This window comes from Acomys russatus, chromosome X, assembly GCF_903995435.1.
Source record: "Acomys russatus chromosome X, mAcoRus1.1, whole genome shotgun sequence".
NCBI lineage: Eukaryota > Metazoa > Chordata > Mammalia > Rodentia > Muridae > Acomys > Acomys russatus.
Window position 1 is genome coordinate 97,252,357 of NC_067169.1, and position 60,948 is coordinate 97,313,304.

Sequence of the window (60,948 nt, forward strand, 5' to 3'; positions counted from 1 at the left end):
CCAGGCCAGCCTGGTCTTCAAAGAGAGTGCCAGGACAGCCAAGGCTACACAGAGAAACCCTGTCTTAAAAAAAACAAACAAAAGTAACAACAAAAAGACAGATGTGGTAGAGCAAGCCTATAATCCAGCATGTAGGATTAGAGGCAGGAAGATCTGGGATTCAATGTCATCCTATAACATAATGAGGTTGAAGCCAGCCTGAGCTATATGAAATACTCTATATCTATATACTATTATACAGATATATAAAACTCATATCAATATCTATATATAATATAGATATATATATTTCATTGCTTCAAGAAAATTCCATAACTCTACTTCCATTGGACAACCACTATTTTGTTTTTATTTTAGCTTTTTGAAAATACTTATCACTTCTTGGCCTTTTGGCTAAGATCAAGTGTTGAATATACTTATAATTGTTATTTTTTGTTTTATATGTATGTATGCATGCATATATGTATGTATGTGTCTGAGTGTGGGTGTGTACATGCCCAAGGAGGCCAGAAGATGGTATCTGATCCTCGGGAGCTAGAGTTACATCAGTTGTGTGCAACCCATTTTGAGTCCTGGGAACCAAACCTAGGTCCTCTTGCAAGAGTAGTATGTACTCTTGAGTATTGAGTCTCTCTCTCTCTCTCTCTCTCTCTCTCTCTCTCTCTCTCTCTCTCTCTCTCTCACACACACACACACACACACACACACACACACACACACACACCCATCCCTTTTTGTTTTCTCGAGACAGCATCTCCTGTAGCCCAGATTGTCTTTGAACTTATTATATGATTGAAGCTACCTTTGAGTTCCTTCCTGACCTTCAAAGCTTATGCCCACTGAACACTGGGATTGCAGGCATGCACTCCCATCTTTCAGTTTTCTAGAAAATATTTTAGATAATATAGTGGTTTTTCTTTTCTGCTCTGGACACTGTATGCTGGTTTATGGATAGTTTCACTCAGAATAATATTTTCTGAGATTTGTCCACCTTGTCACCTCTGCCAGGAATTTGTTCCCCTTTACTGTTAAATAGAATCTCACAGGAAAATTCCAGTCTGTGTATCCAATTTTCCAAAGATGGGCACTGTCCTATTTTTAGTTTTTAGGCATTATGAATGAAGCTGTTTATCATTGCTTTTGTAAAAATCCATTTATTTCATGTGTGCGTTCATGTGTTTGGGCATGTGCACACCGCAGACTGTCTGCATGTACAAATCAGAGACCAACTTGTGAGAGCTGGGTCTCTCTTTCCACCATGTGGGTTCCAGGACTACATTCTGGCCATCAGGCTTGGCAGCAGGCTCCTTCATGCACTGAGCCATCTAGCTGGCCCATGCCATCATTCTTGTAACCCCTTTTGAGGATGTATACTTTCACTTCTCTTTGGTTTATTGTTTTAATTTGTATTTCCCTGCTTACTAGTAAGCCTGAACACATTTAATGGCATGCATATTTCATTCTGTGTATTTTCTATCCATACACTTTGCTCACTTTTGATTGGACTGTTTGTCTTCTAGCATTTTTATATTTTGAAGCTCTTATTCTGGATGCGACTCATAAGTCTCTGATATGTTGTGTATATCTTGTCCTTTTACTTTATGTATCTTTCTTATGCAGCATTTATTTATTTATTTTTTTTTTTTTTACTGTGTATACAGTGTTCTGCCTCCATGTATGTCTGCAGGCCAGAAGAGGGCATCAGATCTCATAGATGTTTGTGAGCCACCATTTGGTTAGTGGGAATTAAACTCAAGACCTCTGGAAGAGCAGCCAAGTGCTTTTATTTCTGAGCCATCTCTCCAGCCCCCACCTCTAGAATTTAAAATTTTTAAAGCATTCAAATATATATTTTTTCTTTTATAGTTTATACTTTATCTTATAACACAAGGTTTTTTGTTTTGTTTTTTTGTTTTGTTTTGTTTTGTTTTGTTTTGTTGGTTTTTCGAGACAGGGTTTCTCTGTGTAGCCTAGACAAGGTCTTTAAAGTCTGAGGTACATCCTTAATATTCTTTAAGGGCATATGAAGACTTTCTAAGGTGTTCAAACATATAGATGGCTTAGCCTAGTGTAGTAACACATAGTGATAATCCTACCATTAAGGAGTAGATGTAGGAGGATAGGGAGTTGAAAGACAGCCAGAGGTGCATAGTTCATTCAAGGCTAGACTGTTCTACATGAGACCCTAGCTCAAAAGAGAAAAACTATCTTGGATGCAGCTCAGTTGGCACAGTGCACACCCAGTATGCACAAGTCCATCCATTTGACTCCCATACTGCATAAAACTGGGTGTGGGGCTTCAGAGTTGGCTCAGCAAGGGATGGGTACTTGCTAACAAGCCTGAATCCCAAAGAGTGAAGGAGAGAACAGACACCAGCAAGGTCTCCTTTGACCTCTACACCTGCAAAATAGATAAATATTAAGAATCCAAACAAAAAATGGGCATGGTCGCATACCCTGACAGTGTCAAAACTTGGGAAGTGGAGACAGAAGGATCAAATGCTCTTGGTTGTCCTTAATATATAACACATTCAAGGCCAGCTTAGGTCATGGGACCCTGTTTCAAATGACAACAACAAAACAAGCAAACCAACAAACCAAAAACAAATATGGATAATTTTAAGGGATTTGATTTCTATATCCTCAATTTGCATGTCTATTCTGGTGGGGCTTTTGTTCATTTATCTGAGATGGTTTCATGTGACACAGGCTGGCCTTTAACTATGTAGCTGAGAATGACTTTGACAGACTGGTGTCACTGTGCATGAGTTTTGGAGGACTGGGCATAGAGCCAATGTACTGTACACGCTAGGAAAGCGCTCTACCACCTGAGCTGTATCCACAGTAGCCCCCACCACCACTTTCTCCATGTTTGCTCATGCCTGAAACTGAAATACCTCAAGAATGCCTGTATGGTGTCCCCATTCAAAGTTTCCTTTCCCATCCTTCTTTACCCAAGGGTGCCTGCATCCTTTCCCCACAAGCTTGAATCATGTTAAACCTCTTCAATAACCCTTGAAACAGATGTAAAGCCTCTGACAAACCAAGCAAAGGAACAAATCAATATATTGATGTTAAAGTGTACATGCTGTCAGGCCTAGTGGCAAATGTCCTTAATCCTAGCATCCGCAAACACGAGGCAGGAGGCTCAAGGGTTCAAGGCCAGCCTGTCAACTTCCCCATTTGTTTAAAATGTTTCACAATAACATATCAAAGGGATAAAGAACAAACAGTACTGGTGCCAGGAAAGCGTCCCAAGCCATAGTCTTCTGTCTTTCTCTGTTACTGAGAGGTAGTCCCATGGGAAACTAAGAGTGTGAGTAAGAAATACTGAAGGTGATAGAGCCTTGTTCCAGAAAACAATTTAATGCCAAGACTATACAACTTCTATTTTTGAATTCAGAAATGAGAACTGCAACCTGAGTTCCATCCCCGGGCCCTACACATTAGAAGATGAGAACCAACTTCCTCTGTCCTCTGGGTGGTCTTTCAAAGGTACCAGGTTTTGTTTCTAGCACCCATACACAGCTCACAACCATCTGTAACTTCAGTTGAGGGGATCCAAGGCCCATTTCTGCTCTCCTCAGGTAACAGGCATGCATATAATCCACAGACATACATCCAGGCATACATACACTGATACATGTATAATAAAAATAAATGTTTTTGATGATAATGATGATGATGATGATGATGATAAAAAAAGCTGTCCTCTGACCTTCATAAGACATGGCTGTAGAGCTGGCTAAGCTGCTAGGAGTGCTTGCTGCTCTGCCAGAGGAGCAGAGTTTGGTTCACAACCCGCACACCAGGTGGCTCACAACCTACCCTCTGGAGAGATCTGAAACCCCTTTCTGTCTTCTGGGAGTGCACCCATACACACATGAACTAAAATAAATCTGAAAAGCCCAGGGATTCACGCCTTTAATCCCAGCACTCAGGAGGCAGGGGCTGGTGGAAAATATCTTTTAAAACTTAATCTGGGAGCTAGAAAGATGGCTCTGCTGTTAAGAATACTGGCTGCTCTTCCAAAGGACCTAGGATTGAGGCCCAGCACACATATGAAAGCTAGTAACACCTATAACTCCGTTTCCAGGGGACCCCAGTCCTCTTCCAACCCCTGCAGGCCATTCATGCATATGGTATGTAGACATGCAGGACAAACACCCATACACATAAAATAAATAATAGATATTTAAAACATAATTTAAAAGTAAGCAAAATTTAATGAAAACCCACTTCATAAATAAGACAGTGATAGTCGTTTACAAAAGCTGTATAAATATACTTTCATTTGAATTGAAAATAGTCAGATTGTTGAAAATGATCTAACTCTCATTTGACAGGATTGTTTTTTGAACAGTAGAACTGATTCTGCCAATGAGATTGTATGATGAACTATTTCCATAATTTAATGAATGTATAGAAGCAGTTCCAAGGCAGTAATGAAAGTATATTCAAAGCACAAGGGAAGAGAGGAGCAGTTCATTTTAAACTCCACACTGGTAAAGATTGCATCAAACTTGCAATAGCTTATTTTCAACTCTTTCTGAATATATCAACTGACCTCTAAGTGAAAGAAAAGATAAGCATAACTCTCGGTCATTTAAAAAGCTTATTGGTACAGTTCCCAGAAACTGAAAAGAGCAAACAGCTTGAGGTAGTGAGTGACAACTATTTTGCAATTTCAGTGGTTTCCAAACATTTGCTTTCAACAAATCTAAGGGAAAATCTAATCAATCACATAGATTGCAAACTACCAATTCTGATATGTCTCATGTCTTTTGTGGTTTTTTTCAGCCAGAAGACTCACAAAGAGCTCAAATAACTGAATGGCATTGCCTTTACAACGCTTTATTTCCATTTTCGTATGTATTTAAACACCTTTCTTGAGGTATTATGTCTATTAAAAAATAGAAACAAGCAGAGCATGGAGACATGTGCCTTTAATCCCAGCACTTGGGAGGCAGAGACAGACTGATCGATGTGAGTTCAAGGCCAGCCTGGTCTACAAAGTGAGTCCTGGACAGCCAAGGCTACAAAGAAAAACCTTCTCTCAAACAAACACACAAACAAACAAAAAAGAAACAAAGGTGGGAGCTGGAGTAATGGCTCAGTGGTTAAGAGCAATGGGTGGTCTTTCAAAGGTCCCAAGTTTTATTTCTAGCACCCATACATAGCTCACAACCATCTGTAACTTCAGTTGAGGGGATCCAAAGCCCACTTCTGCTCTCTACAGGTAACAGGCATGCATATGATCCACAGACATACATCCAGGCATACCTACACTGATACACATATAATAAAAATAAATATTTTTTGATGATGATGATGATGATAAAAATAAAAGCTGGTGCCAGGCGGTGGTGGCACACGCCTTTAATTCCAGCACTCAGGAGGCAAAGGCAGGTGGATCCCTGTGAGTTAGAGGTCAGCCTGGTCTACAAAGTGAGTCCAGGACAGTCAAGGCTACACAGAGAGACCCTGTCTGGAAAAATCAAAGAATAAATAAATAAAATCTGGGCATGGTGGTACATGTGCTATCACACCCAGAAAGATGCTGTCTTGGAAAAAATAAATAAACGCACTTACTGGTCTCTCAAAGGAATAGAGTTTATTACGGTCTCTGTGGGTACCAGCATATACATATTCTCTCTCTCTCTCTCTCTCTCTCTCTCTCTCTCTCTCTCTCTCTCTCTCTCTCTCTCTCTCTCTCTCTCACACACACACACACACATACACACACACACACACACTTTCAGTATTTAAAAAAAATCAAGAAATAGAATTGATGCTGGGCCGGGCAGTGGTGGCGCATGCCTTTAGTCCCAGCACTCGGGAGGCAGAGGCAGGTCGATCCCTGTGAGTTCGAGGCCAGCCTGGTCTACAAAGTGAGTCCAGGATAGCCAAGACTACACAGAGAAACCCTGTCTCGAAAAACCAAAAAAAAAAAAAAAAAAAAAAAAGAATTGATGCTGAATGCTTTCGCATTCTAACCACGAGTGGTACACATTTATTCCTATGTGGAAGAAAACAATGTCTAATAGCTAAAATTTCTGCTTGCTAGTATTTTCTAAAGTACTCTTATTCCAGGAAGTCTAATGTGTTCCAGGCTGGTATTGAACTCACAGTGTAGATGATGATGACCTTAGCTTCCTGATCCTCTTGTGTCCACATCTCAAGGGCAGAGATTCCAGGTATGTGTCACCATGGTGTTCTTTTTGTTGTTGTTGTTCTTTTTGGGGGGGTATTTTGGGGGGGTTTTGGTTTTTGGTTTTTTGAGACAGGGTTTCTCTGTGTAGCCTTGGCTGTCCTGGACTCGCTTTGTAGACCAGGCTGGCCTCGCTTTGTAGACCAGGCTGGCCTCGCTTTGTAGACCAGGCTGGCCTCGAACTCACAGCGATCTGCCTGACTCTGCCTCCCTAGTGTGGGATTAAAGGTGTGTGCCACCACTGCCTGGCTCCATGGTGTTCTAAAGAACCATTTTATATTCATTTTTTGCTGAAAAGAAATGTGATACGTGATCAGTAAAAGACTGCCCTCACTCTAGTTGCCATAACCAAATACTATAGACTAGGTGACTGAAACAAGACACAGTTATTGTCTCATAGCTGTAGAGGTTAGAGGTACAGGGCAAAGGTATGAGCACAAGCAGTGCCAGACAAAGGTGCTCTTCCTGATTGTGCAGTCTTTTAATCCCCATGTCCCCACATAAGATCATTTTACAAGGGCACCAATCCTACCCACACTCTCAGACCTCTCACTTAAACCTAATTATTTCCCAAAGGCCTTATAACCTAACAACCAGTGAGAATTATGCTTTCCAACATATAAATTTCTGTTATTTTGGTTTCTAGTTATTGTGAATACTGTTGCAGTTAATGTGAATGTTGAATGTAGATGACTTTTTATCATATTATGTCATTTTCATAGGATATACACCCAGTAGGTACACCCAGTGTGTTACACCCTGTAATTGCTAGATTGGATGGTAGTTATATTTTAAATTCTGTTAGGAACTTTCTTCTTGTTTCTTTCTTTCTTTCTTTCTTTCTTTCTTTCTTTCTTTCTTTCTTTCTTTTTCTGAGACAGAGTTTCTCTGTGTAGCCCTAACTGTCCTGAAACTCACTCAGTAGACCAGACTAGCCTCACAGATCCACCTGCCTCTTCCAGAATGCTAGAGTTAAAGGCATGCATTACTAGGGTTAGGCTGTTGTTGTTTTCTTGAGACAGTGTCTCTCAATATAGATCTGACTGTTCTGGAACTCACTCTGCAGATTAAGCTGGTCTGGAACTGATTATGTAGCCCTGGCTGGCCTTAAAGATGTACCAATCCTTCTTCCTCAGTTTTGCAAATGCTGGCATTAGAGACATGTGACCATGCTGCTATATTGTTTTCCACAATAACTGTGATAGTTAACATTTATACCAACTTTGTACAAAGGTTCTCTTTCTTTCCATCATCATCACTTGTTAAATTTGATTTTCTTTTCTGAAAAAGTGTCTCATGTACCTTTGGTTAGCCTCAAGTTCACTATGTAGCTATGTAGCTGCGGATGGTCTTGACCTCCTGATTGTCATGCACACATTACCCTAGTGCTGGCATTACTGGCATGTGTCACATGCTCTGTTTTCTTTGGTTTTTTGTTTGTTTATTTGTTTGTTTTTGTTTTTGTTTTTGTTTTTTTTGAGATAGGGGATTTCTATGTAGCCTTGACTGTCCTAGACTCGAGTTGTAGACCAGGCTGGCCTTGAACTCACAACAATTCCCCTGCCTCTGCCTCCCCAGTGCTGGGATTAAAGGCGTGCACCACCACCAGCTAATATTTTTTTTTAAACAACGGACTTTTGTTTGTTTGTTTTTCAAAACAGGGTTCCTCTGTGTAGCCTTGGCTGTCCTGGACTCACTTTGTAGACCAGGCTGGCCTTGAACTCACAGAGATTCACCTGCTTCTGCCTCCTCAGTGCTGGGCTTAAAGGTGTGTGCCACCACACCTGGCAAAACAACAGACTTTTAAGGGTATGAAGTGACAATCTCATTGTGGTTCTGATTGCATTTGCCTGAGTATTGGTGGTAGGAAATGTTTAAAAAAGATTTATTTATTACTATACAGTCTTCTGCCTGCTTGTATACCTACACAACAGAAGAGGGCACCAGATCTCATTATAGATAGTTGTGAGCCACGATGTGGTTGCTGGGAATTGAACTCGGGATCTTTGGAAGAACAGCCCATGCTCTTAACCTCTGAGCCATCTCTCCAGGCCAGAAGTTTTGTTTTGTTTTTTTGTTTGTTTTGTTTTGTTTTTGTTTTATTTTGGAGACAGGGTTTCTCTGTGTAGCCTTGGCTGTCCTGGACTCACTTTGTAGACCAGGCTGGCCTCGAACTTACAGAGATTCACCTGCTTCTGCCTCCTCAGTGCTGGGATTAAAGGCGTGCGCCACCATGTCCAGCTTCAGCCTGGAAGTTTTTTTCCACATAATTTTAGCCATGTTTTTGAGATAGGGTCTCACTACGTAGCCCTGCCTATCCTAGAACTCACTATATAGATAGACCAGGCTAGCTGCCAACTCACAGAGATCCACCTGCCTCTGCTTCTCAAGTGCTGGGATTAAAGACCTGTGCCTTTAGACATTCTTCTAATCTTTTTTTTTTTTTTTTTTTTTTTTTTGAGAAACTTCTATTTGGACATCTTTTACATTTTATAACTGAGTTGGTTTTTTTTTCACTATTGAAGATTTCTGTTTGTTCGGTGTTGAAAGGGAATCTTACTATGTAGCCCAGGCTGGCTTCCCGCTCACTGTCCTTTCACTTCAGGCTGCCAGGTGCTGGAATTACAGGCATGCTCAGCTTGAGAGCACGTCTTGGGAGCTGGAGAGATGGCTCAGTGGTTAAGAGTGCCGCCTGCTCTTCCAAAGGTCCTGAGTTCAACTCCCAGTAACCACATGGTGGCTCACAACCATCTGTAATGTGATATGGCGCCCTCTTCTGGCTTGCAGGAATACATGCAAGCAGAGCACTGTATACATAATAATAAATAAATAAATCTTAAAAAAAAAAAAAAAAAAAAAAAAAAAAGAGAGCACGTCTTTTAGAAACACTGCTACTCTCTATGCTAGGAGCCTCCCTGTTTCCAGGGTTACTACAAGTTTCCTAAGCACCTTTTCATTCCTTCTCTCAAATCGTTCACTATACTATGCTACTGCAGTGATTGTCTAAAAGCCAACCATGATTTAAAATTCTTTTTGATGGGCTAGGCATGGTGGTGGTTCAGGCTGTCAATCTCTGTACTTGGGAGGCTGAAGTTGCAGGATCACAAGTTAGAGCACAGCCTGTCCCAAACATAAAATACAACAAAACAAAGCATGAATCCATGCATTTTTTTGATGTTTTCTTTGCTGCAGAAATGTTCCTCTTTTTTTTTTAATAGTTTTTCTAGACAGGGTTTCTCTGTGTAACCGTGGTTGTCCTGGACTCACTTTATACACTAGACTGGCCTCAAACTCATAGAGATCCGCCTGCCTCTACCTCCTGAGTGCTGGGATTAAAGGTGTGCACCACTGTGCCTGGTTCCTGTAGAAGTATTTCTAAAACCTGACTGTACCATAAGCCAGCCATGTCTGGTGATATACTGGCCACTTGGAAGGCAGAAAGGTGGAACCCAGTCTAGGATATATGTATGTATGTATGTGTGTATATATATATATTTCAAAGCCAGCCTAGGAAACTTAGAGACGTCTTGTCTCAATTTTTAAAAAAGTTTAATTTAATAGTGTGTGTGTGTGTGTGTGTGTGTGTGTGTGTGAGAGAGAGAGAGAGAGAGAGAGAGAGAGAGAAGATAACTTTGGGAGTCAGCTCTCTCCACTATGGGATCAGAATAGGGATTGAACTCAAATCATCAGGCTTGCATGGCAAGCAATTACACATTTTTATTTTTTTGTTTATGAGAGTTTTGTCTGTGTGTATGTATGTATGGGCATCATGTGCATACAGTGCCCATGGGGGCCAGAAGAGGGAGCCAAAACACCTGGGACTGCAGTGAAGATTGTTGTGATGGAGGTAGGATGCATGTGCTTTCTGAAATCAAACTCAGGGCTTCTACAAGAGGAGTAAGTGCTCTTAACTGCTGAGTTATGGGAAAATGTTGGTCCTATTTGTTTTTGTTTTGTTTTGTTGTTCTGCTTTATGAGACAGGGCTTCACATAGGCCAGGCTTACCTTGAACTCTTCATCTTCCTGTCTCCATCTCCTAAATGCTATGATGGCTCACACCTGTTTTATATGATGCTGGTACAAGCATTCTACCAACTAAACTATATTTCATGCCCAGGTATTCTTTTTATTCATGTTCTGATCCTAAACCTACAAGAATGCCAAGCATGCACAATGTCTCAAGATAGGGTCCCTCTAAAGCCTTCTAGCACTCATCTATCTAAGCCCATCCCTGCAATGACTTCTCTCTGGTGGAGCCAAAAAGAAGGGTCCCCAGTGCAGGTCAAAACAGACTCACCAGACTTCAGCATTAATTTGTTTTCCAATATAGGGTCTCATGTAGCACAAGATGGCCTCAAACTTGCTATATAGCCAAGGCTGGTTATAAGCACTTTTTTGTTGTTCTGTTGTGGGTTTTTTTTTTTCTTTTTCTTTTTTGGTTTTTTGAGACAGGGTCTCTCTGTCTTGGCTGTCCTGGACTAACTTTGTAGACTAGGCTGGCCTTGAACTCACAGCGATCCGCCTGCCTCCGCCTCCCGAGTGCTGGGATTAAAGGCGTGTGCCACCACTGCCCGGCATTTTGTTTTGTTTTGTTTTGTTTTTTGTTTTCAAGACAGGGTTTCACTATGAAGCTCTAGCTGTCCTGAATTTCACTGTGTAGACCAGGCTGGCCTTGAAGTTACAGAGATCTGTCTGCTTCTGCCTCCCAGAGTGTTAGGATTACAGGTGTGTGCCACTAAGATGGGCTGTGCCTCTGTTCCCCTCCATCCCCCGAGACAGGGTCTCTCTGTGTAGCCTTGGCTGTCCTAGACTCACCTTGTAAACCAGGCTGGCCTCGAACTCACATTGATCCACCCGCCTCTGCTTCATGAGTGCTGGGATCACAGGCATGCGCCATCACACCGGGCTTGGACTGTGCCTCTGAACTCTTGAATTCTGTTCCCCAAGTGCTAAGAATGTAGCTGTGCTGCCTCACAGCTTGCTAACACTTCTGTCCTGAAAGAAAACTAAGAATTAGGTAAATGAAGCAATAGGACAGAAGAAGTTTTTTTTTTTTTTTTTGGTTTTTCAAGACAGGGTTTCTCTGTAACAGCTCTGGCTGTCCTGGAACTCGCTGTGTAGACCCGGCTGGCCTCGAACTCACAGAGATCCGCCTGCCTCTGCCTCCCAAGTACTGGGATTAAAGGCGTGTGCCACCACTGCCCAGCTAGGACAGAAGCTTTTAAGCTGATAAGTCAAAACAGAAGAAGGCACAGAAACAGCAGAAATCCTGTGTCCACGGGAATGGTAGTTAATGCCTCATGGCTGGAATGGACTCGCTAATATGCAGAGTGTGTTACTGTGCTCCTACTATATTGACTGTGTTACATGGTGATAACCAAACTGGCATCTGGCTCTTGTCAGACAGTGGGCTGTGCCCAGAGTCCAGTTAGCCCAGTTTTACTGAGAATCTGAGCCTCTCGGAAGCACGCTCTCAGTATCTGATCACATTCCTCCTTCTGTGCTCATCACTCTGCTTTGCCTCCAGCAAGAATTCCCCTAGATTTGACATTTCCTCCTGGTAGTTTTCCATTTGTTGCCCCCTATCTTTTCCCTTGGCTATGCATTGCTATTATTCATTGCTATGTTTGAAGCTGAGCCTAACTTCCTTCCTCTGCAGCAAAATCTCATTGTGGCTTGTGGCGGTCACTATACTCACTACAACAGAGCCTTAAAAAAAAGAAAAAAAAGATATCGTGAAAAGTATTTTAACAAGAGACAATGATCACATTTGTTTTTCATGTAGCCCTATGGGGGCCTCATTTGCTAACAGCATTTTACAGAATCGAATACTAGATTTTTTTATGTGTGATTATCATATTTTAATACTCAGTGAGATATTTTTCTGTCATGCCTACAACAAAGAAATGCATAAAGTTGGATTCAAAATGTAAAAGGGCTGAGTGGGAGGGAGAATGAAAAGGGAAGTAGAGGGTCTCTTAGTCCATCTGAGCTGCCACACAGAAGTACCAGATACAAATTTGTTTGGTCTCAGGCTAGAAGTCTTTTTGTTAGCCGGGTGTGGTGGTGCATGCCTTTAATCCCAGCACTCAGGAGGCAGAGGCAGACAGATCTCTATGAGTTCGAAGCCAGCCTGGTCTACAAAGTGAGTCCAGGACAGGCAGGGCTACACAGAGAAACACCGTCTCAAAAAAAAGGTCTTGTTGTTGAAGAATGAAGTCTAAGATGAAGGCATGAGCAAGCTCACTTTTCTTTTAAGGCCTTGGTCCTTGGCTTGTGTATGGCCATCTTCTTCCTAGGCACTCAGAGTCACTGTGTATTTTCACCATTGATATTTATGTGGTTTTTCCAGACAGGGTTTCTCTGTTTTAGCCCTGGCTGTCCTGGACTCGCTTTGTAGACCAGGCTGGCCTTGAACTCACAGAGATCCACCTGCCTCTGCCTCCCTGAGTGCTTGGATTACAGGCGTGCACACACCACGCCCAGCTTGATGATTCTTTTAATGGCGTCCTCTCCTACAATAAGATCATCAATCAGTTTTTATTATGCTCCACTCTGACAGGCACAGTTTATCTTAAATACCTCTTCTAAGGCCCTGTCTCTAGGTATTGGCACATTCTGAAGTGCTTTGAGACAGGGATCCAACGCATCCATTGAGGGAGATACAACCAAGTCCATATATGATTCTGTAAAGGACGTGAACTTTAATCTGCAGAGCAGTTATTCGGAAGCCTCTTGGTGAGTCAAACTCCCTGGAAGATCTCATGGGAAACTTCTAATTCCAGGACAGGATTTAGATTCAATCACTCTGGCCTATGTTCCAGGGAGAAGTTTAGATCATCTGTCCTTTCCAGCTGACTGTGATGCAGTCCGGGTTTTCTCCCTAACCCCTCCCTATCCCATGTGCCAGGGATTGAGCAGGGCCTTTGCATGTGATAGATAAGCACTTATCACCAAGTTCAACTCTTTCTAACATTCCATTCCGAGGGCCAAGCCCAGTGGTGGTGGTGGTGTGGGCAGAGGCGGCGATTCTTTACAGTGAGATAGGAATCCATTCAGCTCTCTGGCTGCTGCTTCATATTCTATCTAAACAGCCATGCTGTGGAGCCAGCTTCCTTCCGGAAGCTTAACTCCAGTAGCTTTTGCCTTCCCCCAGTCCAGACTCAAAGGTACAATTCCCCGACCTTGGCTCTGCTTTTGGATTGTTGGCTCTTTGAACACACTGAAGAGATTGAGTATAGCCATGGGACTGGACTAGCATAGAGAAATCTTGGGTGGACTTTTCCCTTAGTTTGAGATGCCTGTGTGCTCTTCTGGCCCCACCCCACACGGTATGACTCCTTCCCTGGAAGATAAAGGTTCAGAAAGGAAAGGGAGGGCTAGTGAGAAATCATAGTTTTGTCAGCACAAGATAAGACCATTTTATGACTTCACAAAGAGGAAATTGCAGCTGTAAGGATCGAGGGAAAGGTTAGCTGTGCAGACCCCAGGGCAAAAGTCAGGAGACAACTGGCTGTGATGGGTCCACACCTATAATCCTAGGAACTCCGGAAGCTGAAACAGGAAGAGCCCCAGTCTGGATTCCAGTATGAACCCTTGTTAAGGAAGAGAGAGAGAGAGAGAGAGGAAGAGAAGGAGGGGGGGGGAGGAGGAGAGAAGCCAGAGGGCGGAAAAGCAGATGCCAATTGATTACCATGAATGATCTTCACAAAGACTGTCCTGTGTGATCCTTGGCAGGTATGTACTCCTTCTTGGAAAAGGGTATAAGACTACAGTTCTAAGTGCAGAGCCTGGGCTTACCGCCACTCCCACTCCTTCACTCAAAGCACTTCTACTTTCTACCTACTATATTTGGGCTTTACCTTACAACTTTTTGCAAAAAGGTTGCGACGGTATAAACCACTGTGATTACTCTCAGCAGGTAACTACAAATTTTACTTTTGATAAAACCTAGTTGTCACTGAGGTATGGTGATTACTAACAATTATTGTCCTCTTTATAGCAAATGCCTTTAACCTCTGAAGGAGTGTCCTTGCTCCTGTTGAAAGGAGCAAGTGTGTCTGCACTTGGTTCTTTTATCTTTTCCTCATTTCCTATGAATCCATATGCCATTCATTTTTTTCTCCTACTGTGTGACAGCATAGAAAAATTCTGTCTAAATCATTTGGTGGGCCCTTGGCAGTGTTTTCTCTGTTTTCTTTTGTTGGGGTCTCATGGATCTCAGGTTGCCTAGAAACTTACTAAGTAGCCCCTGGATGGCCTTGACCTTCTGGCCCTCCTGTCTTCACCTCCTGAATACTGAGATTGCAGTATGTACCATCATGCCTAACTTTTCACCTTCATTGGTTGCAGTCTAGTACCTTGTACACTTTTTTACAATAATTTTCTTAGCTTAGAAAAATTCCAGCACTCAGGGAAGCAGAGGCAGGTGGACCACTGTGAGTTCAAAGCCAGCCTAGTTTACAAGAGCCCAGGACAGCTAAGGCTACACAAAGAAATCCAGTTGCAGTGGAGCCAATGCCTTCTTCTGGCCTTTGGAAGCACCAGGAATACACATACTGCACAGACATACATGCCGGTAAAACATTAACACACATAAAATAATAAAACAGGAAGAGAAAGTAGCTGAAAGGACATGGAATGGGGATGGACCTGCTGAGGTTGCCTCAGGGGGTCTGGGAAGGAGGAGGTCCTATGGAGAGTCAGGGAGGGGAATTTGGGTGCAGATAATCAAGATGCATTGTTTACATGTATGAAATTGGCCAGAAATAAAAAAAAAAAAACATTTTATCAAAAAAACAAAAACTAACACAGAAGAAATGGCTGGAGAGATGGTTCAGTGGTTAAGAGATGCTCCAGAGGACCACAATTCAATTCCCAGATCTGATGCCTACTTCTGGCTTCTATGGGTACCTATACTCGTGTGCACATACTCCTCCACACAGATACTTACATATACATGCAACTAAGAATTAAAAAAAAAAATTTTTAGTCGGGCGTGGTGGCGCACGCCTTTAATCCCAGCACTCAGGAGCGGATTGCTGTGAGTTCGAGGCCAGCCTGGTCTACAATGTGAGTCCAGGATGGCCAAGGCTACACAGAGAAACCCTGTCTCGAAAAACCAAAAAAAAAAAAAAAAAATTAAAGAAAACCATAAAAGCCTTTAATCCCAGCACCCGTGAGGCAGAGGCAGGCAGATCTCTGTGAGTTTGAAGCCAGCCTGGTCTACAAGTGAATCCAAGATAGCCAAGGCTACACAGAGAAAACCTGTCTCAACAAACAAACAAAAAAAGAAAGAAACAAAAAAGTACGATGACTATATAGTATATCAGAAAATGCAGGAGCTAGATGAAAATAGAGGCAGGAATAGGAACAAGACATGATATTTTAAGTATGAAAATGTCAAAATAAAACCTATTATTTTGAAAGTTAAGTATGAAAATATTAAAAAGGAAAAGATAGCTGAGCCGGGTGGCAGGCACCTTTAATCCCACAAGTTGAGGGGTAGAAGCTGATGGATCTCTGTGAGTTTGAGGCTAGCCTGGTCTACACATCAAGTTTAGCCAGCCTGGACTATGTAGTGATAGCCTGCTTCAAAAAATAATACAAATTACAAAGGAAATACCCAGCTTTCTTAGTTCTAAATATGATAATCACTATAGGCCGTTGGAGAAGGTAACAGCTAGGTGAAGAGGACAAGAGAGGTGAAAGACAAGCCATAGAAATACTGGCCATAAAGGCAGTGTTCAGGGTAGACTGAGCAGCAAAGATGCTGAAGTATAAAAGCTAAAGGACTAAAAGGTGAGTGTGCTGGGAGATGGGGACATGGAGATGACAGGGATGAGGTCTGTGTAGATTTAACTAGTTATATGTTGCTATGTGATAGGTATAATAAATTACTTTAAGACTTAGCCACTGACGAGAAAAACCAACAACATTGGGCTGGGAAGGAGGGTAACTCAATAGAAGCATGAAGAACTGACTTCAAGACCCAGAACCTATGAGGAGAAAGCTAGGCTAGGCGTGGTGACATAGGTGTGCGATGCAAGCATTGGGGAGGCCGAGACAGGTAGGTTCCCTGGAGCTCATGGGCAGACATGTGAGCTCCAGGCAAAAAGAGAGTCCCTGTCCCCAGTACCAGTAGGGAGCTCCGCTATTAGTTTGTTTTTCTATTGATGTAATAAAAACATGACCAAAGCAACTTGGGGGCAAAGGGCTTTTTTTTTCTTTTTCTTTTCTCTCTTTGTATTTATTTATTTATTTATTGGTTTTTGGAGACAGGGTATCTCTGTGTAACAGCTCTGGCTGTCCTAGACTTGCTTTGTAGACCAGGCTGGCCTTAATTTATGGCAACCCAACCCGCTTGCCTTTGCTGGGATTAAAGCCGTGCACCACCACACCAGGCTGGCTTTTTTTTTTTTCATCTTAGTTTTTGTTTGTTTGGTTTGGTTTTGTTGGTTTTCTGAGACAGGGTTTCTCTGTGTAATAACCATGACTGTCTTGGAACTCTCTTTGTACACCAGGCTGGCCTGGAACTCACCAGTGCCTCCAGAGCACTGGGATTAAAGCACTGGCCCACCACGCCTGGCTTCACCTTACAGTTTATAGTCTATCATGGAAGGAAGTCTGGCCAGGAACTCAAGGCAGAAACCTGGAGGCAGGAGCTGAAGCAAAGACCACAAAGGAAAGTTGCTTACTGGTTCTCATGGCTTGTTTCATTTGTGAATATATATATATATATATATATATATATATATATATATATATATATATATATATATATACACATACACACACACACACACACATACACACACACACACATATATATACATGTATATTCATTCTTTTTAAAATTTTATTGATTTATTCATATTAGTTTATTCATTCTTATATATATTATGATATATATATATTATCTTCAGGTAAGGGAATTAGAGAAGGCTTTGCTTGGGAGCAGTCTGTTCAATTAGTTTCAACAAATTACTGAAAAGCAGGCAAGCTGACAAGAGCCAGGTCAAGGTAAGTAGTTCTCTTAGAAGACAGTATACATGGGCCTAGAGGGCAGTGAACTTAAGGCTAAGGAGATTTACTCTTATCCTGAGTCAGAATGGACGGATTTAACTCAGCTCCTGCAAGCTAGACTGGGGGAAGGGGGAGCAAGCCTAAGAACAGAGAAATCAGATTAGGTAATGATCAGGAGGAGACTAGTTCAATTGACTTGAGCTTCTTTAAAATGAGGTGATGATAGACCAACTACTATTAGGACAAAGGAGGGTGGCTTGAGGCACTTTTTTTTTGAGACCGGATTCCTTACATCTCGGGCTGGCCTCCTAACTCCTAATCCTTCTGTTGATAAATTTGAACGTGGCTTGGTATGGCTCCCATCTAAAGAGAGAGGGAAAAAAAGGAGTTTTCCTGATTTATACATTTAAGTATGTGTAGCCAGGTGGTGGTTTTAGCATACCAACACTCAGGAGGCAGAGGCAGGTGGATCTCTGGGTCTTTTGAGGCCAGCCTGGTCTACAAAGGGAGTTCCAGGTCAGCCAGAGCTCCATAGTGAGACCCTGTCATGAAAACAACAACAAAACAAAAGTAAGAGTGCTGTGAGAAATTAGATAAGTATTTGCTTGAAGTTCTGCTTTGTTGGCAGTGGTGGGGTTTGAATTCGACCTTGCACATGCTCCACAAGCGCTCTACCACTGAGTTACATTCTCAGCCCTTGTTTGCAATTCCTTTTACTGCAGTAAGTGAGGTGTAGGTCTCAGAGCTATAAGAGCACACCCTAGAGCCTGGGACACAGATGCCTGAGTGGGAAAAGGCATCTCCACCAAGCCTGAGGACCTGAGTTCATTCCCAGAACCCACATGCTGGGACAGAATGGGCTCCCCAAGTTGGGCTTGAATAGCTTCTTTAAAAGAGCACATTAGAAGGACTATTGCATTACCAAAAGTTTAAAAACCTAAACTATTGTTTCTTCTTTTTCAAGTTTCTTTTCATCAAAGGCAGCATTATTTGACCAGGCAGATGGTACTCGTGATCTCCTTTGAAACGATACTCAGGATCCATCTTACTATACTAGCCACTAAGATCCAAAATTCCTAAAAGCTAAATTCAGTTTATCTGACAATCCTACAGGCATATATGAATAACCTAGGGGCATGATCACCATTTTGTGTACAAAGACTTTTTGTGTGTCTTTTCCATCTTTGTTCTATTATTTTTTCCTTTTCTTCACAAATAAAATATCACTCACTCTCTTTTTGTCTCCCTTTCTTTTCGTTCCTTTTCACTTTCTCTATTTGGAAACCGATTCGCTCTTCTCAGTTTACTTTTTTATCATGTGGGTGATACTGAGATAATTATCTTCTCTGGGTCTCAGTTTTTTTCCCTGTACAGTAAAGAACGTTATATACCTAGCAGAGTCCCTGGTACCCAGTAAGAACTGAATGCGTTCGGAACCTTTTCCCTTGGTTTTTAATCCTTTTACCTGTATTCCCCAATTCCTCACCCTTGAGTCCGGGTAAAAGCCATGGGAAGAAAAAAAAGTCCTGGATGCTAAAAGGAGGAAACGCTTGAGTTGGGGGCGGGGACTGCGAGGTGACCTGTGCGCATGTGCAAGCGCTGGGTCAGGCTCTGGCTTGGAGCTGGGGAGGGGGGGGGGTCGGGCTGCATAATGAAGAGGACCGGGTTTTTTCTGGATACCCCCTTCTGGCTCCGGGAAGCGGCGGGAGGCTAGTGGTTCCCCGGGCGTGCACGGCACTGATTGAAGGTCGCCTGGGTCTGAGAGGTAGGTTGGAAGATGGCGGAGCGGAGAAAGAAGGAGGGGCTTTGCAGGGCAGGAGCAGAGCTCCCGCGGGGGGAGGGGGAGGTGGGAAGGACATGGCCTGAGGCCAGTGGCTGGGCTGGCCCAGGAAGCTGGTCCACTTGCACGCTGTGGCTTTCTTTTTTTTTTTTAGCCCTGACGTGGGTGCACTTGGTTCTGGTCTCTCGAGTTTTCTCAGAAGGGACTGTCCGGTCTGTGAAGGCCAAGGGAGGGAGACATAACGACTTCCGTTTCCTTCACCTAGGCCGCGGCCGGCCCCCGAGCGGAGTTGTGCTTTCCTGATCCGGGCTCGGGCTGCCCCTCCTCTGGGACCCTCCCCTCGGGAACTGTCGCCCGCGGCAGTTAGGACTGGATTGCTTGGCGCGGTGGGTACGGCTCTTGTGGGTTTCCCGCCCTCCCATCCTCTCCCTCTGCTCCCTCTCCTCTCCTCTGCTCCTCTCTCCTCCCTCCCTCCTCCTTCCGCTTCCTTCCTCCCCTCCCCTTTCCCTCCTTCCCCCTCCCTCTTCCTCCCTTCTCCCTCCTTTTCCTTCCCTCCTTTTCTTCCCCCTCCCTTCCGCTTGGGCTAGCTCTGCCTAGTTGGGCGGGAAGGCCGCGCCCGCCGGCGGGGAATGCTGGACTGGGCTCCTCATCCCGGTTTCCAGGATTGCCCATCGAAGCCGTGGTGGGTTGGGTGGCTGGCTTCAAGCCTTCTGGTCAGCCTCCCTAAACTTCGTGATACCTAAGGTAAATCTAGTTAAATAATTAAAAAAAAAATACAGTCAGCCTCCCTGCCCCCCCCCCCACTCTGATGCCTCTGGCATGTATGGGGCAGGGTGGTATGCTTCGGGCAAGGGTGTGTGAGGGCCAAAGAGCTTCAGAGGAGGAAATAGCTGGTCATTCTTGCCACCCGTTGTCGCTTTGGTCACTTTCCCATCATAATTCTGAAAGAAAAATGTCAACTTGACTTTTAGTTTCATTATTTTAACTCCACAGATCACTTGAATTGTGGAGGTGTTTTTCTTTTAAGGGAGAGGAGTGGTGATGGCTGAAACTAAGCAGTACCACTTTCCATCTCCAAAAATAAAAATGCTAATGGAAGCTTTAAGGGAAACAAACCTATGAGATTTTAGTAATCTACTTTGCCTTCAAGTACAATTATGTCACTACTTCTGTCATCACATCTATGCCTTCATAATGAACTAGTCATAGAAATTTACTCTTGTAAGATTTGAAGACTGCTATAATGTTTCTCCATTCTTCCCATTTTCTCTTTAATACCAAAAAAAAAAAAATTTTTTTTTTAGCCAGTTCAGAAGAACACTACGAGCCAGCCATCTTAGAATTATACCACTTTAGAGTTGGGAAGTTTTTTTTGTTTTTGTTTTTGGTTTTTTTTTTTTTTTTTTTTTTTTTAGTTTTTCGAGACGGGGTCTCTCTGTGTGTCCTTGGCTGTCCTGGACCGGCTTTGTAGACCAGGCTGGCCTCGAACTCACAGCGATCCACCTGCCTCCGCCTCCCGAGTGCTGGGATTATAGGCATGAGCCACCACGCCTGGCTTTAGAGTTGGGAAGGTTCTTAGCCCAACCCTTTTGTTTTACAAAGCAGAAGCTAAGGCTCAGGGTTTCATGACTTGCCTAAGGTTACCAGGCCATTTAGATTAGAACTCATATTTTCTAGCTCCCCGGCCACAACACCCCTGTTGCTTCATATAACCTTTAAACACAAAATCTAAGTATATTCTATTGAATATTTCTTTACAGCATAATACAACTTCGTGTCCATACCTGCACCATTTTCAATGTACTGAACATGTATGTAAAGATGTGCGTGGGATTGTTTCCCCCCATTACTTAAGAATGGAAGACATCTTAGACCAGATAGGCTCATACCTACCGACACAGAAACAAGCTTCTATGTACATTGATTGGGTCACGTGGGTCCTTGAAGGCTATACAGGAAAAATGATAACACTAGTTACTTCTGAAGAAGAGAGATGAAAACTTTTTGTTTGTTTGTTTTGTTTTGTTTTGTTCTTGAGACAAGGTTTCTCTGTGTAACAGCCCTGGCTGTCCTGGACTCACTTTGTAGACCAGGCCGGCCTCGAACTCACAGCAATCCGCCTGCCTCCCGAGTGCTGGGACTAAAGGTGTGTGCCACCACTGTCCGACTGGGATGGAAAACTTTTACATTGATTTTCTCCTGTGCTTTAAATATGTTTAGATATTTTATTATAAACAAGTTTGATTTTATTACTAAAAAGTTTTAAAGCTCAGGTAGATGTATATGAGCATAAGTACATCCATTTATATATCAGTGATTTATATTGTAAAATCCTGTGTACCTTATGTAGTCCTAACAGAACAGGCCTGATTATTTGAGTATGTTTCTCTTTGGCTTTCACCTAGTTCCCTATTCATGTGAAATGGTAAAAAAGTTAGTCTTTATTTTTAGAAAATATGATAAGCTTCCTGATTAGAATTCAGATATGAAGTCTGGATCACAAGATCTTTCTAGATTAAAATTATTGATTTATTTGTTTGTTTAGGTTTTTCAAGACAGTTTCTCTGTGTAATAACCCTGGCTGTCCTGAACTCTCTTTGTAGACTCTCTTTGTATGCTTGGCCTTGAACTCATAGAGATCTGCCTGCCTCTGCCTCCTGAGTGCTGGGATTAAAGGTGTGAGCAACCATGCCTAGCCTAAAAAAAATTTTTTTAAGGTTAAGTATGTAAAGATTGTATTGGGAAATGTAGCTCATTGTGGTACAGTGAGTGCTTGCTTATATACAACAAAGCTCTGGGTTTGATAAAGGCCAGGCCTGGTGATGCATTCCTTTAATCCCAGCACTCTGGGATGCAGAGGCAGGTGGATCTCTGTGAGTTCATGGCCAGCCTGGTCTACAAAGTGAGTCCAGGACAGCCAGGACTGTTACACAGAGAAACCTTACCTTGGGAAAAAAAGTTGACCAAAGTACATTACATAATTTGTGAAAATAAAACGTAACCCATTATTTTGTATAATACACCAATAGAAGAAAGAAAAGGGAAAGAAAGCGAGACATGGTGGCTTTTGCCTTTAATCTCAGCACTTTTCGGGAGAATTGCAAATTCAAATTCAGCCTGGGCTACATAGTGAGACCCTGCCTCAAAAACAAAGTTGGGTTGAAGAGATGACTCAGAGCCTGTGGTGGCGCATGACTGTAATCCCAGGTCTTGGGGAGGCAGAGGCAGGCAGATCTCTGCGTTTGGGGCTACTCTGGTCTACAAAGTGAGCTCAGGACAGCCAAGGCTACACAGAGAAACTCTGTCTCAAAGCAAAACAAAAGGGATGACTCAGTGTTTAAATGACCTGGCTGCTCTTCCCAAGGACCTGGGTCCTCTTCCCAGAACTCACATGGTATCTCACAGTCACCTGCAGCTCCAGTCCCAGAGGATTCAATACCTTTTGGCCTCCATGAGCACTGCGTGCATGTGTAAATGCATGCCTGCAAAATACCCATACGCATAAAACAGTAAAACAGAGTCAGGCCTCATTCTTGTAATCTCTGCATTTGATAGGAAGAGGATCAAGAGGTCAAAGCCAGCTTGGGCTACATCAGATCCTGTACAAACAATCATAATTAATAAAAGTTTTATATTGTGTGGCATTGTTTGGTACTTAAATGCATGCAGGCAAAATACCCACACATAAAACAGTCAGAGCTCACAATGGTAATTTCTGCATTTTGTAGCAAGAGGATCAAGAGTTCAAAGCCAACTTGGGCTACATCAGACCCTGTACAAACAGAATCACAAAAAATTTATATTATGTGGCATTGTTGGGTACTTAAGTGTTTGCTTTTTGTGCCGTCATTATCAATCCCCTCATATACAGTTTAAAAAAATAGTAAATGTTTTGGGTTGGGGTGAAAGCTTTGAAGGGTTTGGGGGTGTATTTCAGTATAGAATGTTTGCATAATATACACTAGGCCCTGTAGTCATTGCCTAGAATCGAAAAAAAAAAAGGACACATCCCCAGTGTTAAAAGTCTCTTGTTTACAGATAGGCTGAGGAAGACCCAAAGATGAAAATAATGAATTGCTCAGAGTTAGATTGTTTATTATTAGCAGACTGGGGTCTACATTCTAGGCTAGAACACCTGTAATTGTGTTGCTTTGTAGTGAATTCAGTGAGGCCAACTAAGGTAACAAAGTAATGCTGGCTAAAGGTTAATCAGAAACATTTCAGTGGGCAAGCACTATACTTAATGTGCCAGGTAATTTAGGATAGCACAAGTCTAACAAAGATGTTCTCCTTAGCTTTCATTGTGTACGTTAATTGAGTTAGCGTATCCTCTGTATTTAATGATTGGAGACTCCAAATGTAACATGAGATTTCACTGGTTTTGCTTGGTCTAATAGGTAAGTATAGTAGCAAGTGCTAGCAGGAAGGAAAAGGCTAAGGTTTAGAAAAATACTGTGTGCCAGAAATTGCACTTTGTGGTTGGGATCTAAAGATGAATAGATACCGCAAAGAGTGATATGCATTCGTGATTTTTATACTTGGGAAATCGAGGCTGAAGGATAACATTTTCCAGGACAGCCTGGGCTGCATATTGACACCTCTCAGCTCTCAAGAAAAGCACTAAAAGATGAATATGGTAAAATACCCTTGACAGGAAGATTATGCTAAGCTGCCAATCCTTAAATTATCTCTGGAGTAATCTGTTAATAGTTTTATGCAACCTGTTAACATTGTTTAAGGTCATTGTGCCTGTCCATTTGAGAAGCTAACAGTATTAGAAATGAGAAATTAGTATTGAATTTAAGAAATAATCATATATAGTAGGAAATAACCCTGAATTGGCTGCCACGGGACTTCTTCCTTTTTTGGTCTTGGCTTTATTTCCACTTAAACTCTTCGAAGTTCCATGTTTATTTTCATTTTCACACAAAAAATATTTTATTCTATTTAATTTGAAACATAAAAAGGGTGTTTGAATATTTTAAATTAAAAAGACATGTTCTAGAAAATTTATGAAATTTGAGGTAGGACAGAAATCTAGGGCCATGTTATTCAGTACTTCTTTCTCATTCAGCATTTTGTTGTGATCAGTTCTTGTGTCAAAAAAAAGTCTTTAAAATGTAATTTTTATTCTGTAGCTATTTATCTGTACATGTTTGAACTCCTTGACTCCAAAATTCAAAATCAGGTTTTTTTGGGGGGGATTTTTGTTTTGTTTTTTGGGTTTTTTGGAGACAGGGTTTCTCTGTGTATCCTTGGCTATCCTGGAGTGGCTTTGTAAACCAGACTGGCCTTGAACTCACAGCGATCCGACTGCCTCTGCCTCCCGAGTGCTGGGATTAAAGGCGTCCACCACCACCTCCCAGCCTTCAAAATCAATTTTATTTTGAGTTTTCATGACGAGGTTTCTCTGTAGCCTTGGCAATCCTAGAACTAGCTCTATAGACCAGGCTGACCTTGAACTCACAGAGATCCACTTGTCTCTACCTCCCGAGTAGTGAGATTAAAGGCATGTGCTACCACCTCCAGGCTCTTATTTTTTATTTTGCTTTTTTTGTGGTATGGTCTTGCTGTGTAACTGAACCTGGAACATTCATACAGCAGTAGCTACTTTGGAGTCTTAAGCAGAAGGCTCTGAGGTTTTGTTTGTTTGTTTGTTTAAATATACATGAGTGCTCTGTTTTCATGCATACCAGAGAGGGAATCAGATTCCATTACAAATGGTTGTGAGGCACCTTGTGGTTGCTGGGAATTGAACTCAGGACCTCTGGAAGAGCAGCCGGTGCTCTTAACCTCTGAGCCATCTCCAGCTCTGAGCTGGGATTTTAAGAACAGTTGGGGCAACAGTTAGAGCATGCTCGTTTTTGTTGTTGTTGTTTTGTTTTTTTGGTTTTGTTTTGTTTTGTTTTTTTCTGAGACAGAGTTTCTCTGTGTAGCCCTAGCTGTCCTGGAGCTTGCTCTGTAGACCAGGCTCACAGAGATCAGTCTGCCTCTACCTCCCAAGTGCTGTGATTAAAGGCGTGTGCCACTCCCACTTGGCTGACCATGACATTTTTAAAAAGCTTTATATCAGTTATATTTTAAAGAGAGAGACAAATAAGAACATGGTAGAAATAGAAACCTTAATAATTTATGGTTCATACTTTAGTTTTTGAGATAGATAGGGCCATGATAAGTATTTTCAGGGAGACATACAACCCTCCCCTGCCTTACTCAGGCTTTACGTTCCTGAGTGCTAGGGTTATTTAGATTTCTTTCATTTAATTTTATGTATCATCATCATTGTCATCATTATTATTATTATTGGTATTTTGAGACTCAGAGTCTTCTTTGTGTAGTCTTGGCTGTCCTGGCACATACCGTATAGATGAGGCTGCTCTTAAACTCAGAGATCCTCCCGCCTTGCCTCATGAGTGCTAGTATTATTCCCAGCCCTCTGCCATTTAATTTTAAACTTTTGGGATAAGTAGTTGAATTTGAATTTTTGGAAGTATAAATGGCAGTTTCTGGCCTGTTCTATGTGATAGGTGCTGAATAGGATTAAAAGGCAGGAAGCTGCTGGGTATGGTGGCACATGCTTTTTAATCCCTCAGAGGCAGAGACAGGTGGATCACTGTGAGCTCGGCCAGTCTCAAAAAGTTGAGTCCAAGACAGCCAAGGCTATGCAGGGAAACCTGTTTCTCGAAGGAAAAAAAGGGGGGGGGATGAGGAAGCAAGCTTCAAAATTTTAAGAGAATTTGTGGGACCTTAGAAGCTCTCTCTAGGCAAATAGTAAGTTGTAGAGGTAGTATCAAATATCAGTGTGTAAATACTAACTTTCATATATCCCCATATGGTGACACAGACAGCACTTGGGAGGCAGAGGCAGCAGGATCTCTGAGTTGAGTTCAGTTGTATAAGACATTTTCTCAAAAACAAAGCAAAAAAGACATTGACTATCATATTTGGTCTTGGTAAAAGTAATTAACCCAGGATTCATCAGTTAAGAACACTTGCTGTGCTTCTATAGGACCAGTTCAGTTCCCAGGCCTCACCTTACAGCTACCTGTAACTCTAGTTTGAGAAAATACAGTACCTTCTTATACCTTCTTTACTTTTGTCTTTTGTTTTTTGTTTGTTTGTTTGTTTGTTTTTCGAGACGGTTTCTCTGTATAGTCTTGGCTGTCCTGGACTCGCTTTGTAGACCAGGCTGGCCTCAAATTCACAGAGATCCACCTGCCTCTGCCTCCCAACCGAGTGCTGGGATTAAAGGCATGCGCTACCACGCCTGGCTCCTTCTTGTAACAACAACTTCTTCTTCTCCTCCTCCTCCTCCTCCTTCTGTTTTTCGAGACAAAGTTTCTCTGTGTAGCCTTGGCTGTCCTAGACTTGCTTTGTAGATCAGGCTGGCCTTGAACTCAGAGATCTGCCTACCTCTGCCTCCCAAGTGCTGAGATTAAAGGCGTTCACCACCACACCCGGCTCCTCCTTGTAACCTCTAAGGGCACCTGCGTACTCACGGCGCACACACATACATTTAAAAGCCTACTAACTAAAGTCAGGCTCAGTGGCACATGCCTGTAATCCTGGCACTCAGGGAGGCCGAGGCAGGTGGATCTCTGTGTTTGAGGCCAGCCTGGTCTACGAAGTGAGTCCAGGACAGCCAGGGATGTTACACAGAGGAACCCTGCCTCCAAAAACTATTAACTGAATGTCTCTGGTTGTACAAAGAAATTTCTTGGATTAAAGGGAAAGTTAAAACTTCCAAGGTATTCAGAGTAATCAAAAAAGAGACCCTTCTAAATTCTAATGAAGTAATTGCCGATTACTGTACTAGACACAGAAGTTCGAGCCCAAAGGTAAGTTGTATGTTTCATCTGCTCAACTATTATTTAATAGCTTCAATCTGTTTTATGGCAAAACCAGATTTGTGTCCATTTTACTGGATTTTAGCATGGGCTTTTAGTATTTTTAGTTATGCTATAACTGTAGTCAGGTTATTTTGATTTAATTGTGATTTCATGAACATTCTTGTTAAGAATACATTCGATTCACCTTAGATATTTTTTTAGGCTATATTTTAGTGTGTGAGTGTATGGCATTTTCATGTGGGCACATGTACCATAGTATATATGTGGCGAATAGAAGACGACTTTACGGATTTAGTTCTTTTCCTCTCCCTTAATGGTGATTAAATTTAGGGCATCAGGCTTTCAAGGCAAGCTGTTTTATCCAGTGAAACATCTTTCAAGCCCTGTTTGTGTATGAGAGTGATTCACTGTGTAGACCATGCCAGCCTAGTATTCACTATATGCCTCAGGGAGGCCTTGAATTTGGGATCTTCCTACCTCTGCCCAAGGTGGAGTTGGAATTATAGATGTGATATATTTTACGTACTCTACCTGGTTCATGCTCTGCCTTTATAGTTATTTTCAAGAATATGAGACATGGTGAAAAGCAGTTACTAATTGTAGATTGGAAATAAGTAATTCTAGCCGGGTGTGGTGGTAGTGCACACCTTTAATCCCAGCACTCAGGAGGTAGAGGTGGGAAATTCTCTGTGAGTTTGAGGCCAGCCTGACCTACAAAGTGAGTCTAGGACTGCCAGAGCTCTGTGTAACCCAGACACCCTGTCTCAAAAAACCACCCAACCAACCACATAAGTAAATAAAAATAAGTAAGTCCTATATGGATGGTCAAACTGAGTAAGTTTGGACTTTTTATATTTTGAGATAATGTCCATTATATAGCTGGGGGGGGGGGTTCAAAGAGCCTCTCTGTTTGGTTTGGTTTTTGAGACAGGATTTCTCTTGTAGTCCTGGCTGTCCTGGATTCTACTTTGTAGACCAAGCTGGTCTCAAACTCACAAAGATCTGCTTGCCTCTGCCTCCTGAGTGCTGGGATTAAAGGTGTGCACGACTACGCTAGCTCCCAGAGCCTCTCTATGCGACAGTCCTAGAACTCACAGAGATCCACCTGCCTCTGCCTCCTGAGTGCTGGAATTTTAAAGGCATGTACCAGTGCTGCTACCAGGATTCAATTCTTAATCTTCCCAATTTAGCTTCCTGGTCTCTTGAGTGCTGGGATTATAGGCCTTATGTAGCCATGCCAGGCTAACATAGACATTCTATTTGTCTTGAGACAGTCTCACTGTGTAGCTGTGGTTGTACTGGAACTCATTGTGAAGACTTGGCTATTCTTGTGTTTGTGGTTAGTCCTCCCATCCCTGCTTTTGTTTGTTTGTTTGTTTGTTTTGTTTTAAAGATTTATTTTTATTATGTATACAGTGCTCTGCCTGCACATACTCCTCCACACCAGAAGAGGGCACCAGATCTCATTATAGATGCCTGTGAACCACCATGTGGTTGCTGGGAATTGAACTCAGGACCTCTGGAAGAGCAGCCAGTGCTCTTAACCTCTGAGCCATCTCTCCAGCCCAAACATAAAATATTTCATTCCAGAGTCTCAGAGTATAACAGCGTCCATTTATTTTCCACTCAAAACTAATGAGCTAGATCCAAATGTGACTAACACCTTTAGTGCCAGCATTTGGTAAGCTAAAGTTGGAAATGTTAGAGGCCAGCATGATATATAGGGTGTTCTAGGCCAGCCTGCTCTACCGAGTAAGACCCGATTTGTCTTAAAAAATAGTCAAATTTCCATCCCTTCCAACAACGTAGCAATCAGGTATTAACTGGTGTTTTAGTCCTTTTTGTGGCTAAGTTATTTGCATCTAACTTGTGGTTCAAAAGGCATTTGCTTCCCTGGCAAGTGCCAGGAGTGTGACCTGACTGTCAATGCGACTTCACCTTTATCTTCTCTATTACCTGACCTGATGAGCGACAATATTGACATCAATTTGCAATTTCCCCTCTCTTGTATGTTTTCCTCCTAGACAGTTAAGTAGCAAACTGGCAGGAAATCTCTGATAGCAAACTAAAGAGCCTATCTTTCTGTCTCCTTGTAATTTATGAAAATTGTCTTCAATGAAAAGTCAAAATCTGGCATTACAAGGCCCCAATACTCAGTTTATTAGGTTAATGTATTCACAGATGAAGAAAACATTTCGACATGGACTGTAGCCAGATGATACCCTGTCTGGTGGGCAGGCTTGTATAATGGTCCCCTGACAAATTAAGTCTACTTGCTTATTCTTATGATTAGAATTCAGTATACTTGCTGATATAATTTAAATGGTGAAAGGAAGCACAAAGAAAACAAATCAGTAATAGCATTACCCAGCAATAACACTTTTTAAAAATAGGGTCTCACATTGTGACCCAAGCTTGGAAATCACTGTCCCAGGCTTGCCTCAAACTTTGAGCAGTTTTTCTGCCTCAACCTTCAGTGTGGAAGTACACTTGGGACTACCGTGATTTCTAGCAATGGAATTTCCATGTATAACATTGCCACTTTATTTGTTTTTATTATCGGGTTATATAATTTGTATCATCATCATTATACCTGGACTCTCAGGATCTCATGAAGGACTTTGTACAGAGAACCCAGCTTCTTGTATATGATACCTGTACTTTGTAGTGTTGAGCTGAACCAATAGTCTTTTTTTTTTTTTTTTTTTTAGACAAGGTTTCCTGTAGTCCAGACTAGCCCCCAGTTTAATATGCCGCTATGGTGGTTTGAATGAAAATAGTCCCCCTAGACTCATTGGAAGTGGCACTGTTAGGAGGTGTGGCCTTGTTGGAGGAACAGTGTCACTGGTAGTAAGGTTTGAGGTTTCAGAAGCCCAAGCCAGGCCCAAATGGCTCTCTCTTCCTGCTGCCTGCTGATCCAGATATAGAACTCTGAATTTACCTCTCCAGCACCATGTCTGCCTGTGTGCTGTCATGCTTCCTGCCATGATGATAATGGACTAAACCTGACACTGTGAGCCAGCACCAAAATGCTTTTCTTTATAAGAATTGGTGTGGTTTTGGTATATCCACAGCAATAAATCACTAAGACAGCCAGTGTATCATTTTATTTCCCTGAGTGTAATGTATCAATATCAGTTCTTGTCAGTTGTCCCATACCTTCTCATGTCTGTGGATTACATTGATTTGTGATAGTGGTCTTTCCCAAAGAGGATAAAAATAGCATCATAGAACTATTCATTCTTTTGATTACAAATGAGATTTAACAGTTTTGTATGTATCTGCTAATCTTTATAATTCATATTTGCAAATATTCTGATTTTCTGTTGGCATGTTCATCTTTTTCTTGTAGAACTATAAGTGAAGTCATGTCTTTCCTTAAAACCATTATTGGAAAACTTGTTTTTAAAAAAAAAAAAAAAAAAAAAAAAAACCAGGATGGATTAAAAGAAGATACTGGCTGGGTGTGGTGGTGCGCGCCTTTAATCCCAGTACTCAGCGAGGCAGAGGCAGGTGGATTGCTGTGAGTTCGAGGCCAGCCTGGTCTACAAAGTGAGTCCAGGACAGCCAAGGCTATATAGAGAAACCCCATCTCAACACCCCCCCCCAAAAACCCAAGAAGATACTGACTGATAGAAGATCCATTTCTTCTTGAGACCATTTAATATTGGTGTGAAAAAATAAGATATAAACAGATTTAGACAAGGTATTCCCTTTTAAAATTACATTTATTTAGAGAGTGAGTAGACACACTCATATGTGGCTCTCATTTTAGAGATCAGAGGGACAACCTTTGGGAGTTGGTTCTGTCCTACTATGTTGGCCCACGGATAGAACTGTGGTAGATGGCAAAATGGGTCAGTGGGTGGGTGGAGGCACTTTCTTCGAAACCTGAATTTTCCCCAATGCATATTTATAATAAATTACATAGAGTAAGAACAGTTATGGAAGAATCAGGAAAGCCATATGTAAAAGTTACATTCAAAATGTTTAGCTCATTTGCATTTGGCAACCTTGAAGAAAATACTGTCTATCTTATCTAGATGAGTCTAAAGTTTTGTACCCAAGTCATCATATTTTTATCAACTTAAATAACATCTTTCTAGACCTTAAAACATTTTCTTAAATCTAAAAAACTGAAACTATAACTATCTAGTCTTAAACCCTGTATCAGAGACTTGAGAAGGAATAAAATTACTACTTAAGTAGGAAGTGCAGGCAAGCAGCTTCCAAAACTAAGAGATGACAAAGACAATTTAGTGCCTGGTCAGTCACCCATTCTCTCACTGTGACATTGGAGCATCATCTTCAGCACAATGTGCTCCCCCAAGCCTCCTGCCTCCCCCCCAGGCTTTCTCTATGTAACAGCCCTTTCTTTTTTTGTTTGTTTTGTTTTTTGTTTTTCGAGACAGGGTTTCTCTTTGTGTAGCCTCGACTATCCTGGGCTCACTATGTAGACCAGGCTGGCCTCGAACTCACAGAGATCTGTTTGCCTCTGCCTCCCGAGTGCTGCGATTAAAGATGCATCACCACGCCTGTCTCCCCCAGAATGGATATTTTTTTATTTAAGCAATTTATTCAGATTACATCTTATTTGTTATCAGAATGGATGTTTTTAGTGCCGATTGTTTTTAGTATTTCTTTTAGACAAATTTATAGACATAAAGTTTCTGAGACAACCATTTTCATATTTAAAGCTTTTGACATACATTGCTAATACTTCCCAGAATACTGGGCCAATTTTAATCTTTCTGTGGTAACTATTTTAAGATACACTGTTTTTATTATTTTGAGAATATCATGCAATGTATTTTGGTAATATTCAACCCTACTCCTTTTTCAGAATGGCTGTTAGTAATACCTCACATGCTGGTGGTGGGAATGCAAGTTAGTCTAGCCACTACAGAAATCCAGAGGCTTCTTAGAAAAGTAAAAGTAAAATATTTGTTTTCTTTTCTTTGAGATAAGATCTCTTGTGGCCAAAGATGGTCTCGAGTTCCTTATCTTACTGCCTCTACCTCCCATGTGCTGTGATTACAAGCATGTGCCACCACACCTAGCTTTATTTAATTATTTATTCTCGTGTATGTTTATTGAGGCAGATTCTCATTCTGTACCTCAGGCTGGTCTGGTACTCTCTATAGACCCTGCTGGCTGTGAGGTAGTTATTCACCTGCCTCTGCCTCCCAAGCACAGTTAAGGACGTGTGCCACTACTGGATGTCTAAAGACTTATAAATACCTATACATGCTTTTGTGATGCTAGAATATTTCTGGAAGAATACATAAGAGTGTAAGTAAAAGTGTTTGCTTCTAAGAAAGGTCTTGGAGGTTTAAGGTACAGGAGTGGATACATAGAACTTGAATTGTTTCATCAGGTGTTTTATGTCTACTTAAAAGTCAGTGTCCCTCTGTGAAACAATTAATTAGTTGTTCTAAACCTTACTTGGAAATAGAGTTTTTACAGATATAATCAATTTAAGAAGATGCTAGGCTGCCTTGGCTGTCCTAAAACTCCCTATATAAACCAAGTTGGCCTTGAACTCAGAGATCTGCCTGCCTCTGCTATGCTTAAAGGTATGTATCATCACTCCCAACAAGGCTACTTCTTCTTTTTTGTTTTTTTGTTTGTTTGTTTGTTTTTTTGAGACAGGGTTTCTCTGTGTAGCCTTGGCCATCCTGGACTCACTTTGTAGATCCGCTTGCCTCTGCCTCCTGAGTGCTGGGATTAAAGGCGTGCACCACCACGCCCGGCTCAAGGCTACTTCTTAATATGTATTTTACCATATAGAGAAAATACCCTTCAAATTTGAATAATTTGTTTTTTCATTGTTTTTAATAGTGCACAACTGGCTAGGCATGGTGGCACCACCTGTAATCTCAGTACAGAGGTGGGATGGTCTCTGTGAGTTCCAGGACAGCCAAGGCTACACAGAAAGACCCTGTCTCGAAAAACAAAAACAAAAAAACCCAAAAATCGAATCAGGCTAAAAATGTAGCTCCATGACAGAGCACTGGCCCCAGTATGATCCACAGTAGCACACATACAAAAGAAGAAGAGAATACAAAATCTCTGTATAAAAACATATGCCAGGAAAAAAACATATACCAGGTTTTCTTTTGCGTAAAATTACTTTTCTGTTGCAAATTTTGTGTCTAAAACATTAAAGAATATAAAAGTGTTGGGCATAATTGTCTGCAATCCCATATTGTGAAAGGCTGAGGTAGGAGGATGGTGAGTTAATCGCCAGCTCTAGACAAACCTGTGCTGTATAATAAAGCCTTGCTTCAATTCTTTTTGCCCCCACAAAACATTCTCACGAGAAGCTTGAAATGATGCTATAGGCCTGTAATCCTAGCACTTAGAAGGCTAAGAAGAAGGATTACAAATTCAGTAGTTGGCCTGTACTACAAAGCTGGTTCAAGATCAGTCTGTTAACTGAATGAAAGCGACTCAGTCTCAGAAATTTAGAATGGACCAGTGAGATGGCTCAGAAGGCACAGCATTTGCCGTGTCAGCCTGACAACCTGAGTTGAATCTCTAGAACCCAAGTAAAAGTGAGAGGATAGAATTGATTCCACAGAGGGGTTCTGAGACCTCTGTATACATGCTGTGGATTCTACATGCCTTTTCTCCAAGCATACACACAAAAATAATTAATTTTTGAAGGTAATTAAAAACTTAATAGTGAGGATATAGTTAAGCCTCAGATCACTTGCCTAGTACATATAAAGCCATTGGTTTAATCCCCAGTACCACAAAACAACTAAAAGCATACTAATATACGAGTAGACATACTCAAAGGGACCTCCAGTAAGATTGAAAAATAAGGACACAAGTTATTAACAGAGGCAATGAAATTTACCTTTTAAAAATATTTAGAATTAAGCCCAGTGTGTTGGCCCATGCTTTAATCCGAGCACTCAGGAGGCAGAAGCAGACAGATCTCTGTGAGTTTGAGGCCAGCCTGGTCTACAGAGAGTCCAGGACAGCCAGGAATCCTGTCTCGGGGGAAAAAAGATCACTGGCTGTTCTTCCAGAGGTCCTGAGTTCAATTCACAGCACTGTTTGGTGGTTCATAACCATGAATAACAGGATCTGGTGCACTCTTCTGGTGTACAGGCATACATGCAAGCAGAACACTATATATGAATAAATAAACTGGCCATGGCAGGCAGATTGCTGAGTTCAAGGCCAGTCTGGTACACAGACTGAGTTCCAGGACAGCCAGGGCAACACAGAGAAACCTGTCTCGGAAAAATAACACACACACACACACACACAGCTAGACATGGTAGTGCTTATCTTTAATCCCAACAATCAGGAGGCAGAGGCAGGAAGGTCACTCTGAGTTTAAGACCATCCAGAGTTACATAGTAAACCTGTTTCAAAAATAAATAAATAAAACAATAGGGGTTGACAAGATGGCTCAGCAGTCAAGGGCCCTTTGCTGCCAAGTATGATGGTGATCTGAGTTCATCCTTTGGGCACACATGGTGAAAGGAAGGGAACTGATCTCCTGCAAGTTATCCTTTGATACGGTTGCATGTTGTAGTGCAAGCTCCCTCACCTACAAAATAAATGAATATATTTTTTTAAATATACAGTAGTCCAGTGTGGTACACATCCTTAAATCCAGTAGTCAGGGGCTGGAGAGATGGCTCAGAGGTTAAGAGCACTGACTGTTCTTCCAAAGGACCTGAGCTCAATTCCCAGAAACCACATGGTGGCTCACACCCATCTATAATGTGATCTGATGCCCTCTTTTGGGCAGGCAGAGCACTGTATACATAATAATAAACAAATAAATCTTTTTAAAAAAAATAACAGCAGTTAGGAGATGGCAGCCAAAGGACCAGGAATGCAAGTCATCCTCAACTACTTAGGGAGTTCAAGGCTGCCTGCCTTCTTGTTTTCCCCATTTCCCTCTAAAATAATAATAATAGTAATAGTTAGAAGCCTAAGAGCTGAGATTCTCAGTACCATGAGAGATAGTTTCAAGCTTCTTCACACTAGAATTTATATGTTTAAGAAAACTTAACTGGGCCTGGTGTGGTGGTGAACACCAAAATCCTAGCACTCAGGAGGCAGAGGTAGGCAGATCTCTGAGTTTGAGTCAAGCCTGGTATGCAAAGAGAGTACAGGTCAGTCAAAGATACACAGAGAAACCCTGTCTCAAAAAACAAACAAACAAATTAACTGGGCTCTGGAAACTAAATATACAAACACATAGAACAGAAATGTCGTGGTCCTCTCAATGTCACTCTGAAAACACTATAATGCCACATTCTCCACATCACGGTCAATTAATTTAACTGGTAAAGGCAGCTTTTTTAGACTTAACATTGGCATTTTAACAGTTGCCAAGTAACCTGAATATTTTCAAAGCTTTATTAAGATATAATTCAAATACTACAAAATTAAAGTGTACATTTATAGAGCTAGGGATGTAGCTCAGTGGTAGAGTGTTTGCTTAACAAGCTTGAGACCATGAGTTTCATCTAGCACCACAAAAATAAAAAGCCACAAAGGATACATGCTGTTTCATGGTTTTCTGTATGTTCACAGAGTTAGAAAACTGTCAACAAGATCAGACTTTTAGACCTTCCACTGCTAACACCCAGTTACCATTTGCACTCATTACCCAGTTCTCACTCTTTAGTCCTAGACTTTTTGGTTTTATTTTATTAACATCTATTGGTTGTGCTAGTTTTCTCAAACCTATTCTGGGTAATTGGTATCTAGGTTCAACTCTTCTGTTGTTTATTTTGTTTTCTTTCCTCCTTTTTTTCTTTTTAGAAGTACTGGGGATTGAATGTAGGCCCTTACACATGCTACACAAGTGCGCTACAACAAACCCCTTTTGGTTTACTCGAGTCAGTTTTGCTATCTTTGGCTGTCCTAGAACTCACTATGTCTAGATGGACTGGCATTACACAACATCTGCATGCTGGGATTACAAGTGTGAGCCACACCCACTCTAAAGCTTATAAACAGTAATTTTTTAAGTCCTGTGATATCTTCACTTACAAGACAGTCAGCGGTTTCATAATGTAATTGTTCTAGTTTTTTGCTTTTTGGGGTATTTTGGTTTGGTTTAGTTTTTGGTTTTTGGAATTTTTTGTTTTTCAAGACAGGTTTCTCCGTGCTGGCCTTGGCTGTCCTGGAACTCTCTTTGTAGACCAGGCTGGCCTCGAACTCACAGAGATCTGCCTGCCTCTGCCTCCCAAGTGCTGGATTAAAGGCGGGCACCACCACTGCCCAGCTTGTTCAAAAGCTTGGAGCATTCGTCTTAAATTTTGTGCCTACACCACTTGCTAAGCTCACTTAATGTGAGGGCGAGGGAGCATTCTTCCAGTCTCAAAACTGAATTTGTTTTTCTGTTAAGGCTTCTAGGCTTTCAGTTGTAGGAACACCTGTAGCCAATAGCATACCACTAATTTCTATGATAATATGATTTTCTATTTTGTTTGACATAGGGTTTTTTTTTTTTTTTTTTTTAAATAGCTCGGGCCACTCTCAAACTCACATAGTAAAGGCTGGAACTCTTAAAATTGCTATGTAACCAAGGCAGACCTCAAGCCTATGGGCTTACTGCCTCAGTCTCCCAAGTAGTTGGGCTTATAGGCATGAGATACAATTCTTAAAATATACCATTAACTTCTAAAACGTGAACAGCTAATGTTCTTCTGTTGCAAGCCAGACCTCCTGACACAAACTGGGATATAGGGAATCCCTAGGTCTTTTCTAAGCCGTGTGTTATATTCCCTTAAGCTGAAACCATCCCAGATGTAGAGTCCTAGGGAATATTTAGTGATTGTAAGTGGGAACCTTGTGATAAGATATGGTAGAACATCCGCATCTAAAATAGAAAATAGACGTCTAAGATCTTGGAGCATACCAGTGACTAGATAATGCCTTTCTATGGTTAACAGAACAAAGTGAATCAGTTCAAACATTCCGTCTCTGTCTACATCTTAAGATGTCTACATCTTAAAATGTACATGTAGCATTCATTCAAATACCTGATTTTCAAACCTATGTAACATAAACCAATAGCATGGAATTAGTCCCTGAGAAAGTGAAGTCCCCCTTTTTTTTGAAGCAAAGGTCTTAAGCTTACCCTCTTCCTGCCTGGACTCCTGAATAAAGAGTTACAGGAATGTGCAACTATATCCACTTAAAGTCTTCTCTTGGAAGCTTCACAGAGAGATGCTTCTATAGAATGACAAAGTGTCACATATCTGGAATGAGTTGAACAATTGAGCCTCACAAAATGTCTGCCAGTGTAAAATAAGCCTAGATTTTTATTTTTTTAGTTTTTGGGTTTTGGAGACAGGGTTTCTCTGTGTAGCCCTGGCTGTCCTGGACTCACTTTGTAGACCAGGCTAGCCTTGAACTCACAGTGATCTGCCTGCTTCTGCCTCCCTGAGTGCTGGGATTACAGGCGTGCGCCACCACACCCTGATAAGTTTTTAATTTTATGTGTTTGATTATCTCACAAAATAAAACCTTACCTCAGGGTTAATGCACTAGTTTGAGCAGACCCGCCCCCACCCCCGGCCCCCGATCTACCCATTACGATGTTCTTCTTGTAGGTTTGTAGGACCCTCTGAGTCCTTCTATTTCCCCATATCCTATGGCACTCAAAGAAAGAATAAGCTGGCTACCAAGATGAGACTTGATACCCTATGACCATATAGTGGGGGAGGAGGTCCCCCTTGGTCATAGACCTAGGGGAGGGGAATAAGGTGAAAGTGGGAGGGAGGGAGGGACGGGAGGATACAAGTGATGGATTAACAATTTAGTTGTAATCTGAATAAATTAATAAATAAAATCTTTTTTTAAAAAAACCTTACCTCAGGGAAGGTGAGTTTCAACATTTTGTTTATGTTGGCCATTGTTCAGGAATATTACAGACCTGAAAATGCTTAGTCTTTTAGTCTACAAAGAAGTTTCTTTTGCTTATTTCAAGACAGGATTTTTCTGTGAGCTCTGGCTGTTCTAGAACTCACTTTGTAGGCCAGGCTGACCTCGAACCCACAAGGACCACCTCCCTCTGCCACCCAAGTGCTGGAATTAAAGGTGTGCACCACCATGCCAAGTCTGAAGTTTTTTTTACTGATGGAAGAACTCATAATCTCAAAGACAAGCCAGCTCATTATGTGCTGTACTTGACTTTTAAAATTCATTCATGTATGGATCTAAATGTGTTGGTTATGAGCCAGCCAGAGGGTTCATTAGGTAAAAGCACTTGCTGCCAACCCTGATTTTTATCTTTAGAGTCCACATGGTAGGAGGAGAAAACCGGCTCCTGAGAATTATCCTCTGACCTCCACACATGTGCTATGGCACACACCCTGCCATTTCTTTTCCACATGTCATCCTTTCCCAGACTTTTGAGATAAATGGTCTTCCAACTAACTATTCATCATATAATATTATCCTGAATGCTCTTCTAAGGACTTGAACATTTGTCAGTGTTCCTCCTAAAATGTGTTTGGAACTGGAGGTAATATTACATAGCTGAATTGGACGGGTATGGTCTACATCTGGCCACTAGCATAGTCTGAGGGGTGGTAGTTTTTTTAGCAGCCTTGTAATATTGGCTTGTAATGAATTTTTAATTAACTGAAATCCCAAGGTTTTAAACTGGAAGCTCGCCTTTATATGACTTCATTCTAAATCCATTTCCTTAGTTATGCAACCATTCTTTTAAAACAATACAAAATTTTGCATATTTCTATATTTTTTCTCACTAGCTTATCAACTAGCCTTTTTGTTTTTTAAAATCTTTTATATAATCATCCATCTTATGCTGATTCAACAAAGTGCTTTAAGCGTTATTGTCATAATGTTTTCAAGCATCTGGAAAATGATAGCTAAAAGTATCTAAAACTGTATTCCAAAAAATTGTTCAGAGATAGAGAAAAGGCAGCTCTTAAGGGATATGTGAATACTAGTGAAGATTGGCAAGGCCCCACAAGCTTGAAATTTTTGGTTTTGTTTGTTTGTTTGTTTGTTTTTTGAGACAGGGTTTCTCTGTATACCCTTGGCTGTCCTGGACTCACTTTTGTAGACCAGGCTGGCCTCGAACTTACATTGAACCCTTTCCTCTGCCTATCGATGCTGGGATTAAAGCATGTGCCACCACACCTGGCCTTGCAAGCTTGAAATTTATTGTCATCTTTCAAGAGAGGTATTTTTTTTAGGAATATATACATTTATTTGTCTTCATAAATGTTCACATAGACTTTACTTTCTTCTCTCCCAGAGAACATAATCTGAATTATACAAATAATATCAGATATAAATAGTCAAACACAACAATCTTAAGGTCTGGCTGCCATTAATCATCACTGATTCTGGGTCAGTGAATATCCAGCTGCAAAAAGAAATGAGATAATATATTTCACTATGAGACAATAAGTTTCATAAATAAAGCTTTCATCCCTTCAGAATATAGTGTCTACAATCCAAAGAATAGAAACAGATGATGAATAAGCTTGCAAAAATAACTAGGCAAAAACAATTGCCACATGTATAATATGAAAACAAATACAGAGTTTTCCCCCCCAAGTCTATATGGTTTAAATGGCACAGAATCACTAAAATGCAATACATATAAAGGCAGATGAGTGATATTTTTCAATGGTATGGTTGTTCTAGGTCTCAATATCTTTTAGCAATTATTCCTTCAAAAATCTTTTCTAAAAATTTTTATTGAAAATGAATTATTATTATATTTATTTTTCTTTTTTTTGGGGGGGGGGAGACAGGGTTTCTCCCTTGGTTGTCCCAGACTCACTTTGTAAACCAGGCTGGCCTCAAACTCACAGCGATCCGCCTGCCTCTGCCTCCCGAGTGCTGGGATTAAAGGCCTGTGCCACCACACTTGGCTGTAAACACCTTTCCTATCTTGTTGAGTCTAAATTTCTGAATGAAAATCCATATATATCATATCTTACTTCTATTAACTTAAAACATTTATGTAGATCTAAAACAAACAAACTCTGCCAAGACAGGGTAAGCAAGTCTTCAATAGTTTCTGCCTCACAAATATGTCTGTCAGATATATTGGGCCAGAAGGCTGAATATTATGTTGCAATGTTATAGAGAGTGTATGCATTCGTATTTTACCTGCATGTATGTCTGTATTAGGATCCCCTGGAACGGGAGTTACAAACAACTTTGAGCTGCCCTGTTGGTGCTAGGAATTGAGTGATGAACCCAGGTGGGAGAACAGCCTTCACTTCTGAGCAATCTCTCCAGCCCTTAAATATTTTAATTGACAGCAGTAATTATATAAATGTATAAAGATACAGTGTGGGAAAAAAAGATACAGTGTGGTGTTTCATTATATGGGAAATATGCATTAAATCATAGCAAAGTAGTTTTTACTATTTCTCAGGCATTTATTTTTTTCATTGAGAATATTCAAAACTTATTTGTTAACCTTTAAAGTATTCAGTTAATTACAGAGCATTTAGTAATCATGGCTAGGTCAGTAGCTCAGGTGCTTAACCATATGCTATGTCAGCATGAGGACCTGAGTTTTAATTCACAGAACCCAAATAAATGCTGGGTAGGCATGGTGGTGCATCCCTAATTCTAGAAGACAGGATCTCCAGAGCAAGCTGGCTAGCAGGCTAGACATTATCAGTGAGGTCTAGGTTTTACTTAGAACGCTTTTCTCAATGAATAAGATGGACTAGAAATTGGGGGTGATTCTCGACATCCGTCTTGGGCTTCCACATGCACAGGCCACTTGGCACCTACACACATGAAAACAGGGAAAAAAGAAAATTCTTTGTCCTGCAGGGCTTGGTGGTACATGCCTGTAATCTCAGGACTGTGGAGGCTTAGGCAGTAAATATGAGGCTGGCCTGGGTTACATAGTGAAACTCTGTCTCCAAGCTAAGTTATTTCTGTTCAGCTACATCCTTGTCCATTGACTGTCCTATTTCCATTCCATCTTCCTTCATCCAGGTTCTGGTAATTACTGTACTCTGAGATTAACTTTTTAACTTACACATATGTATGTACGTGACATGTTTCACTTGTGTAATGTCATCCAGTTCTATTCATGTTGCTGCCAGTGGCAGGATTTTTATCTTTTTAAGGCTAAATATTTTATTGTATAATAATACTATTTTTTTTGTCCATTCAACACTGATTACCTAAAGCTGATTCCACATACAAGCAGTGCTATAATAAATGTAAAAATACAGGTGTCTCTTCGGCATGCTGATTTCTCTTCCCTAGGTGAATGCACAGTGGTAAGACTGCTAGATCTTGTGTTAGAGCTGTTTCTGCTTTGTTTGGTTTTGAGATTATGTCTCATAGGCTGGCCTAAAATCTTGTTATGTAGCTGAGAGTGCCCTTGAAATTCTGATCCTCTTACTTCTACCTCATGAGTTCTGAGATTGTAGATGTACTGCCACACCCAGCTTATGGCTTAAACCGAGGGCCTTGAGCCTGCTAGTTAAGTACTCTTCTACTTGAATAATATCCCAATCACTGTCTACTTGGTTTTGAAATTTTTTATTTTTAATTATGTGCATTTGAGCCAGGCATGGTGGCATAAGCCTGTAATCCCAGTATTCAGGGAGGTAAAAGCAGGCAAATCTCTGATTTTGAAGCCAGCCTGGTCTACATAGCGAGTCCAGGACAACCAAGGCTACACAAAGAAAACCTGTCTCAAAAAAATCAAAAAGTAAAAACATTTTTAAAGTGTGTGGGTGTGTGAATGTGAGTGCAGGTGCCTAAGAACGCCAAAGGCGTTGAATGTCCTGAAGCTGAAGTTACAGGGGATCATGAGAAGCCTGATATGGATATGGATGCTGGGGATTGAACTCGGGTCTTCGGGAAGAGCAGTAAGTGCTCTTAACTATCGAGGCATCTCTCCAACCCCTAATTCTGTCTAGTTTTTGAAGAGGCTACATTTAGAGACTGGAGAGATGGCCCAGAACATGGTGGAGGCAGAAGAGAATTCCTGGAACAATCTGGCTGATGAGACCAGCCCAGTCAGTGAGCTTTGAGTTCAACTGAGAGATCCTGCCTCACCAAAGTAGAGAGAGATAGAAAACTATATCCACATACATAAATGCACACCAGGCACACATACATAACACAGAAACAAAATGATCCTTCATTTTGGGTTTCACAATGGCTGTGCTAACTTACATGCCTGTTTGCAAGTCCCTTTTGTTCACATCCTCAGCAGCATTTGTTGGGTTTTTGTCTTTCGTATAATAGCTAGCCTAATACGTGTGAGGTGATACCTCATTGTGGCTTTAATTTGCATTTCCCTGGTGCTTAGTGTTATATTAATGTGTTTTCATGTGCTCGTTGGCTATTTGTACATCCTCCCTTGAGAAATATCCAGATATGCATTCATTTTTACATCAGAATCTTTCATTTTTCCTGTTTGAATTTTAGCCATTTGCTTATTTTGCATTTGACAAACATAATGACAACATTATGGCAATGTGGAAGATTCTGGAGAACCAGGTTTGTCTTGTAGCTAGGGTAACCACATGCTCTTCTGTCTGCTTTGTCTAAGGCGACCATGATTTATGTATTGTCCTTGTATAACTATTATAGCATCATTTTGCACTTTCAGACACGTATTGGAGAACAAGCTATCTTGCCACTCTTCCCATAACCCAGCTAACTCCTTTTAGTGTGTTATTTGGGTTAAACATTACATAGTTGTAATAACCCAGCTGACTCCCTTTAGTGTGTTATTTGGGTTAAACATTACATAGTTGTAATTGGGCAGCTGGAGCCTGCTAAATACTCTTGCATTCAGATTATTCCTTGGCCAACAGAAGTTAATAGCAAAAGTAACTTCAATTAATATCTGTAAATATTTAGAATGTTTCTTTTTTTTATTTTGTTTTGTTTTGTTTTTCGATACAGGGTTTCTCTGTGTAGCCTTGGCTGTCCTGGACTCCCTTTGGAGACAGAATGTTTCTTTAGACATTCACTTATTGGCAGTTTTGGGTATGTAGGCTGTGTGTCTCTCTGTGCTTGTCTTCCCCCCCCCCCTTTCTCTCACTCTCTCTGTGTGTGTTTGTGTGTGTGTGTGTGTGTGACACACAAAAAGGGAATGGTCTGCTTCCAGCAAAAGTGCACTCTACACATGAACGTGAGAAGCATTTGATATCCTTAACATGCTGGAACCAATATTGTGAATAATTGCTTTGTTTGTTTAGTACTTTTATTAGTTTTTTGAGAATTTTATACATTGTATTTTGACCATAATTACTTACCTCCCCAACTTCTCCCAGATCCACCCACCCAACTTTCTGTTTCCTTTTTTTAATACATCAGTCTCATTTTATGCATCCTAGTAACATCTTTGTTTTGCTAAGCAAGAAAGTAAAAATATTTTTTAAATTAATTCATTAACATTCTAAACATTCATTTCTTTTTAAATAGTAAAAAAATCGAACTTTGATGCCTTGAATATGTAATGATTCATTATAACAATTATGCATAGTCTTTAATAATCTGCATATTTTATACTGCTTTCATGTTCTCCTAATTAATGACTTCATGTGTTTAATATTTATAATTTTTGTGCCATAGTTTCCATATTTATATAAAATGAGTACTTAAGATTAGTAATTCTGTTTGTTTACATACTATTTTTCATCAAAAGAGAAAACAGGACTGAGGTTGAGGCTCATTGGTAGAGCACTTGCCTAAGATGCAAAAGGCCCTGAGATGGATACCCAAGACTATAATAAATAAGAGAGAGAGAGGCAGGCTGGGACTGTAGGTCAGTGTCAAAACATGTGTTTAGCATTATGTGAAGCCCTAACACTGAAAAGAACAAAATGACAGCATCAGCCTTTAAAACTCAAGTGGTTTGGTAGTTTAAGACTCTAGAGTTTAGAATTTAAATGTGTCTTAGTGATTGTGCCATTATTTTTATGTCATCACTGGATAATTTATTAGTGCTTAATATCAGAAATATATTCCTTATGTTGTGAGTTTTGGATTTCCTAATGCAATGTTCTCTTTTTAGAAAAGGTGGACAAGTCCAATTTCCAAGAGAAGATGACTTTTAACAGTATTGAAGCATCTAGAACTTGTCTACCTTCAGACTCCAATAAGGATGAAGAATTTGTAGAAGAGTTTAATAGATTAAAAACATTTGCTAACTTTCCAAGTAGTAGTCCTGTTTCAGCATCAACATTGGCACGAGCAGGGTTTCTTTATACTGGTGAAGGAGATACTGTGCAGTGCTTTAGTTGTCATGCAGCAGTAGATAAATGGCAATATGGAGACTCAGCTGTTGGAAGACACAGGAAGATATCCCCAAATTGCAGATTTATCAATGGTTTTTATTTTGAAAATAGTGCTACACAGTCTACAAACCCTGGTATCCAAAACGGCCAGTACAAAGCTGAAAACTGTGTGGGAAACAGAAATCATTTTGCTCTTGACAGGCCATCTGAGACCCATGCAGATTATCTTTTGAGAACTGGACAAGTTGTAGACATTTCAGACACCATATACCCGAGGAACCCTGCCATGTGTAGTGAGGAAGCCAGATTGAAGTCATTTCAGAACTGGCCAGACTATGCCCATTTAACCCCCAGAGAGCTAGCCAGTGCTGGACTCTACTACACAGGGATTGATGATCAAGTGCAGTGTTTTTGTTGTGGAGGAAAACTGAAAAATTGGGAGCCCTGTGATCGTGCCTGGTCAGAACACAGGAGACACTTTCCCAATTGCTTCTTTGTTTTGGGCCGGAATGTTAATAATGTTCGAAGTGAATCTGGTGTGAGTTCTGAAAGAAATTTCCCAAATTCAACAAATTCTCCACGAAATCCAGCCATGGCAGAATATGAAGCCCGGATCGGTACTTTTGGAGCATGGATATACTCAGTTAACAAGGAGCAGCTTGCAAGAGCTGGATTTTATGCTTTAGGTAAACTTAACCAGGAAATTCTTTCCAGCTGTCACAGGGCTCCTGAGAAGAAAGTCATTGCCTTTAGTCTTCTGAACTGAGAACTATTTAGACACAAACTTTCAGCATTGCTTATTATCAGTATCATTCTCTGAAATCATGTTAAATCTTTAATGTAACTACCGAATTTATGTTAAAAGGCTATGGCTTTGATCAGTTGAATTTCTTCATGTAATTCTTGGGGGGAAGGTTAGAATTGAGAGAAAGATAGTATTGAGTCCAGAATGATGGTGGATCTAACAGTAATACTAGCTGCCATTTATTGAACATCTACTCTGTATGCTCAAAATCCTTGCTACATGGGTTTTCTCTAAGCTTCGTCACAACCTCATAAAAAGAGTCAACATTGGAGAGTTTAGTTTGGTTCGTGGTAAAATTGACATCAAGCTAAGCATAGTGTCACATATCTGTAGTTCCACCAGCTGTCGGCTGAAGTAGAAAGCTCAGCCTGACTTTGAAGACAATTTGGGGTACATTATGATACCCTCTCTCAAAAAGCCAACCTAACAATAATTAACATCTGCGTTTAGAACACATACCACATATTTGAAGATTGCCTTATTGCTTCAGAGCAGTTTTCAAACAGTTCCTGTATTTTAAATCTATATGCCTGACTCACTTGTTTTAGGATTGAGTAATGCCAAATTCAAAATGAAAATTATTTCAAATCTTCTCATTTATATAACATGGTAAACTTAAAGGTCTGTTTCATGTCAGAGAGCTCTGTCCCTAATGATAGTTTGTAATTCTGAATTTTCTTGTTAACATTTGGACTACAACTTGTACAAATTTCACTTTGATGAAGTAAGTCTAATAGTGATAGTCCAAATGACATACACTAGAAAGAATGTAACAATTGTAGTTTCTAACATAAAAACTATGATTTTAATTTGTCTTCTACAAAGCATCTCATATTTGAGATGGTGAATTTAGTATGTATTTTTCTTCAAATGATAACTATCATATCTAGATGGAATGTGGATCCATCACTTAAGCCATGAGGTTTTATGTAACTTAGACACTCCTTAAATGTTAGAATAGTCTTTTTTATTTTTTCAAGACAAGATATATCTGTGTAGTCTTGGCTATCCTGGACTCACTCTGAAGACCAGGCTAGCCTCGAACTCACAGAGATCCGCCTGCCTCTGCCTCCCGAGTACTGAATGGTCACTTTTCTAAAAATTTCTGCTTGCACAGATACACAGTTTTACTTGTATGTTTTCTTAGGTGAAGGGGATAAAGTGAAGTGCTTTCACTGTGGAGGAGGGCTCACGGATTGGAAGCCAAGTGAAGACCCTTGGGAACAGCATGCAAAGTGGTATCCAGGGTAAAATTCTTAATTGTTCATTCAGTAATAGGCAAGTTGGACGTTGTACAGTGGAAAGATTTGAATTACTTTTCACCTCAACTATTTTTGCCTTCACTATGGCTCGAAATTCACACCAAGTTTACAGAAATGAGGTCACCTACTTTGTAGGTATTAAAAAAAATGAAAAACCAAAAGCACACCTTAAGACTTCTGGTAACCAAAACATTTACTGCTCATATGATACTTACATGGTTTCATTTCTAGACACCAAATTATAAAAATGTATACTTTTTATTTAGTATAGTATATAAAATATATATATACTTTTTATGTGTAGAAGTAAACTCTTGAAAATTAGCATGAGTTCATGGTGCCATGAGAGGTCCTGAAGAATTGTCATAATATATATTGTTTGTTTGTTTGTTTTGTTTTGTTTTGTTTTAATTTGAAACAAAGTCTCACATTAGCTCAGGTTGGCCTGGAATTCACTCTGTCTTCCATGCGGGCCACCATCTTGAAATCCTGTTGTTTCAGTCCCTTTGTCATCTTACCTCTGTAAAATAAAGTGCTCAGCTGTAAAGTTGTGTTTCTAATATATAAAACAATACAATGTAAAACTTTAGACAATAATTTGAAAAGAATTTTTTAAGCAACCTTCAAATTAAATGAGAAAATAAAAAGGCGCACGCCTTTAATCCCAGCACTCGGGAGGCAGAGGCAGGTGGATTGCTGTGAGTTTGAGGCCAGCCTGTTCTACAAAGGGAGTCCGGGACAGCCAAAGCTATACAGAGAAACTCTGTCCCAAAAAAGATTAATCATTTTGAGCTTTCAAAACATGTCAACCTTGGCCAGCCATACATGCCTTTAATCCCAACACTCAGGAGGCAGAGGCAGGTGGATCTCTGAGTTTGAGACCAGTCTGGTCTATAGGGTGAGTTCCAGGACAGCCAGGGCTATATAGTGAACCTTGTCTCAAAAAACAAATGAAGCAAACAAACAAAAAAGCTGGTATTAGGGTACTAATTTAATAGCTTCTCTTGCCTGTGTGTAATTTTGTTTGTTGAGATACGGTCTTGTTATGTAGCCTTAACTGGCCTGTAAATTCCTATGTAGACCAGGCTGGCCTTAAATCTTGCGGCAGTCCTCCAGCTTCTGCCTCTTGAGTATAATAGAGGTGTGGGACCATGCCTGTGCTTTTTGTTTGTTTCTTTTTTGAGATAGTATCTCTTGTAGCACAGACTGGCAAGAATTCACTCAATGAAGGCAATGAACTTCTCATGTTGGATTAACCTCTTTTTTTTTTCTTTTTTTTTTTTTTTTAATTTATTCTTGTTACATCTCAATGTTTATCCCATCCCTTGTATCCTCCCATTCCTCCTCCCCCCCATTTTCCCATTATTCCCCTCCCCTATGACTGTTCCTGAGGGGGATTACCTCCCCCTGTATATGCTCATAGGGTATCAAGTCTCTTCTTGGCTACCTGCTGTCCTTCCTCTGAGTGCCACCAGGTCTCCTCCTCCAGGGGACATGGTCAAATGTGAGGCACCAGAGTACGTGAGAAAGTCGTATCACACTCTCCACTCATATTAACCTCTTAAATGCATACATTCCAGATGTTTGCTACCATGCCCTACTTTTTTTTTCTTTCTTTTTGGGGACAGGGTCTGCCTATATAGCCTAGACTAGCCTGGTTTCTATTTCAGTCTTCTTGTCTCAGCCTCTCAAGTACTGAGATTACAGATATATGTCACCATATTTGGCTACTAATTTAGTAACTCTTGATTGAAATTTGAAAGTTCTCAAATTGGTATTAGCATGAGTACTAGGAGAATTAATATAGCCTTGAAATTATACCTGGATAAAGAATTAGATAGCAGTGCTTTGTGACTCCTTAGAAACAATGAAACTGAGGCCTTTAATCTCAGCTATTTAGTAGTCTGAGGTAGGAAGCTGGGAATTTCAGGGCCTGTCTAGGTTGCAAAGCACAAAGCTACAAAGCCTAGAGAACTTAGCAGGACCCTATCTTAAATAAAAATGTTATATTTTTAAAAGTCTGGCATGATTTATGCCTATTCCTGTTTATAATCCAACTCTTGAGATATGTAGGCAGGAGAATTAGAAGTCCGAGATTGTCTCTGGCTAGATAGCAAGTTTGAGGCCAGCTTGAATTACATGACAGTTTATCTGAAAAAAGGAAGGAATGGGAACTGATGATAGATACAGTGATGGAGTGCTAGTTTAGCATGCTCATGGCGCTGAGTTTAACCCCCAGTGCCACATATAAAAAAAGACAGTAACAGTGAAAAGGAAGACTTTAGATGTTTATTGATTAATTGCGTGCGGGGGATGTGTGAGCCATAGTGCACACGTGGAGGTTAGGACTTGTAGGAGATTGTTGTCTCCTTTCACCATGTGAGTTCCTGAGCTTGAATGCAGGCTGTGAGGCTTGTCAGAAAGTGCCATCTCTCATAGTTAGTGGAATTTATATGATAGGCACTGCCTTTACTAACTTAGCAGCTAGTAGAGTTAACTTTACTTTAATCTTTTCTTTACCTTTTAGGTGTAAATATCTATTAGATGAAAAGGGGCAAGAATATATAAATAATATTCATTTAACCCATTCACTTGGAGACTCTTTGGTAAGTGGCCTACTATATAATATATCTTTTCAAATTTTACATCATTTGTTTTTCTAATGATTCTATAGTAAAATGCATGGTGTACTACTGTAATTAATGTGTAGTAAACATTAAAGGGGAAAGCTTGAAGAAAGCTTCTAATTCTTAACTCTAAAGCAAATTTTTTAAAAGGTCAAAGTAAAATAATGTGTCACTCTGGTCAGAATGGGTGTAAAGAACTTAAAATACTGAAACCATTTAAACTTCTGAAATGAGGCTTTTGTGTAGTGTACTTTCTACTAACAAATAGTTTCTACCTTCTTTATTTAAAAAAAAAAACACCAACTCAGCTGGGCATGGTGGCGCACGCCTTTAATCCCAGCACTCGGGAGGCAGAGGCAGGCAGATCACTGTGAGTTCAAGGTCAGCCTGGTCTGCAAAGTGAGTCCAGGACAGCCAAGGCCACACAGAGAATCCCTATCTTGAAAAGCAAAACAAACAAACAAAAACCCAGCATCTCACTATGTAAACTAGGCTAGCCTTGTCAATCTATGAGATCTGCCTGAGTGCTGAGATTAAAGGAGTCTGCCACCATGCCTGGTGTTTTCACTCTCAAAAAAAAAGATGGTATGTATGTGTGTGTTTGTGTCATGTGTTGTACAGGTACCTGAGGAAACCATAAAAGAGCATCAGATCTCTGAACTTTATAGCTATAGGTCGTTATAGACTACCTAATCTGAATTCTGTTCTTCTGGACAAGCACCAAATGTTCTCAACTGCTGATCCGTCTCTTTAGTAACCTTTTAGATAGTACTTAAAATTGTGTGTGTGTATGTGTGTGTATATATAAACTCGATGTGGAATCTTAACTTTCTTCTGTTCCATCAGGCTATGCGCTAGTGAATAGTCATATTTTGAATTAGAATAAAGCCAGTTTGTTTTAAGTTTATTAAGTTTTCAAATTGAGATAATTGCTTTCTGCTAAAGTGAATTCTTACCATTCATATTTCTATTTTAGGTAAGAACTACTGAAAAAACACCATCACTAACTAAAAGAATCGGTAAATACACTTATTAAAACAAATTTATGTTTAATTTTGTGGTCAATTATAGTATGTTTAATGAGGCTACTATAAATTTAAGAATTTAATGAAGTGCTTATAATTTAATGTCAGATATTTCTGTAGTGAGAACATTAATAGAAAACCAGGTGTTGGTCAAATCTAGCACTCATGATGTTCGAGCAAAAGAATTCAGAATTTGTGGCCAATCTGGGCTACATGGCATGGCTTTAAAAAGAAAGGACGGGAGGGAGGAAAATATAGTAAGCAACAAAAATATTAGTTTGGATTTTGTGGGTGGTTTTTGGTTTTTTGTTGGTTGGTTGAGTTTTTTTGTTTTGTTTTGGGGTTTTTTGTTGTTGTTGTTTGTTTTTTGTTTTTCGAGACAAGGTTTCTCTTGTAGCCCTGGCTGTTTTGGACTCACTTTGTAGACCAGGCTGGCCCAAACTCACAGAGAGATCCACCTGCCTCTGCCTCCCAAGTGCTGGGATTAAAGGTGTACAGCATTATAAATTGTTTAATAGAATTAGAACTATAAACAAGGTCTTCTAAACTCCATAGCATATTGTAGATTTAATTTTTAGTGAGGTTATTTTTGGGTTTTTGTTTTCAAGAAAGGGTTTCTTTGTAGTCCTGGCTGTCCTAGAACTCACTCTGTAGACCAGGCTGGCCTCAAACACCCAGATATCTTCCTACTCTGCCTCTAGAGTGCTGGGGTTAAAAGGGTGCACCACCACACCTGGCTCTGGTGTTCTTTTGGGTTTGGATTTTTTTTTGTCCGGTTGGTTTTTAGGTTTTTTTGTTTTTTGTTTGTTTGGTTGGTTGTTTTTTTAATTTCCTTTTTTCAACTGGAGTAGCATGTTTATTATAAAAAATAATAAGTTAAAAAAATTTAAAAGGTGCACACCTTTAATCTCCACACTCGGGAGGCAGGGGCAAGCAGATCTCTGAGTTCGAGGCCAGCCTGGTAGTTCCAAGATAGCCAGGGCTGTTACACAGAGAAACCCTGTCTCAAAAAACCAAAACCAAAACAAAACAAAAAATAATTAAATAAAAAATAAAAAGGTTAGATTAGAGTATCTGGTGAGTCCCTATTCCCTAATGTTGTAATATCATCTGTTTCCTGTGTTGAGGATTACAAGGCAGGAGGATACTACATATATTCATAATGAATATTGAAATGCAAAGAGCTATGTTACATTATTTGGTATGAGTTTGGCAGCAGGCATAAACACAAAGCTTAAATAATTTTTGTCTACCATACCTTTTTTGTTTGTTTTGGTTTGTTTTTTGAGACAGGGTTTCTCTGTGTAGCCCTGGATGTCCTCGACTTGCTTTGTAGACCAGGCTGGCCTGCCTTTGCTTCCCTAGTGATGGGATTAAAGGGGTGCACTACTGCCACCCAACTTTGGGTTGTATTTCAGTGATAGAATGATTATCTAGCATGGAAAAGTTTAGTCACAGCAACAAAAAAATAAAGATCCATAATATTTCTAGAGAATAATATTTAGTGTTTAATCATCCTTACAATGCACACTTTTCTTTTTTATCACCAATGAGACTCTTGCTCTGTGTTTGAATTGAATTAATGTTTGTAAATTGAAATATAACTCAAATAGCAAAATCTATATCTGATAAAGTATATAACGCAGTGTTTTTAGTATATTCGCCAGGTTATACAGTCATCACTATTTAATTGTCATCACACCAGAAAGAAACCTTATACCCATCCATCTTCAGTCATTCTCCATTTTCCTACTGCTGGGCCCAGATAAATACTGCTTGTTTTGGATATTTAATATATGTGGAATCATCTTCTATATAGCTTCAAATGTCTGTATGGGTTCATATATGAGTGTATTAGTCTTTATATTGTTTTTGGTTTGGGGGGAATATGTGATATTTAATATATGTGGAATCATCTTCTATATAGCTTCAAATGTCTGTATGGGTTCATATATGAGTGTATTAGTCTTTGTATTGTTTTTGGTTTGGGGGGAATATGTTTTTGTTTTGTTGTTGCTTGGTTTTTTTTGTTCACTTTGTTTTGGGTTTTGGGGGGTTCAAGACAGGGTCTCTCTGTGTAGCCTTGGCTGTCCTGGAGTCACTTTGTAGACCAAGCTATCCTTAAACTCAGAGCAATCCGCCTACCTCTGCCTCCTGAGCACTGGGATTAAAGACATATGCTACCACACCCGGTCTAGTTTTTGGTTTTTTGAGACAGGGTCTCTCTGTGTTACCTTGGCTGTCCTGAACTGGCTTTGTAGACCAGGTTGGCCTCAAACTCACAGTGATCTGCCTGCCTCTGCCTCCCAAGTGCTGGGATTAGAGGCGTGCACCACCAGGCCCAGCGAATCTTTATATTGTTTTGTTTTGAAACAGGATTTAGCATATCCCAGGCTGGCCTTGAATTTGGTAGATAGCTGAATATGACCTTGAACTCCTGATTCTCTTACCTCTTTTGGTCATTTCTGAAGTCACAGGCCTGCACTACCAGGCTAGGTTTGTTTTGCTGGGGCTTGAACACCCAGGCTATATGTATATTTATCAAGCATTCTTCCAACAGCCCCCATCCTCATCCCCTCAACACTTTTCTTACCTGTTTTAGCTATCTGCACTTTTCTTTCCATCTTTGGGAATCGCAGTCACAAAACCACACTTAAATAATGAAACTGTTTTGCTGTTTGCTTGAGTTAATGAAAATACTTGTTTCTATTATATTCTTTCTCCATCCAACTTTGATTTCAGATGATACCATCTTCCAAAATCCTATGGTGCAAGAAGCTATACGAATGGGATTCAGTTTCAAGGACATTAAGAAAACAATGGAAGAAAAAATCCAAACATCTGGGAGCAACTATCTATCACTTGAGGTTCTCATTGCAGATCTTGTGAGTGCTCAGAAAGATAATACACAGGATGAGTCAAGTCAGACTTCACTGCAGAAAGGTATGCACTGTTTTTTTTTTAAGAAGGAAAAGCACTTCGTAGCCCCTTTTTCTAGTATCCCCATAAGATAAAACATTTTTGCTCATTTATTATGATAAATTTGAAACATAACAAAATTCCACAGAATAGGTAGTTTAAACAAAAATATATTTGTTTCTCACAGACTGGGAAGTCCAAAATCTAGGTCCCCTTGTAAATAGTTGACTTCCCAAAGTAGTGTGTATAAGTTCTCAGGTCTCTCATGCTAATTCCCCAGGAGTTCTCATGCTCATGACTTCATTTAAACCTAATTGTATTCATGCATTGCTTAACAATGATGAAATGTTCTGAGAAATGTGTTGTTAAACAATCTCATCCATGAATGAACGTCATCACATATACTTATACAAACATAGGTGGCATATGTCAACTACTTGTGGTTTCTTGATGCAATCCAGATACTTTGTAAACATAAGATGTGTGTGTGCCACGAAGCTTCTGCTGATGTGATATGGCATATTGTTGCATGGTAGTTTTATTTCTATGGAGGAATATATTCTAATAGTAAAGTATGCAATTTAATACATAAACCAGTGGCATAGTTTTTTTATTATCAAGTCTTATTAACTGTATACTATGCTTTTGTATAACTAACAGCTCAGGAGATGTCTTAATATCAGCATCATCACAAACATGTGATACATCATGCCATAACATTAGGCTGTCTGAAGTATCACTTGATGATAGGAATTTTTCAGTTCTCTTGTGATCTTCTGGGACAGATACACATTCTCTGGTTTGCCAAAGCATTGTTCAATAGCACACGACTGTACTTCCTCAAGCCTTTCCTCTGAACATCACCGTGTAGAAGGTTAAAGCTGCAGCATATGAATGTAAGGAACACAGACATTGATTCCATATCACTTCGTTATCACACTTGACAAAATTAACTAATTCTTTAAATCATTAGAAACCTAGTTGGTTTTAATAGCCCTCCTCTTTTAGTACTACAAATTAAGCTCTGGCCCTGATACATGTTAAGCAATTGCTCTACCAATGAGCCACACCCCTCACTTCTCCAGTTGCTTAAAACATTTTTTTATTTAATTTTAATTTATGTGCATTGGTGTGAGGGTGTCAGATCTTGGAGTTACAGACAGTTGTGAGCTGCCATGTGTGTGCTGGGAATTGAACCTGGGACCTTTGGAAGAGCAGACAGTGCTCTTAACCACTGAGCTAATTCTCCAGCCCGCTTAAAACATTTTTATACTTGCTCCCTTTTAGTAAAGATCTAAGAGTTACCAATTTGTTCATTTTGTTTTTACATGTCTCAATTATATATATAATGATAGGTTTTGTGATATTTTCATACATGTGCATATCATGTTCATCCCCCATTCTTTCAACTAAACCCCTTCTAATTTCATGCACCCTAACCCTTTTGACCCAGTGAGTTTCATTAGGATTGTGCTTAGGGGCACATAGGTTAGTGTGTGTGTGTGTGTGTGTGTGTGTGTGTGTGTGTGTGTGTGTGTGTGTACACATGCATGTATGTATGTATACATGTAAAGGCCAGAAATCAATCCCAGGCATGTAGGAAGAGAGATAAGCAGATCCTAGGGGATCTCTGACCAGGCTACTCTGTCTCAAAAAATAGAGAAAGAAAACTAACATTAGTCTTTATGCTTCATAAACATAAGCAAGCACAGTTACATATGCAGACACACAAATACAACACATGGGAACATGGATAGAAAAGCAAATCAGACCCCATATTTAAATATGAGCAAATCTCCAGTGGTTAAAATGTTCAGCTACATCTGGTAGGATTGATGGGTAAGCATGATTCAGCATAAACCTTCAGCCACACAATTGTGTGTAAATCCTTACAGACCCGCCTTTATTCTCCTCCAGTGTCTTCTTTTAGAGTTGTACCTGACTGTGTTACCAGTTTTCATCCAAATCCATTGGGAATAGGGCAGTATTGCCTTTGTTTCTTGGCCAGGAATCTCTTGATTCTGAAAGTCTTACGAGAAAACATGACAAGAAGCAATCAGGTAGATGGCAAATGGATAGTGGAGGAAAGGTACATACATGCTTTGGTTTGTTTGTTTGTTTGTTTGTTTGTTTGTTTAAATACATAAAGGGGGCAGAAGAGATGGCTCAGTGATTTAAAAAATTACAGTACTCTTGCAGAGGACGAGAATTTGGTTCCCAGCATCCACATTGGGTGGTTTACAACTGCCTGTAACTCCAGCTCCAGGTAACTACCCTTTTGTGGATTCCACAAGCACCTGCGCATGTGTACACACACACATATCCTTGCATGCACACACACAAATAATTTTTTTTAAATAGGTGAAAAAATTTTATTTTGGGCATAGTAGTTCCAGCATAACTATGTTCTCAGCTGCTTTAGAGGCTAAGGTGATAGGATCACTTGAGCATAGGAGTTCAAATATTATATAGATGCCAAGCTTTTTTTGTTATGGACCTGGAACACCCTGATCTCAAAGCGAACCTTATAGGAAGTAGAAGAAAGAGCCCTGGGTATGGTGATACAGGCTTTTAATCCTAACACTCCAGAGGCAGTGGGTGGGTCTCTGTGAGTTCAAGGCCAGCTTGATAGACATAGCAAGTTCCAGAATATAGAGTACAATAGTCACCTTTGTAGTATAAATTAATGTGGGTGTAAGTTACTAATCAGGGCCATCCTCAGTATGTAGCTGACTAGAAAAAGTACAGCTGATGATATTAATGTTTGACTTTGTCCCATTGGGTTTGTAAGATGGAATCACAATCAAGACCAAGAGTAGTATTAGTTCCTGGGTATGGTGGTTCTCACTTAGAATCCTAGCATTCTAGAGACTAAAACATAAAGAGCCAGTATTCATGACCATTTTAGGCTATATAGTAAGACTGTCTCAAAAGGATACTGGTATTCTGGAGCTATAGCTTGGTTGATAGAGAGCTGGCATAGCATACACATAGCACAGGATTCCATTTCCAGCACAGCAAAAACTGGTGCAATACGTAGGCCTTTAACCCCAGAATTTGGAAAGTACAAACGGGAGGATTAGGAATTCAAGGTCATCTTTTGCTACATAATGTGTTTGAGGACAGCCTGGGATATATGAGACCCTATCTCAAAAAGACAAAACAAAAAGAATAGAAAAATAACCTAGGTTGTAGTATACTTGTATTATTTCAATAAGCAACCAAAAATACAGCAAATAAGCTACTGCCAGATTGTTTTTGCGTTGTTTGTTTCTTTGTTTGTTTTGAGACAGGCCTTTTCTGTGTAACAGTCCTGCCTGTCCTGGAATTCACTCTGTAGACCAGGCTGGCCTTGAACTCAGAGATTTGCCTGCCTCTGCCTCCTGAGTGCTAGGATTAAGAGATCATTTTTTAATTGTATAAACTACACATCAAATTTACCATCTTATAACTGGGCATATATCTCAGTGGTAGAGTAATTGCCTAGTATACCTGGAGACCCTGGGTTTGATCTCCAGGATCACAAACAGTTACCAATTTAGCCCTTTTTATGTGTATAGTTTATTACTTTTAAGTACATTCATACTCTTTTTGTTTGTTTGTTTGTTTTGAGACAAGGTCTCTCTGTGTAGCCTTGGCTATCCTGGACTCACTTTGTAGACCAGGCTGGCCTCGAACTCACAGAGATCCACCTGCCTCTGCCTCCAAGTGCTGAGATTAAAGGCATGCGCCACCACACCTGGCAACATTCATGCTCTTGTATTGTACACCCACTCTGGAGATTTTTTGTTGTTGTTCCTGGTGATCAAACACAAGATCTTATTATACATGCCAGCACAGTTGAGGCTATATATAATCCAGCCAGAGCCTATAACTTAATTCAGTGTAGCAAGTTGTTTCTTTTCTTTTTTGGTTTGGTTTGGTTTGGTTTTTGGGTTTTGTTGTTGTTGTGGTGGTGGTGGTGGTGGTGGTGATGGTAGTGGTTTTTTGAAACAGGGTTTCTCTGTGTAATAGCCCTGACTGTCCTGGAACTCAACTTTGTAGACCAGGCTGGCCTTGAACTCACAGAGATCCACCTGCCTCTGCCTTCGAGTGGTGGGATCATAGGCGTGTGTCAGCACTGCCTGGCTTAAAGTTGTAGAAGAGACTAGAACAATATTATTGTCTCCTTCCTACCCAGCGAAACTTCTCTGGTATTCAAATGTGACAGCTCCTCCCTCCAGTTTAAAACTCCTCACCAGCTCTCAGAACCCTCAGAATCAAGTCCCGACTCTTCCATGGTTTGCCACATCTTTAATGGTCAGTTCTTGTTAGCCTTCTGTACGTGGTCTCTTCTTCTAGGTCAATGGCCAGTTTTTACTTATGCTCTTGTAAGTTATATTCTGTCTCTTGGAGCATGCTTCAGTCATTTCCTTTAACTAGAACAGTCATCTCTTATTCCCTCTAAGGACACTCCCTCTCCTAGGTAACTCCTGTACATTCTATATGGCCCAAGCGAGGTATACTTTTCTTTTTTTTAATTTTTATATATTTTTAGTATATTTTATTAATTTATTCATATTACATCTCAATGGTTATCCCATCCCTTGTATCCTCCCATTCCTCCCTCCCTCCCATTTTCCCCTTACTCCCCTCCACTATGACTGTGACTGAGTGGGACCTCCTCCCCCTGTATATTCTCATAGGGTATCAAGTCTCTTCTTGGTAGCCTGCTATCCTTCCTCTGTGTGCTGCCAGGCCTCCCCATCCAGGGGACGTGGTCAAATATGGGGCACCAGAGTGTGAAAGTCAGACCCCACTCTGCACTCAACTGTGGAGAATGTCCTATCCATTGGTTAGATCTGGGTAGAGTTCGAAGTTTACTGCACGTATTGTCCTTGGCTGGTTCCATAGTTTGAGCAGGACCCCTGGACCTAGATCCGCCTGTCATAGTGTTCTTCTTGTAGGCTTCTAGGGCCTTCATTAATACATTTGTCACCATAGTGGTTTTTTTAAAGATTATTTATTCATTTTGTATACTGTTCTTCCCGCATGGATGCCTGCACACCAGAAGAGGGTATCAGAACTCATAGATGGTTGTGAGCCACCATGTGGTTGCCACAGTGTGGTTGCTGGGAATTGAACTCAGAACCTTTAGGGGAGCAGCCAGTGCTCTTAACCTCTGAGCCATCTCTTCAGCCCCACCACAGTGTGTTATAATCTCCTGTTTACTTGTGTTCCCAACTTGTCTGTGAATATTGGGTACCTAAAGTATGTATGTATGTGTGTGTGTGTGTATGTATGTGTGTATATATATATATACACACATACATACATACATACATATTATTCATTGTAAATCAAATGGCCAAGTAAATGTTCAATGAGAACAAAATTAAACTATTCCAAGCATGTTTTGTAAATAATGTTCCCTCTAGGCCATTAAGTGCCTTTAAAAGGTGTGATGTCAGGCATGCTGGCACACACCTGAATCCTAGGATTCAGGAGGCGAAGATAGGCAGATCTGAGTTCCAGGCTAGCCAAGGAACTCAGTGAGACCTGGTTTTTGTTTTGTTTTCAAAGGAGCTACATAGTTAAATAGGGAAATGCACCATATGTTTCAATAATGAGATATATACAATAAAGTAGTTCCATGTGCCAATGTGACTATCACTAGAAGTTTTAGAGTTAGTAGAAGAACCTAGAAGGGTTAGTGTAACTGCTCAGTGGTTAAAGGCATCTGCTGAAGACCTGAGTTGAGTGTGATCCTGGGACCTATATGGTGGAATAAGAGGTCTAACTTCTGAAAATTATCCTCTGACTTTCACACATGTACCACAATGTATACACTCACACAAATATAAATAAATGTGATAAATTATTTTTCACAAAGAAAGAAAACTGGTTTTTAAAAAAATACCACAAGAATTGGGTATGTGAATTTTATACAGTATCCTAGACTTCCAGGATTACTGACTCCTAAACCCCCAAAGGGGAAAAAAACTGAAAGTAATTCTCATTTGAGGCCACATTTATAAACCATTTAATAAACAGTGATTACAAAGATAGTTAAAATATGTAATATATTTTGAGTAGTACCCCCAGCACATATTTATGCTCTATTACTGTTGATGCTGCTCTTATCATATATGACTACAAATTATAGTTTTGCGTCATATTTGTTAGCATTTCACAAAATCTGTTTTGGTAAAGGTTCAACAATACAGCTACTTCAGTATCCCATATATGCTAATTATATGCAAATTTGGTTTTAGATACCCTGCCAACATCTTATATATACCTGAAAATGAAAAGCCTTTACCTCCTTTTGTATTTCCAGTAGTCACCACCATCTCCTTAACACATTAGCAAACCCAACCTTAGTTCCTCGTTCTCTTTTCAGCCCTCACATCTAAGCACCAAATCCTACTTGTCCCACTGCAGAAAAGTTCTTCAAATGAATCACTTTCTGGAATCTCCCATGCCCTTGATATGTTGCCGCTTTTACTTCATCCTCCTTTTTCTGCTTGGCAAATTGTTCACTACCTCCCTGCAGTCCTTCTTGTCATGATGCCTTCCCCCACCAGTCAGCCAGAAGAACTTGTTCATCTTGCCCCAGAGCACTTTGTGTGTAACTTATTGTAGCACGTATACTTTGTACTTACTTCTCTAGCTGGTAGCTCACAGCCTCTCCCACTACTATACACATGACTTAAGAATTGGTGCCAGTTTCATGTCTCCCAGGACTTAAGTGTTTGGCACACAGGAGGGGTTCCGTTTTTCAGTGAATTTAAACAACAAAACCAAAAAATAGTATATGTTGTTTTTCTCTTTATACAGACATCAGTACTGAAGAGCAGCTAAGGCGACTGCAAGAGGAGAAGCTGTGCAAAATCTGCATGGATAGAAATATTGCTGTAGTTTTTGTTCCTTGTGGACATCTGGTCACCTGTAAACAATGTGCTGAAGCAGTTGACAAATGTCCTATGTGCTACACAATCATTACATTCAAGCAAAAAATTTTTATGTCTTAATTCAGCGCCACAGTAGGCTTGTTATGTTCTTCTTGCTCTAATTGAATGTGTGATGCGAGCGAACTTTAAGTAATCAGCATTGCATTCCATTAGCATCTGCTCCCAAATGAAAACACATGTTAACAGCACTGTTTCAGTCTAATCTTTGAATTTCTGGATCTTTCAGGTTATTAGCTGTATTGTTTATTCAGTCTTTTACTCAATTGAAACCTTTAGACAAAGAAGCATTTTGTCACTTTTCATGGTATATATTTGTACTATACTGACTTGGTTTCTATGTGTAACTGAATTAGTCACCTGCATTTTTCATTCCTTTTGGATAAGCTTAACAAATGGAGTGTTCTGTATAAGCAGAGAGATTTGAGTTAATCTGCCCAATCATTTAATTTGCTTATTGTGAACAGGGAATGAACTGTTCCACACTGGTGGGAGGATAAACATTGTTTTTAGATGTTTGTCTCTGTGGTTTAGGATTCTGTCCATCTTCTTTGGAATTATAAACGTACTCGTATGAATGCTTTTTTTAAAGTAATTTTGCCACCTCCCAAAAAATACTTAATCTTAGACTACCATCTAACCAACGTGTACTGACATGGAAAGGCAACAAAGATATAGTGTAAAATACAAAAGGCAAAACGTTATGTATAGTTTGAGCCAAATCACGGAGTGTGTGTATTTTGTATCTGTATACGACAAAAAGATATGCATCACACACTTATATGTATTTTTTCTTGAGGTGGGTGGGGGTGTGGGTCTTAGAGGGGCTTATAAGAGCCCTTCACTTTTTTCATTTTGTTCTGTTTGAAGTTTTTATAAGTATGTTATACTTTAATAATCAGAATTTTTAGAAAATATTTTACTGATTTAAAGGCTTAGGCATGTTCAAACGTCTGTAAAACTACTTATCGCTCAGTTTTAGTTTTTCTAATCCAAAAAGGCAGGCCAGTTAACTTTTCTGGTGCCAATGTGAAATTTAAATGTTTTTGTTTTACCTGCTTTGTGGATGGAAAATATTTCTGAGTGGTAGTTTTCTGACAGGTAGACCATGTCTTATCTTATTTCAAAATAAATATTTCTGATTTTGTAAAATGAAATATAAAATATGTCTCAGATCTTCCAATTAATTAGTAAGGATCCTCCTTAATCCTTGCTAGTTTAAGCCTGCCTAAG

General features: G+C 40.3%; 2 protein-coding genes and 2 pseudogenes across 6 annotated transcripts in view; 2 read left to right on the forward strand and 2 right to left on the reverse strand.

Moving 5' to 3' along the window:
- LOC127185429 (igE-binding protein-like) overlaps positions 1-2,870 on the reverse strand; it is a 5,909-nt gene extending 3,039 nt beyond the window's left edge. The window contains exon 1 of the mRNA XM_051141894.1: positions 2,801-2,870. Within this exon, the coding sequence (XP_050997851.1) occupies positions 2,801-2,870 (70 nt within the window). The remainder of the gene's footprint in view (positions 1-2,800) is intronic.
- LOC127186110 (uncharacterized) lies at positions 374-515 on the forward strand (annotated as a pseudogene).
- Positions 2,871-13,925: 11,055 nt separating the features above from the next.
- Positions 13,926-60,425, forward strand: Xiap (X-linked inhibitor of apoptosis). 5 transcript variants are annotated; one of them, XM_051142427.1, is made up of 9 exons: positions 13,926-13,948; positions 19,282-19,402; positions 42,791-42,874; positions 43,905-44,813; positions 46,080-46,179; positions 48,722-48,800; positions 49,798-49,840; positions 52,589-52,789; positions 59,585-60,424. In XM_051142427.1, the coding sequence occupies exons 4-9, from the start codon at positions 43,937-43,939 to the stop codon at positions 59,776-59,778; spliced, it is 1,494 nt and encodes a 497-aa protein (XP_050998384.1). In that variant the 5' UTR covers positions 13,926-13,948; positions 19,282-19,402; positions 42,791-42,874; positions 43,905-43,936; the 3' UTR covers positions 59,779-60,424. The 5 variants fall into 5 exon arrangements, with proteins under 5 accessions (XP_050998384.1, XP_050998386.1, XP_050998387.1 ...); XM_051142429.1 differs by lacking the exon at positions 13,926-13,948 and having other exon boundaries at positions 19,163-19,402; positions 43,910-44,813; positions 59,585-60,425; XM_051142431.1 differs by lacking the exons at positions 13,926-13,948; positions 19,282-19,402 and adding an exon at positions 19,599-19,760 and having other exon boundaries at positions 43,910-44,813; positions 59,585-60,425.
- On the reverse strand, positions 54,655-54,809 carry LOC127185846 (60S ribosomal protein L39-like; annotated as a pseudogene).
- Positions 60,426-60,948: the final 523 nt, after the last annotated feature.

Coding starts and splice junctions, on each gene's coding strand:
- Xiap (XM_051142427.1), top strand. CDS start 43,937: ATGACTTTTAACAGTATTGAAGCATCTAGAACTTGTCTACCTTCAGAC. Junction 49,841..52,588: donor ATCACTAACTAAAAGAATCG/GTAAATACACTT, acceptor CTTTGATTTCAG/ATGATACCATCTTCCAAAAT. Junction 52,790..59,584: donor TCAGACTTCACTGCAGAAAG/GTATGCACTGTT, acceptor CTCTTTATACAG/ACATCAGTACTGAAGAGCAG.